Genomic DNA, 71116 nt, shown 5'->3' with positions numbered 1-71116 from the left:
TGTTTCCATTGTTTCCCCATCTATTTGCCATGAAATGATGGAACTGGATACCATAATCTTCATTTTTTGAATGTTGAGTTTTAACGCAGCTTTTTCAACCCTCCTCTTTGACCTTCAAGAAGCCCTTTAATTCCTCTTTGTTTTCTGCCATAAGGGTGGTGTCATTTGAATATCTGAGGTTATTGATGTTTCTCCGAGAAATCTTGATTCCAGCTTGTGCTTCATCCAGCCCAGCATTTCACTTGATGTACTCTGCATATAAGTTAAATAAGCAGGGTTACAATATACAACATTGACGTACTCCTTGCCCAGTTTGGAACAAGTCTGCTGTCCCATGTCCAGTTCTAACTGTTGCTTCCTGACCTGCATACAGATTTCTCAAGAGGCAGGTCAGGTGGTCTGGTATTCCCATCTCTTTCAGAATTTTCCAGTTTGTTGTGATACACATAGTCAAAGGCTTTCTTATAGTCAGTGAAGCAGATGTTTTTTTTTAGCCATGAAATTAAAAGACACTTGCTCCTTGGAAGAAAAGCTATAATAAACCTAGATAGCATATTAAAAAGTAGAGACATTACTTTACCTACCAAGGTCCTTCTAGTCAAAGCTATGGTTTTTCCATTAGTCATGTATGGATATGAGAGCTGGACCATAAAGAAAGCTGAGCACTGAAGTGTTGACGCTTTTGAACTGTGGTGTTGGAGAAGACTCTTGAGAGTCCCTTGGACTGCAAGGAGATCAAACCAGTCAATCTTAAAGGAGATCAGTCCTGAATATTCATTGGAAGGATTGATGCTGAAGCTGAAGCACCAATACTTTGGCCACGTGATACAAAGAACTGACTCATTTGAAAAGACCCTGATGCTGGAAAAGATTGAAGGCAGGAGGATAAGGAGATGACAGAGGATGAGATGGTTGGATGGCATCACTGACTCAGTGGACATGAGTTTGAGCTCCAGGAGTTGGTGATGGACAGGGAGGCCTGGCGTGCTGCAGTCCATGGGGTCACAAAGAGTAGGACACAACTAAGCGGCTGAACTGAACTGAGATGTTTTTCTGACATTTCCTTCAGTTCAGTTCAGTTCAGTCGCCCAGTCGTGTCCGACTCTTTGCAACCCCATGAATCGCAACACTCCAGGCCTCCCTGTCCATCACCAGCTCCCGGAGTTCACTCAAACTCACGCCCATCGAGTCCATAATGCCATCCAGCCATCTCATCCTCTGTTGTCCCCTTCTCCTCCTGCCCCCAATCCCTCCCAGCATCAGAGTCTTTTCATGGATGATATAAAATACTTCCATTAAAAACCAGGTGTGTGTGCCTGGATGTTCAACCGTGTCCAACTCTTTGCAACCCCACAGACTGTAGCCTTCCAGGCTCCTCTGTCCTTGGGATTTCCCAGGCAAGAATACTGGAGTGAGTTGCCATTTCCTCCTCCAAGAGATCTTCCCAATGCAGGGATCAAACCTGTGTCTCTTGTGTCTCCTGCATTGGCAGGCAGATTCTTTACCATTAGCTCCAGAAACAAATGTGACTTACTTAGTGGTTCATGTTTAATGTAATCTACTGGTACTTATATAAAGTGGGATATGTGAAAATGTGGTAATACCCTGTGAGACAACCCAGACCTTGGCTTGTTTGGGGTAGAGCTCCATGCTTTCAGGAAGACACTCACACAGAGACAAAGGCTGAGTCCGCCGGGGTTCCTCATGCCTCTTAGCTCCCTGCAGTATGTCTGGTGGGCACATAGATCCTTTGCCATTTCCAGAAAGCATCTTTGCTCTCTGCGTGGCCGAAAGCTCTGTTTCACAGCCGTCCCGCTCACCTCAGGGAAGGCTCTGCCGAGACAAGGCATGCACAGTGTGCGTCAAGGCGGTGCTTGTTATCTCACCCCACTGCTTTCTCCATCTTTAAAAACAGAGAAGGCAGTTTGGCCTGAACCCCACTATCTGGACTCTTAGAGAAGGAAATGTGCGTGATTGTGCATCCACATTGTGCCCACAGGCCAGTAAGGACACAGCCACAGGGAGCCTACGTTTGCATTTTAAGGAACACTTTCATTGACGACATTGTTTAGAATCACATTGCTCGGGTCCAGGAAAAGCTCTATTTCCACCAGTGTTGACTTTAAAGAAGGATGATGTAACTCAGCTCTGGCTTGATGGACAGGAAGTCTGTCTGTCCATCCATCCACCCACCTATCCACCCATCTACCCACCTATCCACCCATCTACCCACCTATCCACCCACCCATCCACCCAGCCCTCCCCCCATCCATCCATCTATGTGGGCAGATAGAGAAATAGTGCCCACTTATCAACATTCAGAAAACAAAGATCTTGGCATCTGGTCCCATCACTTCATGGGAAATAGATGAGGATACAATGGAAACAGTGTCAGACTTTATTTTTGGGGCTCCAAAATCACTGCAGATGGTGACTGCAGCCATGAAATTAAAAGACACTTACTCCTTGGAAGGAAAGTTATGTCCAACCTAGATAGCATATTCAAAAGCAGAGACATTACTTTGCCAACCAAGGTTCGTCTAGTCAAGGCTATGGTTTTTCCTGTGGTCATGTATGGATGTGAGAGTTGGACTGTGAAGAAGGCTGAGGGCTGAAGAATTGATGCTTTTGAAGTGTGGTGTTGGAGAAGACTCTTGAGAGTCCCTTGAACTGCAAGGAGATCCAAGCAGTCCATTCTGAAGGAGATCAGCCCTGGGATTTCTTTGGAAGGAATGATGCTAAAGCTGAAACTCCAGTACTTTGGCCACCTCATGTGAAGAGTTGACTCATTGGAAAAGACTCTGATGCTGGGAGGGATTGGGGGCAGGAGGAGAAGGGGACGCCAGAGGATGAGCTGGCTGGATGGCATCACTGACTCGATGGACGTGAGTCTGAGTGAACTCCGGGAGTTGGTGATGGACAGGGAGGCCTGGCGTGCTGCGATTCATGGGGTCTCAAAGAGTCGGACACGACTGAGCGACTGAACTGAACTGAACTGTACCTACTGCCAGTTTTTACTACTTAACTCACATCTTTTTCTCAGTCATGGTTAACTTTGGTCATATTATGTCTGTACTGTTGTAAACCATCTGAAATCCTATTTGGAGATAGTCAAAAATGAAAGAGAACCTATTGGTTCTGAGTGTTTAAGGTTGATAATGGTGTAATATGCTAATACACTCCATGAAAGTGTATTTGAATTTCTCTATAAGCCGAACTTTATGTGTTAAATGGAAATGAATGAGCAATGTTGGGAATTTCAAGCCCTGATGGTAAGTGGTGGGGTGTAGGGGCAAGAATCCTGCCTTGCTTTGTGTAGACAATACGTAAGGCCAGTCGTGTGTGTTCATGCGCCATGCGTGATTTTAGTTTACTAAATAAGACTAGTCAAGACTGAGCTGGCTGATGAGAGAGTTTCTAAATGAAATCCCGGAGTCCCTGCTGTTAATCTTTGTGAGCCTGTTACTGTGTGACACTTGAGTCTTGCTGCAGCCTTACCGATCTGACTAGCAAAGAATTGACAGGCACATCCTTTGTCTTTATCAGCTGGCGTTTGGTGAGCCTGTACTATGTGCCTAACACATAGTCCGTGGGGACACAGCTGCAAACACAGTGTAGGCAGCCCCTGCCTCCTGCTCCTGAAGCCACGTGGTTAAGAGAAGGCTTCATCCGTCCGCTTGACTGTGGAGACAGCAGGGCCGGGTGCCGCAGGAGGCGCAGGCCCGGGTGGTGTTCCTGCGGGGTCTGGGCCGGGAGGGGCTGCATTCCTGGCTGGGCTCCCCTTCTTGGTGGGTGTGGCTGTCCCCTGGCTTGGAAAGCCCTCCTCCCAGCCCTGTCCACCCCAGCCCCTCCTTCAGGACCAGCACTGTCCCGTCTCCCAAGAGCCCTGCTGTGGCCTCCCGCCCGCCTGGCCAGCCCTGTGGGCTTTCCCTGCTTGTGTTACCTGCTAGCATTTCTCTTCAGGCAGACAGTTATATATTTTTTAAACTGGAGTAAAGGTCTAAAAACAGAGCCCTAAAATACTCCTTAAATACTTAAGAAAAACTCTCATTATGTGAAAAAAAAAAACAAACCAATGGTACTAATGTAGCACATGTTCTTGGCAGAAAATGCAAACAAATAGGAGAAAATAAAATTTACCCACAACTCCATTATCAAGAGATGAATATGTTTTTTTAAAAAATGATTTGTTTCTTTTTAGCTGCTCCGAGTGTTCGCTGCTATGCGGGGTTCTCCAGGCTGGGAGGGGGAGCTGTTCTCCAGCCGCGGAGCACAGGCTCTGGGCCCACGGGTCCAGTTGTCGCAAGTGGGCTCGGTAGTTTTGGCTCAAGGGCTAAGTGGCTCTGCTATGGTGTGTGGAATCTTCCCGGATCCAGGATCGAACCCGTGTGCCCTGCTTTGGCAGGCGGATTCTCCTCTGCTGAGCTTCCAGGATGTGCAAGAGATGAACACTCTAACGTTTAGGTGTAACGGAAACCTAAATAACCGTGTAGGCTGCGGTTTCTCCCCTATTGTTGTTCAGTCGCTAAGTCGGGGCTGACTCTGCGACCCCGTGGGCTGTGGCACACCAGGTTCGCCTGTCCTTCACCGCCTCCCGCAGCTTGCTCAGATTTCTGTCCATTGACTTGGCAGTGCGATCTCACCATCTCATCCTCTGTCACCTCCTTCTCCTGTTGCCCTCAGTCTTTCTCAGCATCAGGGTCTTTTCCAGTGAGTTGACTCTTCCCATCAAGTGGCCAAAGGATTGGAGCTTCAGCTTGAGTTTCAGTCCTTCCCATGAATCTTCAGGGTTGATTTCCTTTAGGATTAACTGGTTTGATCTCCTTGCAGTCCAAGAGACTCTCAAAAGTCTTCTCAAGCAGCACAGTTTGAAAGCATTAATCCTTTGGGGGTTAGCCTTCGCTATGGTCTGACTCTCATGTCTGTACATGTACATGTACTCATGAAAAAAAACCACAGCTTTGACTACACAGATCTTTGTTGGTAAAATGATGTCTTTGCTTTTTAATATGCTGTCTAGGTTTGTTATCGCTTTTCTTTCAAGGAACAAGCATCTTTTAATTGTCTGGCTGCAGTCCCCATCCCCAGTGATTTTGGAGCCCAAGAAAATAAAATCCATTGGCTTCCACTTTTTTTCCACCTTCTCTTTGTCATGAAATGATGCGACCAGATGCCCTGATTTTTTTTAAATTTATTTTTTAATTGAAGGATAATTGCTTTAGAGACTTTTGTTGTTTTCTGTCAAACCTCAACATGAATCAGCCATGCTGCTGCTGCTGCTAAGTTGCTTCGGTCATGTCTGACTCTGTGTGACCCCATAGATGGCAGCCCACCAGGCTCCTCTGTCTGTGGGATTCTCCAGACAAGAATACTGGAGTGGGATGCCATTTCCTTCTCCAGAATCAGCCATAGTCATACATATATCCCCTCCCTTTTGAACGTCCCCCCCATCTCCTGCCCCATCCCACTCCTCTAGATTGATACAGAACCCCTGTTTGAGTTTCCTGAGTTTTTTGAATGTTGAGTTTTAAGCCAGTTTTTTCATTCTCCTCTTTAGTTCCTCTTCGCTTTCTGCCATTAGAGTGGCATCCTCTGTGTATCTGAAGTTGTTGATATTTCTCCCAGCAATCTTGATTCCAACTTGTGATTCATCCAGCCCGGCACTTCACATGATGTACTCAGCATGTAAGTTAAAGAAGCAGGGTGACAATATACAGCCTTGACGTACTCCTTTCCTAATTTTGAACCAGTCAGTTGTCCCGTGTCTGGTTCTAACTGTTGTTTCTTGACCTGCATACAGGTTTCCCAAGGGGCAGATAAGGTGGTCTGGTATTCCCATCTCTTTAAGAATTTTTCGCAGTTTGTTGTGATCCACACAGTCAGAGGCTTTCTTTTTTTTTTTCATATTTAAGTTAACTTTATTACCTAGTTTCATGTCTAATTTTATCTTATGTGGCCTTAATTCATTAGACTTCCCCCATATTTTTTGTGTAAACACGTTGAAGATACAATAATCATTTCCATAAAACCACTTCGATTCTGAGAACAACAGAGAATCACAAATACTGCAACATGGCTACACACTCCACGGCAAAATCCTCTTGAACTGGGTACCTTTAAAGATGAAACCAAAGTTCTTAAAAGAAATTCTGTATTTCAGATTATTTTTCCTTAAGGAGAGAAGAGAGGTGTGAGCTAGGAGGGGCGTGACTGCCATGATTTGTTTTAAAGGCTCCTCTTAACGAATGTGTCAGTAGCTGAATGTAGGCAGAAGGGTGTGTTTAACAGACTCTTGAGGCCGACCTCCGCCTGCCTGGCCTGCCCTCCCTCCTCCTCCATCGAGCTGGTCTGAGGTTTCATTCCACAAATAAGCAGCAGATGAAATACTTTACAAGATACAGCACAGCTGATGTGAAGACTAAGGACCCTACTCTTACTTTAAGAGCAACAGGCCCTGGGCGCCCCTGCCCCATGCAATAAAACAAGTTTTATATACACTTCCCATATCCTTTTCTAACATTTTCTTATATAAATTTAAATATCTTACAAAAAAGGCTTTTTCCTCCAAACATACAAATTTGAGTGAAACATATATTCCCCACCTGTGAACTTGTTTCTTCACTAAATAAAAACGCTACCTGATATTAAGGGTAAGTGTCTCTTGGCCCCTGGAGATCACTGGAGTCTGAACTGCACCATGGAGAAGGCACTTGTGTTTCTGAGGTCTCCAGGAAGTATCTCAGCGGGCGCTGAGCCGCTGTCCTCCAGAGCCGGGCCCAGTCACTGAGGCGGCTAGGGAAAATGGTGAGTAAACTTGATTCTAAAATTACGGAAATGAAAAATAACGGCATGGACTAGTTCTTAGTCTAGAATCAAACTACACACAAAGTGTTCATTCATGAAGATTCAAACCTGTTTCATTCTCTCATAAATTAGAAAATACAAAGGTGGCTATCTGAATGCCAAAGCTCAAATAGTCCTGAAAGGGGTCTGCGTCAGTGGCCGAAGGGCAGCCCCTCGGGGCGGGCCTGGGGCCAGGCGGGGCCCTACTGCTGGGCCAGCAGCGCCGTCCTGTTGGCCTTCATCTTCTCCAGCCGCTTGGCCAGGTGGCTGTTGGTCATCTCCATCTCCTCGATCTTGTCCAGTGCTGTTCGGAGCTCTCTTTGTAGCTTCCTCTTCTCTGCTTTCAGCTCATCCTCGACTTTCTCTGCATTCTCAGCAGCGGTTCTGTATCTGAGCACCTGCCGCTCCAGGGGGCTGATACCAGAGGCTTTCTTGTAGTCAATGAAGCAGAAGTAGATGTTTTTCTGGAATTCCCTTGCTTTCTCTATGATCCAGTGAATGTTGACAATTTGACCTCTGGTTCCTCTGCCTTTTCTAAGTGAAGTGAAGTCAAGTCGCTCAGTCGTGTCCGACTCTTTGCGACCCTGTGGACTGTAGCCCACCAGGCTCCTCCGTCCATGGGATTCTCCAGGCAAGAGTACTGGAGTGGGTTACTCACTACGCTGAGGTGATAGTCTCTGGTGAAGGAAGGAATTAGCTTGGGGATGTTCTAAATGCGTTTGCTGCACTTTGAGGCCTTGGGTGCATCTCCCAGACCTGGGACTGTCTGTCCTCATCCACCTCTTGCGTCTCTCAACCACAGAGTCATCTGTTAGTTAAATACTTCCTGACAGACACTGAAATATTTGGCCTCCCTCCTTTTGCTTTCTTCTTCTTCCATGGAATAAGGTCGCGATATTCTGCCCACTGGTGAGGACTGTCTTACTCTGAGGCATGATTTGCTGTAGCCTGCAAACATAAATCTTGGCTCTCAGATTCCATGGAATCATTTGGAATTGTGGATCAGTGCCTTGGTTATCAGTCAATTGGCAGTTGATCTTTGATGTCCCTTCCCCAGCCCTGCTGCCTGTGGGTGGAGGAAGGCTGATGGGAATTGCTGGGGTCGTCTGTGCGGCCTCTGCACGCAATCACTGAGGACACCAAGGTCTGAGAGGCCAAGAGACCTGTCCGACTTCATAAATCAGCCAGTTTTGTGACTCGAGAGTGGATGTAATAAAGTATTGATGGGAGAACGTTTTGAAATTGAACTGGAATGAGGTTTCTGGATTACCTGTGAACTTCAATTACCTGATCCATCTCTTTCTCACTGTGGGACAGGTATTCTGTGATTCCATATAATAAAGGTTCTTTTTGAAATGGGTTTGGCCCAGAGAAAAATGGCAGAAATGAGTAGCAGAGTAATGAATTTTGTGTTTTTTTATAGATCAAAATCTAATTTTAGACTTTGGTATCACTGTAGCAACATGCTATTTCTAGCTTATTATTATTGCATTTTTGCTCTAATTTTAAACCTCTATTTGGAGAAGAAACTTGATAAACTGGAACTTTTAGGCTCGAAAGGAGGAACTTGAATGAGACAGAATAGCGACTGACAAATAGCAACTTGAATCACCTGAGGGGGAATCAGTGACGCAGGAAGAAGTTTGGAAGTGGTGGTTGTTGTTGTTCAGAGGCTCGGTCATTCAGTCGCTCAGTCGTGTCTGACTCTTTGTGACCCCATGGACTGCAACACACCAGGTTCCCCTGTCCTTCACCGTCTCCCAGAGCTTGCTCAAACTCATGTCTATTGAGTTGGTGATGCCATCCAACCATCTCATCCTCTGCCGTCCCCTTCTCCTCCCACCTTCAACCTTTCCCAGAATCAGGGTCTTTTCCAATGAGTCACTCTTTACATCAGGTGGCCATAGGATTGGAGTTTCAGCTTCAGTGTCAATCCTTCCAATGGATATTCAGGACTGATTTCCTTTAGATCAGATCAGATCAGATCAGTTGCTCAGTCATGTCCAACTCTTTGTGACCCCATGAATCGCAACACGCCAGGCCTCCCTGTCCATCACCAACTCCCGGAGTTTACCCAGACTCACGTCCATCGAGTCAGTGATGCCATCCAGCCATCTCATCCTCTGGCGTCCCCTTCTCCTCCTGCCCCCAATCCCTCCCAGCATCAGAGTCTTTTCCAATGAGTCAACTCTTCGCATGAGGTGGCCAAAGTACTGGAGTTTCAGCTTTAGCATCATTCCTTCCAAAGAAATCCCAGGGCTGATCTCCTTCAGAATGGACTGGTTGGATCTCCTTGCAGTCCAAGGGACTCTCAAGAGTCTTCTCCAACATCACAGTTCAAAAGCATCAATTCTTCGGCGCTCAGCCTTCTTCACAGTCCAACTCTCACATCCATACATGACCATAGGAAAAACCATAGCCTTGACTAGATGGACCTTTGTTGGCAAAGTAATGTCTCTGCTTTTGAATATGCTATCTAGGTTGGTCATAACTTTCTTTCCAAGGAGTAAGCATCTTTTAATTTCATGGCTGCAGTCACCATCTGTAGTGATTTTGGAGCCCAGAAAAATAGTCTGACACTGTTTCCACTGTTTCCCCATCTATTTTCCATGAAGTGATGGGACCAGATGCCATGATCTTCGTTTTCTGAATGTTGAGCTTTAAGCCAACTTTTTCACTCTCCACTTTCACTTTCATCAAGAGGCTTTTGAGTTCCTCTTCACTTTCTGCCATAAGGGTGGTGTCATCTGCATATCTGAGGTTATTGATATTTCTCCCGGCAATCTTGATTCCAGCTTGTGTTTCTTCCAGTCCAGCGTTTCTCATGATGTACTCTGCATAGAAGTTAAATAAACAGGGTGACAATATACAGCCTTGATGTACTCCTTTTCCTATTTGGAACCAGTCTGTTGTTCCGTGTCCAATTCTAACTGTTGCTTCCTGACCCGCATACAGATTTCTCAAGAGGCAGATCAGGTGGTCTGGTATTCCAATCTCTTTCAGAATTTTCCACAGTTGATTGTGATCCACACAGTCAAAGGCTTTGGCATAGTCAATAAAGCAGAAATAGATGTTTTTCTGGAACTCTCTTGCTTTTTCCATGATCCAGCAGATGTTGGCAATTTGATCTCTGGTTCCTCTGCCTTTTCTAAAACCAGCTTGAACATCAGGAAGTTCACGGTTCACGTATTGCTGAAGCCTGGCTTAGAGAATTTTGAGCATTACTTTACTAGCGTGTGAGATGAGTGCAATTGTGCGGTAGTTTGAGCACTCTTTGGCATTGCCTTTCTTTGGGACTGGAATGAAAACTGACCTTTTCCAGTCCTGTGGCCCGTGATTATTCATGTCGTGAAGTGACTGTTGGCTTGAAGGGTGGTCTCCCCATGCTTCCTAGGCCAGGTACCTCGTATGCCAGTCACTTGGCGAGTCCAGAGGAGGATGGTAGCTGGGGTGCACTGAGCGCTTGCTGTTCGCAGGCTCTGTTCCGTCTCAGCCGCCTCTGTCATCTCGTGTCTGCCCAGCCTCACGCAGGCTCCCAGGGGTTTTGGGGTCAAGGGTACGCCTGCCTGAGGGCCTTCGCACTTAGCGTCTCCTTTCCGCATGAGCGCCGTCCCCCGGTTACGCATGTGGTCTCACCCCCGTGTCCTCAGGATTGCCCCTCCTCTTCATAGAGTGCTTCTCTCGCCCGAGTCTAGATTCTCCTCCGCCCACTTCTCCCACCCTGTGTGTCCGCATCTCCGAGGATGGCGTCACCTGGCCCCCCGCACGAGACTGAAGCTCAGGACTCCTCCCTGACTCTCCCCGTAGCTGAGGTGTTGCCAGGTCCTTTGCGTTTCTCTCCCAAAGACCCACAAATCTGTCCGCCGCCGGCCATGGCCTTAGTCTCAGGTTTTAGCATCTCATGTCCCCCAGCTGCTGGGCCCACTTCTTCCCTTTCGGTGGCTTTTGGCACGGCAAGGAGACGTAGTTGCTGTGGCATGGGGCAGCTGTCTACTCATTTTCACGACTGCGTGGCATTCCTCTGTGTGAGGCTGTCACAGTTTATCCATTCCCCAAGTGAGGACGTTGGTTGTTTCTGCTCTCGCTGTTGTGAACTGTTCTGCTACTACCAGGGTTGTGTATTTTATTTCAGGCTCGTGCCCAGGGGTTTCTCTGAGATGCGTCTACCTGGGAGGGGAATTGTGGGGTCACAGTGAGTCCAGATGCTCGACTTCACAAAATGATAGCAGGTTCCTTTCCAAAGAGGTGTGTCAGCTGGTCTCTGTGGTCCGTCGGTCCGTATGCTCCCTGAGTTCTCACGTTGTCAGAATTCTTAGCTTTTATCAATACAGCGGGCAGAGACTGGTGTCTCACGGTTCTTAGTTTGCCCTGAGCTGATGACTAGTGAGATCAAACGTCTTCTCACGTGTTTATTGGATTTTCTTGGTATATCTCCCGTGGCTGGCAGTGGCTATGCCTCTTCCTTTCCAATGCTGGTGGCTGTGCTGCGCTATAACTCTCGGCTGCACGGGCTCTGACCGCCCCTGAGGGCTGAACTCGAGCAGCAGCGCTGGCCGGCCGAGCGCCTCCCTGGCTGTCGGGGGCGCGGCTCCCAGGGCGTTCCCAGGAAGGACTGTGGTGTGGCAGGCAAGGGCCTCCTGTCACTGTGTCATTCCCAAAGTCAGAGAATCTGGAATTCCCGGGGCACGCACCCGGCGTCCTCTGTCCTCTGGGAGCAGCTCCCAGGGGTCGTGCCCTTCTGGTCACCTTGTGGTCCCTTTCCCCGGAGGGTCTCCTCTGCTTCTTCACGCGACCACAGGGAGGACGCTTTCCCAGAGAGCGGGCTAGGCGACGGGAGCGGGACTCCCCGCGCCTTCTCGGGAGCTCAGGCGTCCCGGGCTAGGGTGTCAGCCACTGCCCTGGGCTGGGGTTCCCGCGTGAGCCGCTCTGCACGTGAGCCGGGCAACTTCAGCAGCAGCATCCTGCTGATGTGCACACACGCACACGCTCTTACACATACACACACACTCAAACACTACATGCTCACGTACACACACTCATAAATCACATACTTCACACACTCACACAGTCTTACACATACACACACACACTCTTACACAGACACATACTCTTACACATACACAGACTCTTATACACTATACACTCTTATACTTAACACTTATACACACCCACATGCTCTTACACACCACATACTTATATACACTCACACACTGCTACCCACACATCCTTATACATTCTACTCACATATTCTTATATACTTTCACACACTCTTATCTTACGCCCTCACACACACTCACAAACTCTCACACACACTAGTCACACCTATACTACACGTTACACACTCTCACACATACACACTATACACTTACACACACTGACTCACACTACACACTAACACACTCATATACTACACACCCTGCACACTCAGCCTACACACACATGTACTACACACACCACACACACACAAACACACACCCTGACAAACATACCACACCCACTGCACATGCAAACACACACGTACACTATACATACTGCACACGCTCACACACACACTCCACACACCTGGCTCACACACACACACCCCAGTGTGGTGCCGGGCGTACTCAGTGTCTGGCCACGCCCGCAGCGGCTGCACACACGCTGCGGGAAGCCGTGCGCCTCCCCCGGCCCCTCCTGTCCCCGCCTTTCACCGTCTCTCCCCCCGTGTCTGCCGCGCCTTCTCTGCTTCTCTTTGAGGGGACCTGCCTTTATGTCTCTACTTGCCCAGGACAGTCCCATTTAAAACAGTGTCAGAGACACCTGCACAGTGTGACTTAATCCCGGGCAGTGTTGCTAAATCTTTTGCTCCAAGGAAAATGTTAACTGACGGTATACTGCTAATGGTGCAGGCCTGCCTCTCTCAAAAATAATTATAGATCAATAAATTATGGGGTGAATTATAAAGTAATTGACTACAGTGTTCCTTTAAATATTGATGATAATTGATTTAATTTATAAGACCATTTCTTTCCCTCTTTTCATAACTGTTGAGTAGAGCACTGGTATCAGCCCCAAAGACAAGTCCACCTCTTGTCTGGGTGAGTGTCATGAGGTGTGTCCTGTTTGGGGCTGTCCTGAGGGATGCCCTGCTTTCTGGCTGTCCTGAGGTGCACTCTGTTTGTGGGTGTCTTGAGGTGTGCCCTGTTTGGGGGTGTCGTGGGGTGAGCCCTGTTTGGGGGTGTCGTGGGGTGTGCCCTGTTTGGGGCTGTCCTGAGGGATGCCCTGCTTTCTGGCTGTCCTGAGGTGCACCCTGTTTGTGGGTATCTTGAGGTGTGCCCTGTTTGGGGGTGTCGTGGGGTGAGCCCTTTTTGTGGGTGTCGTGGGGTGTGCCCTGTTTGGAGCTGTCCTGAGGGGCACCCTGCTTTCTGGCTGTCCTGACGGTGCTCTGTTTGGGGGTGTCCTGAGGGGCGCCCTGTTCTCTGGGCCCTGCTCCTGCCCTGGGAGGGGCGGCTGCAGGGTTTGAGTCCGTGTCAGTGTTCTGACCCCTTGCTTACCGCCGTCAGGCTTGGCACTCGCACGGTCACCAGCCGGGGAGGATGAAGCCCAGGGGTGAACGTGCGCACGTCCGGAGCCGCAGGGAGGTGTGGCTGACGGCGGTCATAACCGGCCCAGCGCGGCCTGGCCGACACACGCAGAGGCGCCTTCCGGGAGACGCGGCCCCGCTGGTGTGGAGAGACCCAAGCAGGCTTCGTGCCTGGCAGCTCAGCGCGCACCGGGCTCTGTTGGTGCCAGCAGCAGAAGTGGGCCGCGCAGAACCTGCGTCCTGCTGCTCCAGGGCGTCACAGCCCGACCAAGGCCCCGCCCGTCCCCGGGGCACCCCCACCCCAGGAGTCTCCCGCAGAGGAGAGAGACCTCGGCTTCTGCAGGCCTGGCTCTGAGCCACATTCGAAGCGACTGCCACCTGAGGGTGGCCTGGACCCACATCCCACTGCCCGGGGATGACCAGGCCGCGGAGGTTTTCAGCCTGTAACCCAGGCTGTGTCTGTACGGGGCGTGTGACTTGTATCATAACTAGCATGTGCGATGATTCGTTTCTCACACGCCTGTTGAGAACTGAGGGCTGATGGCACTCATGCCGTGTGGCAGAAGGGCTGCCTCCCCTCCTGATGGCCCTGGAGGAGGCATTAAGGACCCCATCAGTTTCTGGCACCCTGAGTTGCTGAAATTACTGAATTCCCAAGCAAAAGTCATAAGGAAAAGGGTTATGTTTCAGTTCAGTTCAGTCGCTCAGTCGTGTCCAACTCTTTGCGACCCCATGAATCGCAGCACACCAGGCGTCCCTGTCCATCACCAACTCCCAGAGTTCACCCAGACTCACGTCCATCGGGTCAGTGATGCCATCCAGCCATCTCATCCTCTGGCATCCCCTTCTCCTCTTGCCCCCAATCCCTCCCAGCATCAGAGTCTTTTCCAATGAGTCAACTCTTCTCATGAGGTGGCCAAAGTACTGGAGTTTCAGCTTTAGCATCATTCCTTCCAAAGAAATCCCAGGGCTGATCTCCTTCAGAATGGACTGGTCGGATCTCCTTGCAGTCCAAGGGACTCTCGAGAGTCTTCTCCAACACCACAGTTCAAAAGCATCAATTCTTCAGCACTCAGCCTTCTTCACAGTCCAACTCTCACATCCATACATGACCATAGGAAAAACCATAGCCTTGACTAGACGAAACTTTGTTGGCAAAGTAATGTCTCTGCTTTTGAATATGCTATCTAGGTTAGATAAATCTGACACTGTTTCCACTGTTTCCCCATCCATTTCCCATGAAGTGATGGGACCAGGTGCCATGATCTTCATTTTCTGAATGTTGAGCTTTAAGCCAACTTTTTCACTCTCCACTTTCATTTTCATCAAGAGGCTTTTTAGTTCCTCTTCACTTTCTGCCATAAGGGTGGTGTCATCTGCATATCTGAGGTTATTGATATTTCTTCCGGCAATCTTGATTCCAGCTTGTGCTTCTTCCAGTCCAGCGTTTCTCGTGATGTACTCTGCATATAAGTTAAATAAGCAGGGTGACAATATACAGCCTTGATGTACTCCTTTTCCTATTTGGAACCAATCTGTTGTTCCATGTCCAGTTCTAACTGTTGCTTCCTGACCTGCATACAAATTTCTCAAGAGGCAGATCAGGTAGTCTGGTATTCCCATCTCTTTCAGAATTTTCCACATTTTATTGTGATCCACACAGTCAAAGGCTTTGGCATAGTCAATAAAGCAGAAATAGATGTTTTTCTGGAACTCTCTTGCTTTTTCCATGATCCAGCGGATGTTGGCAATTTGATCTCTGGTTCCTCTGCCTTTTCTAAAACCAGCTTGAACATTAGGAAGTTCACGGTTCACATATTGCTGAAGCCTGGCTTGGAGAATTTTGAGCTGACTTTACTAGCGTGTGAGATGAGTGCAATTGTGCGGTAGTTTGAGCATTCTTTGGCATTGCCTTTCTTTGGGATTGGAATGAAAACTGACCTTTTCCAGTCCTGTGGCCACTGCTGAGGTTTCCAAATTTTCTGGCATATTGAGTGTAGCACTTTCACAGCATCATCTTTCAGGATTTGAAATAGCTCAACTGGAATTCCATCCCCTGCACTAGCTTTGTTCGTAGTGATGCTTTCTAAGGCCCACTTGACTTCACATTCCAGGATGTCTGGCTCTAGGTCAGTGATCACACCATTGTGATTATCTGGGTCATGAAGATCTTTTTGTACAGTTCTTCTGTGTATTCTTGCCATCTCTTCTTAATATCTTCTGCTTCCGTTAGGTCCATACCATTTCTGTCCTTTTTCACGCCCATCTTTGCATGAAATGTTCCCTTGGTATCCCTAATTTTTTTGAAGAGATCTCTAGTCTTTCCCATTCTGTTGTTTTCCTCTATTTCCTTGCATTGATCCTTGAAGAAGGCTTTCTTATATCTTCTTGCTATTCTTTGGAATTCTGCATTCAGATGCTTATCTCTTTCCTTTTCTCCTTTGCTTTTCGCTTCTCTTCTTTTCACAGCTGTTTGTAAGGCCTCCCCAGACAGCCATTTTGCTTTTTTGCATTTCTTTTCCATGAGGATGGTCTTGATTTCTGTCTCCTGTACAATGTCACGAACCTCATTCCATAGTTCATCAGGCACTCTATCTATCAGATCTAGGCCCTTAAATCTATTTCTCACTTCCACTGTATAATCATAAGGGATTTGATTTAGGTCATACCTGAATGGTCTAGTGGTTTTCCCTACTTTCTTCACTTTAAGTCTGAATTTGGCAATAAGGCGTTCATGGTCTGAGCCACAGTCAGCTCCTGGTCTTGTTTTTGTTGACTGTATAGAGCTTCTCCATCTTTGGCTGCAAAGAATATAATCAGTCTGATTTCGGTGTTGACCATCTGGTGATGTCCATGTGTACAGTCTTCTCTTGTGTTATGTTTAGCCCTAATGATTTTCAATCTAATCTGGTTTTTCCTTTTTTATGTATTCACATGATGTAACATTGATTGTTTCAAAGGGAATAATCCAGGGACATTTAGTACATCATTGTACAACCATCACTTCTGTCTAGTTTCAAAATAATTTTCTCGTCCCTAGAGGAAACCTCCCACCACAGGCACTTCCTCCCTCCCCATGTCCTCCCAGACCCTGGGAAACCCTGCCTTCTGTCTGTAGGCGTGACCTGCTCTGGACACTTCAGGTGAATGGACTCATCCTCTGTGAGGCCTGTGGCTGGCTTCTTTCACCTGGAGAGGGTTTTGAGGACCCTCCCCCTGCAATGCTCTGGCATGAGGCCCCCAGCCCTTTTTTATGGCCAAATGGTATTCCACTGTGTGGCTAGACCAGATCTGTATAATGTCCGTTGTTCATGGACAGCTGGGTTCTTTCCCAGACTCTTAGCTGCTGTGAATAACGCTGCTATGAGCGTATCTGTACGAACATTTGTTTGAGCCTCTGTTTTTACTGCTTTGGGTACCTACAAGTGGGATTGGTGAGTCGTGCAGTAAGTCTGTGTTTAACTTTTTGAGGACCCGTCAGATTTTCCAAAGCTGCTGCGTCATCTGCATCTCCACCAGCAGCGCGTGAGGGTTCCAGTTTCTCCGTTCCACCTACAGTCACCAGCATCCAAGGCTGGGCTGCGGTCAGGCTCCCAGTCGGGAAGACCATGGGCTGCGGGCCTGAGTGCTGGCCTGGGAGTATCTGTGGACGAGCCACCAAGATCTGAGTAAGCCGTAAAGTCTTTGTCCACATTCTGAAACCTACGAAGTCGTCATTGAAAGGGTGGTGGCCAAACATGAGGCATTCTCATCCTCTCTTTTGTCTGCATTTCTGTTCTCAGAGAAAGTTCCTGCAGTCATCTCGCCTCTTGCTTCACAGAAAATAACTTTAGCCAGAGTTCTGAGTGGGGTAAAATGGGATCAAAAGATCAATTTCCTGATTTACTTATTATTAAGATTAAATGCAGTCACTGACCACCCATCTGTCTGTGGATTTGGTTGTTCCTCAAAAGGGAGGGTGAATTACATTCACAGAGCAGGCGTCTGCTGCTGAACTATGGCATAAGCCTCAGAGAGTGTAACATAGAGATAGTTAGAACCAATGTACAGAACTCAGTTCTTTAAACTTTGCCGTTGACTTCTCTGAAGCTTCAGTTATCTGAAATAAACTTATGCAAATATGAAATATAATGTTTCAGACTGCAAGGTAATATGTTATGTAGTATTTGTAAAATACTCTAATATTAACTAGTGATGATTTGATTTGTACAGTCATGAGTTGTTAAAATGACTTCATTTTAACATCCACCAATGTAGATTAATAACATAAGTTCAGATTTAAAGATTGATGGGGGAAACGATGCTTGTTCATACTTTTCCAAGTATTGGGAGTTTGGTATGTTTTGAAAAGAGTAGTTTAAGTTTTGGGTGTCAGGAAATGGGTTTTCTCAGAGCCCATTGCTGGCAGTGGGTGGGCCTAGATACTGGCACAGAGCATTAACTGTACTCCTTACTAACCTTGAGGTGGATAACTTGGAATAAAGTTTTAAGTGTTAAAAAAAAACAGTGGGGCAAGCTGCTCAGGCCACAGGGTGGGATTTCTGGGGCTGGGAACCCCCTGGTGCCCTCTCCGTGCTTCAGAACCTCTGAGAGGCAGCGTGCCTGCTGGCCGCCACTGGATGAAGCTTCAGAGTGGTAGGGAAGCCCGAGGGACATCATCAAAAAAGTTAAAGGTGAGGTCGTCCCGCGGCTGGGTCGGGCGGTGATCCTTGGCGTGATGCTGGTGCCTCCACGCCAGCCGCGGTGACCCCTCTTCTCATCTGTGCTGTTTCCTGCTGGGTTGGGAGGTTGGGAGCAGGGAGGGGGAGGGAGGAATGGCCTTTAGTGAGAGTCTCACATTGCCCACGGCTCCCTCGTGGGCGGTGGTGGGTTTTGGAGGAGGCAGAGGGGCCACGGTGGGGGCAGACTTGGCCTGGGCTTCCCGTGGCCAGATGGGCCTGGGGGTCAAGCCTGTCCCCCTCTCTCCATCCACCTCGTCCAGCAAAACAGGGCAGTGCGCGGAGGGCAGCAGGCCGGGCCGCGGTGGAGAGGAAGCAAATGGGTTGGGACTCTCCCGTCTCCAGGGGAGCGATGATGGCCCTGGAGGCCAGTGGGCCGCACCTGTGATCGGGCTGGGCACCCTAAGGGTGGGCACCCACTGCCCGCCCTGCGCCCTCCTTGTCCTGCTCCTGGTCCCCATCTTTCCTTGTGGTCACTGCCTCCCTGTCTCTCTCTTCCCCCATCAGTCACTGTCGGCAGAGCCCTAGGCCTGCCTTTGTCCAGGTAGAGACCCAGCAGCAGAGCTGCCCTGCGGTTGGGGTGGAGGGGCTTCGGGCAGGGCTGCCCCCCGACCCCGACCCCCGCCAGGGGAAGGGCCCTCTCAGCCCGTGTGAGGCTGCCGACAGCCCCGTGGAATCAGGAGGTGGGCATCCCCTAATGGATGTGCACAACGGGGCTGGCCGGGTCACGCCCTGAAGAGTCAGGTCTGAGTGTCCCCTAAGGGGGTCCCGGGAGAGGGCGGAGCTTGGAGGGCGGCGGGTGGGAGGGGCGCGCCTGCTGGGGGCCCTGGCTGCCACCTGCCTCCCGCCAGCCGTGGTGCGGGATGCTGCGCCTTCCCGGGAGGCACGGGGGCTCCTTTGCTTGCCTCGTCCCCATCTCTGATGCCGTTGTTGGACTACAGTGCTGCCTGCGCGGTGACCCATCACTGTGAGCGGGGCGGCGTGGCTCGCGGGCTGGTCTCAGCGCTGTCTGTCTCCCAGGGCCCGAGAGCCTGGATGGCGGAGCCTGTAGCGTCGCGGGGGCGGCTCTGTGGTCACGAGCATTTCCGGGGAAGGACGCGTCCGCTCTGAGAAGCGGAAGTCAGCTAGAGTTGGAGGTCTTTGCCGTTTTCCTTGCCAATCAGTCTGACCCTCCAAGTCCATTGTAGAGCCTTGACTTTAAATTTACCTCCTAGGAGGGGGAGGAGTACCCTGTCCCCCTCCACAGCAGAGTGTGATTGAGAAAGTGCCAATTCACGAAAAGCATCTCACCAGCAACCCCAGTTGGAAGTGCTTTCATTACTTAAAAATAGATGAACATGGAGAGAGCTGTTGTTCAGTCACTCAGTCGTGTCCAACTCTTTGCAACCCCATGGACTGTAGCACGCCAGGCTTCCCTGTCCTTCATTTTCTCTTGAAGTTTGCTCAAACTAATGTCCATTGAGTCAGTGATGCCATCCAACCATCACCTCCTCTGTCGTCCCCTTCTCCTCCCACCTTCAATCTCTCCCCAGAATCAGGGTCTTTTCCAATGAGTGAGCTCTTGGCATCAGGTGGCCGAAGTATTGGAGGTTCTGCCTCAGCATCAGTGAATATTCAGGATTGATTTCCTTTAGGATGGACTGGTTTGATCTCCTTGCAATCCAAGGGGCTCTCAAGAGTCTTCTCCAGCAAGCAAAAGTTAGTATGTTCTAAGAACTCAGTGTTGATGTTAACTGATCTTAAGTTATACCTGCTCAAAATAAGATCATTTTAGGCAGAATAGTTTCAGAGTTAATTTTCAGACTGTATTTGTTTTTAGTAGTACTTTAGGATTTAATGTGATGAAAGACAGCTGTCGTGTGTTTTAAAATTTTCACTGTTCAGGCTAACAAAGGGATTGCGTCCTACTTGTCTGATCGAAGCATCTTTCTCTGTGTCAGCACCAGATGGCGCTATGGTGCAGGTCCTTAAAACGAACTCATTTGAAAAATGAATTTGGGAATCATAGCTGCTGGCATCCTAGTTTCAATAGATTTTCTTCAGTATTTCAAACAGTAGATCAGAGAGTCAAAAACTGAATTTAGTGTGTTTTTTTCCCCCCATCTCCATTCTCATCTGTTGTTGTGGTAGAAAGACTCTTTCCAACAAATTCTGGGTTTTCACGGGGTGGCGGGGGTGGGGGTAACACACAGGGTGTCTGGGGTGGAATTTCCGTGGCTTTGCCCCACAGCCTCTCTGTTTTTCTGTTCTGTTCTTCTCTTCCTTCTGCAGGAGAGTGAGTTACTAAGAGTAACTTACAGCACAAGGTTAGTGGCTTATTTCACTAGAGGAATGGGTGCAAAGGAAGAATAACGTTTGAAGCAAAGAATTGAATTGCTGATGGAACATAGCTCTCGGTGACCAGCCAGTTCAGAAGATTTGTTCATTCAAGACTGACACTTACTTTCACTTTAATCTCACCGGTGTTCTTTTTATCTGGGTACAGAATAAAACCGTGTCATTTGCTGTGATAAAGACATCTTGCTCAAGGCAGATTTGGTTTTCCTTGTTTTCACAAGAATGCTATAACTAAGAATGGCCCCCGTGAATTTACAGTGAATGAAAAAATGTTTTCGGAGCGTTGATTTGAATTCAGAGAGGAACTGTGTAAAAATGGAACAGGAAAAGACATCTGAATATCCAGGAACGCTATAATTGATGCGTTTAAATCCTAAAACACTATTTATCATTGTCACTAATGCAGATATAATATGTACTGCTGATGCTTCAAACGATAGGGTAGATTCCATTGTTGAAGTTACAGCGTCTAGTGTATGTTCTTACAGGTTATCCTTTATTTTTATAAAAATATTCCTCTTGCTGAACATATATTTTGAGATTAAGAAGTACCTTTTCTGTCTCCGAGAGGAATGTTTCTCACCCCTCAGTTCTGAAATCAGACGCGTGCTTTAGAAAGACGACCCTGCAGTGTGTGCAGGATGGGGTTGGGGGGCGTGAGGGCCAGCGGGCCCCTCCTTCCCTCCGTCTGTTCCAGTGAACACCTGCTCTGCGCCCGGCAGTGGGGCACAGTGGCCAGCGACGGGAGTCCATTCCTGGGGTGTGGAAGGTCCGAGCACACCCAGAACACGAGGGTCTTTGGGGATAGAAGGCAGGGAGCCCTCACAGTCCCCCGGGGTCCACAGCCCTGAGACAAGCGTGGGTCACACGTACGTGGGCGGAGCTCTTCTGACTCTGTTTCTGCCCACCTCACCTCTCTCCACCCTTGGACCTGGGTGTTTCGCTGATGCCTTGTACCCACGCCGCACCCCAAAGTTAGTTACTAGTGGGCTTACTAGTAATAAGTTTTAAAATTTCAGGCAGGCCCTGGAGTTAAATCTGATGGTGGACTCAAATACTGATGGGTTTCCTTGATGGGAGTATTATGTAAAGGAACTCATATGTGAATTAATGTTCATATAGACACCGTGTCTGTAACATGGCAAAACCTGAAAGCATTGATTTCTGGTGCCTCTTCTCCTGATTACAGTGGAATAAAGGCCTGCATTTTTCACGGTGTGGGAAGGGAAATAAGTCCTTTGTTAGAGTACGGGACGTCTACTGACTCAGCCATTCAGTGAGTATTGATGGTGGCCCTGTCTGCGCTGGGCTAGGTCTCTGTGACACCACCCGACCCTAAAGGATCTGGTGGGCCATGCTGCCTGCCAGCGTGGAGACCCTGCCTTCATCTGTAGAGCTGGGCTACGTGAGGCCCTCGAGTGGCTCTGGGCACACAGTAGGAGCTTAATCCCTCCTAGTTCCCTTCATTCATAAGCAGGTCACAGGCCAGGTCCTGGGACGCAAGGCCAACGCCAGCAACCCAGGCCTGCACTCCGCTCCCACCTGTCAGGCGAGAAAGGCTTCTGCCCTGGGAATCCCATGTGGGGTCTCAGCGTCTTTTCTGCTTCCCTGCTTTGAGGACACGGGTGTTGGTTTGTAAAGCTTCCGACACTGAGACCCAGGCCGGCCCGGGCTCTCAGGGCCCGGGGAGTGATGAGTGATGGCCAGGGAGGGCTGGCCTTGTCTCGGTGAGGTGCACGGGTGAAGGGGCCAAGAAGGCAGAGGCGGCCCGCGCTGCAGGAGGAAGCCGGCCCTGCAGTGTTCATGGAGTCCTGGGCTGGTGCTTCCTCAACTCTGTAGGAGAGAGCGAGCGAGCCCGGGGCCGCACGTTTCAGTGGTTCCTGCGTGCCCCTGCCCCGTGCCCTAGCCGGCCCTGCAGTGTTCATGGAGTCCTGGGCTGGTGCTTCCTCAACTCTGCAGGAGAGAGAGAGTGAGCCCAGGGCCGCGCGTTTCAGTGGTTCCTGCATGCCCCTGCGCCATGCCCTCTCCTCATCGCAGTGTTCGGACGAATCTCTGAGACGTACATCAAGGGCTACCTCCCGGCGCGTGGCCCTGTGGCCCTAGGATGACAAAGAGCCTGGACGTTACATAGGCTGTGCCCCGTGGCATGAGGGATCTTAGTGCCCCGACCAGGGATTGAACCCACGCCCCCCACATCGGTGGCCGGGGGTCTTAACCACTAAAGCACCAGGGAAGCCCCAAGATTCTGGACTTTGATCCTGGAGCAGGGGTGCTGGAGAGTTGTTTGCTTCCAGTTCCGCCCCAAACCACAGAGGACAGAGTCTGTGAGGACGCTCGCCCTCCCTTTGCAGAGCCGAGAGCAGGACAGAGCTGCGATGCGGGCGCTAGGTGCTGCGGGCCCTGGGCAGGACTTCCGGGACTGGGGCGGCCCGGGCGCGCTGGTGACCCGGCAGGGTGGGGGGCGTCTTTCAGCACCTGCTGCATGTGCCGCGAGTCCCCGGTTTATGAGATGGATGTCGCGCTGGGTCACGCGGGCGGTGCTCGTCAGAGGCGTCCCCGAGCTGGGGGGCTGCCCGAGGATCCTGGGCGCCTCGTCGTCACGGCCACTCCTGCTCAGCGCGCCGATGTTCCGGCTCTGGCGCGGTGCCCATGGTGCTGGGCCGTGGTCAGGGTGGATGGAGACGGGGTTCTGTGCGGTCCGGCGGGGTCTGCCGGTGCGGTGGTGCCCTGGGATCTGCGTTTCGGGTGTCCTTCTCAGTGAGCGGTCTGTCTGGGATGAAGGCTGGCTGGCCTGGTTTGGCCTTCCCCTCTGTTTCCTGTGTGCGCTGGCGGGGGCGGGAGAGCGGCAGTGGTTGCTGAGTTCTGCGGTGCTTCTGTCGGAGCATCGGTGACGGCCGGCTCTGCCCCGCCTCTCACCACTGCAAGAATTCCAACCATTCCAGGCAGGAAAACCCACTTCAACTCCTAAGCTACAAGCAACAAAGACACACACAAAGCTGCCCTCGGAACGCAGAGAAAGGGAGGTATTTGCATGATGTCCTTCTTTTCGTCCTCCGGGTATGAAGTGTGTGATTTTAATGACTCATCGATGGTAGGAACTTAGGGGCCACTCTGTTTGGTCTGTTGGCTTATCGACCAGACCACTGCAGCTTGCTTGTGATAACAAAATTTCACTGTAGGAGAAACTGTAGAATTTCTGTCTGTTTCACGTATGGGGGTTTAGTTCGTGTAAGGAGTCTCGTTGTGAATGGGCCTGGATGACATACACGGCTGAAGCTTTTGTCTCAGACGGTCAGAATAGTAAGTGTAGTCACCACTGAATTATGTCCTGGACTGAAGTAGATTCTCACCATTAATTGGATGTAGGCCCTCTGACCTTTCTGCAGGAAGCAAACTAAAGGTATAATAATTTTTATAAAGATGAGCTTTCTGTACTTCCAGTAATTTTTTTTTTTAAAAAACACTGAAATAATTTCTAGACAATGGGAAGAACTCTGACTTTACTGTCCTTGAAATAAGTACAGTTTGGTTTTCAGGGTTGTCACCTCTTCTTTCTCTCTCACCGTCACTCTCCTGCCCCCCGCCACAGCCCCCGACCAGGTGAGGATGATCCAGGAAAACGAACGCAAAGATCACTCACATTCAGGAACAAACATCTAATTGAGTCAAACTTAGATTTCAACCAATGTTGTTTTTAAAATGATCTCATTCAGATTCTTTCCCAAAATGTCAAGCCAAATAGAAGCCAGACCAACACTTGACAAAACTAAAAGCCTATCTTCAGTGGCACTTTTTTCATCTGAGACTAAATACTTTATGTAACATTTACAAAAACTCAGTAACTAGAATATGGAAAGCAGGCTAAGAAAATCAAAGGCTCCCAGTGGGCTTTTGAGATAAGATAGCGCGGATTAAGCAGGAGGAAGTCGCACATGGGCCTCAGCTTGTTTATTTCAGATTCTGCTTTCTTTTATCATTATTAGTTTTTGAGTTCTGTCTCTTTTTCATGGGTTTTGCTCCACTTATTGGATGGGCCACCAGTGTTCCTCCTGAACACTGTGAGTTCAAGGTTTGTTTTTTTTTTTTTTTTTTTTTTATCATTTTCTAATTAATGTTTGCAGGTCAACTGATTGGCTTCCCTGATGGCTTCAGATGGTGAAAAATCTGCAATGCAAGAGACCTGGGTGTGATCCCTGGGTCAGAAAGATTCCCTAGGGAAGGGAATGGCTACCTACCCCAGTATTCTTGCCTGGAGAATCCCATGGACAAAGGAACTTGGTGGGCTACAGTCCATAGGGTTGCAATGAGTCAGACATGACTAGTTTGCTTCATGATGTAAAGACTGGGCCAACTTTTCTGATTTCAAAAATCTGATGACCTGGTCAAGAGCTACGTACGTAAGAAGGGCCCAGTGACTACTGATGGTGGTTTAACACCAGAGCAGACTTGAAAGGGTGTCGGAACTTGCCTTTGCTGAGGTCTGCCGTTCTCATTGTCCCCCCTCAGTGACGCCTGGCGCACCCTTGCCTCTCGCCGCCCGGAGAGAAGCCTGATGGCTCCAGGTTGGAACGTGGGAAGAGTAGATGCCTTCCAGGTGCCCTGAGCCACATCCCACGCTATGCAGTCTGGGGACAGCCTTGCAGAATGGATCAGTTAATTGTTCAATTATCTTTAGTGTTTATAAATTTAGGTGAAGTAACCAGTCTGACCTTTGGATGTGAAATCAGTGTCTTGATGTAGCAGCGTAGACTCTCTCGTTTAGGATGGCTGTGTCAAAGGTGAGAGATAATCACTCTGTTTTGCAGTTAGATAGTGTACAAAAAAGCACGTGCCTCTATGCATATACTTGTCTACGTGCATTTTTATGAAATAATTTTAAAGACACAGATGCATCTTCTTATATGCCCTACTTGTGCAACCATAGAAGGATAATTAGCAACATATATAAAGTGTGTTAGTTGCTCAGTCATGTCCGACTCTGCAACCCCATGAACTGTAGCCCACCAGGCTCCTCTGTCCATGGGAGTCTCTGAGCAAGAATACTGGAGTGGGTTGCCATTCCCTCCTCCACGGGACCATGTTTTGTCGGAACTCTCCACCACGACCCGTCCATGTTGGGTGGCCCTGCATGGCATGCCTCAGAGCTTCATTGAGCTATGCAAGCCCCTTCGCCACGACAAGACTGTGATCCATAAAGAGAAGCCTGGCGTGCTGCAGTCCGTGGGATTGCAGAGTCAGATATGACTGAGACTGAACAAGAGCAAATGAAGTACTTTGTCAGTAAAGACAAGAGTGCTGTCCATAAATACTCCTGCCTCTGCTGAGCTGCCAAAGACTGTTTAGAGTTAAGGGCAATAGGCTGCTGGCTACGTGACTGAGTGGTTTATTTGAAGTAGACACGTGTGGTCTTTGAAAGACGTTATCAATGATGTGACAGAAATCTTGAAAAACACCCATTTCAATGGGAAACTATCGTGAAGGCTTTGTACTAACAGGTTAGCTGCCGAGACAAAGCCTTGGGGAATATAATATTACGCTTGAAGGTATTAGTTGCGACAATAAAAAATGCAAAAAGCCACCACTCCATTAATCTTAGTCGTTTCAGCTAGAACTTTGTCGCGATAGTGTATTGCACAGTTAGTGGGTTTCCTAATTAGGTGGGAACTTGATTTTCCTAGTTTGCGTCTAATAAGTATCGATGCTGGTTGTGCTAGTGAATTAGCAGAGGATTTCATTTAGTGCTCGCTCTTGCTTCTGCCACTGGGCTATCACGGAGACCTGTGGGGAGGGGGTGGCAAGGCTGTGGGGCCAGCTGAGCGGCCGGAAGGTCAGGGCAACTTGTGCACACACGCGCTGAGGAAGGCTGCACCCGGTGGGTGACGCTTCGTCCTGGAGACCCTGGTGCTCCTCACCAGCTGCTGGCTCCTCCTGCTTGCGCTCAGTCGCTCTGTCACGCACGACTCTTTGTGGACTCCCCGTGGACTGCAGCCTGCCCGGCTCCTCTGTCCATGGGATTCTCCAGGCGGGGATGTTGCAGTGAGTTGCCATTCCTTCCTCCAGGGGATCTTCAAGACCGAGGGATTGAACCCACGCCTCCTGCATCTCCTGCATTGGCAGGTGGTTTCTCTACTACCTCGCCATCTGGGAAGCCCTATCCTGGCGCCTGTTATCTCCCCCAAATAAACAGATTTGGGGCCATTTATGGATGAGGAGCCACTCCACTTAACAGAGAGAAAGCCTTCTCGGAGGGAGTGGTGCCAGCCGCGGCCATTCTGGGAGCTGGTCTGGGAGGCGTCTGTTCTGGTCCTTGGGGCGGAACTTGGGGTGGGGGGACCACGGCCCCATCTCCTCCTTCACTGTCTCCTGCAGACACCAGTACCGGGCCAAGAGCCACCGTTCTTCTGTCCTCAGATAACCGGAGTGTGCAGGTAATAGAGCTTTGCTGCTTCTGAAAACAATGTGAGTGTTTTTTTGTAGCGGACTGGAAGCCAGCATTCTCCTGTTGCTTTCTGTTTACGGCACGGAAACCACTTCTTCACCCCGTGGGTCTCCAGTGATCAAGAGCCGCATGTAAGGGAGCCTGCCTCGTGCCATCTGTCTCCAGATTGATAGTGGCCTGTGCTGCTCAGAGCGCGTGAGCTGCCGTTTAAATCCCCACCAACTCAGAGCGAAGCTGGGGAAGCCAAATTCTGGCTTGCCCGCCTCCCTCACCTCCTCGAAAACAAACATCCAGAAACGCGTTGCTTCTGGGCAAAAAGGCACTGCTCCTTTGTGTTCTCTTGGAGCACGCTGTGCTCCCTGGAGCTGCGAAATATCCCCCCATTGTCTGTGTGAGGCTCTGTCTGTCTCCTGGGTGTCTACCTGAGTCTGTCCCGCATCACGTGTGAAAACGCAGCAGCCCTCCCCAGCCTGTCAACGTGATAGAACGGCGGCCTGGCTCTGAAGGGAGATAATCAGAGCTTATTCTGATTAAAAGGAAACAAAGTATTTTAAGTGGCTGGTGGGCGAGGGGAGTCAGGCGGCCAGGGCATCTGATAGGCAGGATCTCAGCCGGTGTTGACAGCTGAGGTTTTAGCAGAAAATGCTGCAGAGTAAAGAATGCTCTTCTCTTCCAAACATCAGCCATTGTTCCAATATTATCGACTTTTCAAGAAGGGTTTTAGAATGTGTGCAGACTTCAAATATGGAGCCTTGAGTTCAGTTTTTTGAAGCCTGTGAAACCTAGTGCGGCAACCAGAGCTGGACATTTTTTCACAAAAATAACCCACAGGGAAAATGCGGAGTGTTCTTCCAACAGCTTCTTACTGCAAGCTTGTTAGAGCCTCATACGTACGTGCACACGCACACGTGCCGTGCTCCATACGTTTGTGATAAAGTCATTGTGATACAGAGACTTACAGTAGAGATGGGGAATAGAGATTGGCCCTTGTAGAGCCGATTTCTGTCTAGTTATTTTTTCTGTGCTTTATACACATATGGACCATATACATTTTTGAAAAGAGCATCACCTTCACATGGAGGGGAAAATCAGTATAACCAGACTCAGAGTTTTAGAAAATGCTAATATTAAGGAAAAGATTTCTTCTCTTTTTTATATAGTCAAGCTTGACCTACTCATCCGTTTATTCACCCAACAGCTATAAGAGGCACGTGTGTTCCAGGCACTGTCTGGGATGTTTGGAACAAAAAAGGAGACCAAATCTGTGCCTTAATAGGACCTAAATTCTTATTTGAGGAGACAGATAATAAATAAGCAAATAAGTAAAATATGTCAAAGTGGTTAAGTGGAGAAAATAAAGGCGGTGTGTGCCGGTTGGGAGGGTGCAATCACAGCAGTTGGTTTGGTCTGTGGTGGATGGAGTCACAGGGGTGGGTGGGCCTCAGTGGTGGGTGGAGCCATAGCAATGGGTGTGGTCACAGCTGTGGGTGTGGTCACTGATGGGTGGGTCTCAGCGGGTGGGGTTACAGTGGTGAGTGGGTCTCAGGGGTGGGTGTGGTCTCAGTGGGGTTACAATGATGAGTGAGTCTCAGGGGTGGGTGTGGTCTCAGTGGGGTTACAATGGTGAGTGGGTCTCAGGGGTGGGTGTGGTCTCAGGGGTGGGTGTGGTCTGGTGGGTGGCTCTTGGGTGGGTGTGGTCTCAGTAGTAAGTGAGTCTCGGGGGGTGAGTGGGTCTCAGGCGTGGGTGGGTCTCAGTGGTACGTGGATTTCAGAGGCGGTGAGTGGCGTCACGGCGGTAATTCATTCAGAGGGGAGTGGCTGGGTCACACAGTAATTCTGTATTTAGTCTCTTATGGGCTGTTTCCACCAGAAGACCCCAGGGCTCTAACTTCTCCGTGTGCTCACCACTTGTTACGTTCTGTGTTTTGGTGATGGGTCGCAGGGCCAGGGCGGAAGTACGCCCGAACGCAGGGGAGCAGTGACCGTGGGGGCTCAGGTGGGGCTGCACCAGCTGCTGTACCCAGGTGTGCTTTGCAGGCACCATCTCGTGTGTTGCTGATGGATGTTGGGTTTGGGAGAAGAAATGTCCTGGAGGAGCCTGGTGATTTTGGCAGAGCGGCCGACAGGAAGGGCATGTCCCTTTGCTGAGATGGAGATAGAATTTGGGTGTGTGATAAGTCATCTTCGTGTGCCTGTAAGACTAGGAAGAGCTGTGGTATAATCGGTGTGTTTCTGATCCAATCCTGAGCTGTCACGTGTAACACTGGTGTCCCGAGAGCAGGTGCCCAGCGTGACATGGGAGTGCTGGACCTGTTGCCTGGCGGTGCTTCAGAAGAGGCTCAGCTTTTCACCACCCTGGTCCCCTTGAGCCTGTTTCTTCTCCCACCTGCCCCCCCAGTCCCTGTCCCTGAGGACGGTCCATCCCTCCCTGGGGCCAGGATCTCCCTTGGGGGTACCTCTGTTTTCCCTCTGGTCTTCATGGTTTCCCACCCATCTGCATGGTGATATCCGTGTATGATTTCAGCTTTCTGCAGTAGCCACTGATACTTAATTGTTTAAGCTCTTAAGCCAAGGATGCAATGCATGTTATGCTGTTGCTCTTTCCGATCTGAAGTTTATCTCTGGTTCCAGAGTGTAAGGTGTCAGTGTCCTGGGAACAGTAGAGTCCAGTGAGGGACGTAGGAACCTGTCCAGAGGCAGGTGTCCTCCGGTTGCCGAGCCGTCTCCCTCCCCCACTCTCCCTCTCCCACCCACGCTCCAGTCTCTTCTGGTTTAGATGACACGCGATGAAACCCAGTTCTGGCCACTGTCTCCTCTGCATCTGTGGAACTCGGCAGTTCTCAGGGCCTTTCCAGTACCTGCTCTTCCATAAGGTCTTATCTGGCCACGGCAGCCTGTATTAATTACCCCGTTTTTCAAAACCTCACTGCATTTTTATTTTTGCCAGTTTCAAGCCATTTGGCACTTCTGTGAAGGCACATTTTGCATCTCAGCTGCAAGGTCAGGGTGTCTGGGGACGGGAGCAGTCTCTCAGATTGTCTTGTCTCCCTGTCATCTTGCAGCTCAGTGGGAGACAGATAAGGATGTGCTCAGTGAACACTTGAGGGGAAAGGGTCTCCTTCCCACACGTCGTACTCCTGGGGCCTCAGACTTTCTTTCCTGTAGACGTATGGGTCATCGTAAAATAAGTGATACAGGGAATAAGCAGGCCATTTATGCTGGGCGACCATGGTCCTGTCTCTGCAGGGGATGTTGGGTGACATCCAGTCTGACGTCAGCTCAAGCGTCTTGATCTGGAGACAGAACTCACTCCAGGAGGCTCCAGCTTAGTCACGTGCTCCAGCGGAAGCCTAGCTATGGACTAGACCTCGGGGCGGCCTAAACTCTCAGTAGACAGATACACATATGAAGACGTCGCCCCAGGCGCCTTGAACACGCGTGCACTGTGAGTCCTGTGTCCACGGCGACACCAGACGTTTCCGTGTGGAAGCCTCCTCTCCCATTGCAGACAGCACCGTCCAACCGTGTTGTGCCGTCCCCTCCTGGGCTCACCCCTGTTCTTCCATATTTACTCTCAAAGGTCTAGTTTTCGGGGGTTTGACTTTTCTTAATTGGTCTGAGGGCTTCCCTGATAGCTCAGCTGCTATCCACCTGCAATGCAGGAGACCCCTGCACCCAGGTTTGATTCCTGGGTGGGGAAGATTCTCTGGAGAAGGGGTAGGCTACCCACTCCAGTATTCTTGGGCTTCCCCTGTGGCTCAGCTGGTAAAGAATCCACCTGCAGTGCGGGAGACCTGGGTTAGATCCCTGGGTTGGGAAGATCCCCTGGAGAAGGGAAAGGCAACCCACTACAGTATTCTGGCCTGGAGAATCCTGTGGACTGTATAGTCCATGGGGCTGCAAAGAGTTGGACATGACTGAGCAACTTTCACTTCACTATCTTGGGCTTCAGTATGCTAGAACTCCAAAATTTTGGCCACCTGATGCGAAGAACTGACTCATTTGAAAAGACTCTGAAGCTGGGAAAGATTGAAGGCAGGAGAAGGGGATGACAGAGGATGAGATGGTTGGATGGCATCACCGACTCAATGGACATGAGTTTGAGTGAACTCCGGGAGTTGGTGATGGACAGGGAGGCCTGGCGTGCTGCAGTCCATGGGGTCGCAAAGGATCAGACATGACTGAGCGGCTGAACTGAACTAACTGCTGGCAACACTCAGAATGCTTGTTTTAGTACCTTTGAAGTCCTTGAAGGTGGCGGCGTGTTTTCTGTACCCTTGCATCCATAGGACCCAGCACAGAGCTGAGATGACAATGGGCACCGTCGTGTTTCCTGAACCAGTGAAGGAATGCCATGATGTGGGGCCCCCAGAACTCTGCCTGGAGCTGGGCAGGCAGAAATGTCTTCTGTGGTTACCACGGCAGGTTACTACTCAAGAGGAATTTCTTTCAAATGTCTTCTAGTCTCCTGGAAATTCTATACCCTCTCAGTCACCCACCAGGGATCAAATTCAAGCCAAAAGTCATCTTATGAGGCTGAATACAGTTCTCCAAGTTTTATTTAGTAACCTCCCTCTACAAAGTGATTTTCTTTCCTAAGTGAGAAACAAAACCAGAATTCTAACTCTGCGTTAAACCTAAGCAAACAGTGGGTTACACAATGGTTTAGGCAGCTGTAACTGGAGAAAGCCCGGCCCTGAGCAAACGTGGAGGGAGGCGTCTTTGATGCTCTGTCCTCCTGGGCCCCGCCCCGCCGGGATGCAGGCCCCCAGCCTTCTGGGGACTTCAAAGCTGAGCCGCACCTCCAGCCTGGCCCCACCCGAACCCCGGGAGCCGGTGGAGCGCGCACCCAGCCATACTCGCGGCTGAGACGCACGGCAATTTGTTCTCGCTGCTGCGACTTTGAACTTGGAATCTCAGGTTTCTCTCTGTGTCACTGGCTTTGAACTGCAATTCCTCGCTGCCTGAATTATCTCTTTACAACTGCTCCTCGATACCTGTCGGAGGGCCTCACACATTCCAGGCCCTCACCTGCCGGGGCCCAGCTGCCACCCCACCGCTTGAGCCTCACCTCTCCTCATCATCTCCACCAAGACCTGGGGTCTCCGATGTGCTGAGGTCACTTCCTAACACCCTGTGCGTCTTCGCTGCCTCCGAGGGTCTTGAGGTTGGAGCTGTCCTTCCAGGGCAGAAGCAGGCAAAGATGGAGCCGGGAACGGTGGCATTCCTGGGGCTGTCCCGGGACCCTGGTCCCTGCTGCACCCACCCCCAGGGGAGGAGCAACCCCCTCCCCCTGGAGCCCCGCCCCTGGAGCCCCGCCCCCTGGAGCCCCCGTGCTTGTCGCGCCTTTTCGCTCCTTTTCCTGACCAACCTCCAGGCCTCCTAACCAAAACGCTTCCTAAATCGCAGGTGTGCGCTCGGGGCTGGGACTTCACCCTGCTCTAGTCACAGATTCCAGGAGACGGGAAATGGTTTTGGGGGACCTGCAGTCCTTTTCAGACCGTGGGCATGCAGGGCTCACCTGTACTCCCTCTGTGAGAGGCATATGTGTCCAGAGGTTCCCTTCATCACAGGAGAAAAATACACGTGGTTGCCACTTGTGCAGAAACCACGATGAACAGCTGTCTAGATCCTCCTGTGAATCCCAGAAATGTTACCTGGACACCAGGATGTAGCCATGGTCACAGAGTTCTTGCGTGAGATGTGTTCATGGTACAGATGAAGATTGTAAATGCCCAGTTCCAGCGCCAGGCCCTGGGGGATTCTGGCTGTGACCCCAGCTCTCGTGGGCAAGCAGGCCTGGGGCCCCCGAGGTTGGGGTTCCTCTTTGCTCTGCCCTCCTCTCACCGCCCCCATCCTGTCGCCGCCTCTGTGAACCTTTTCCTCTAGGTGCCTGGTCACGAGGACGTGATCTGCCCCAGGGCGGGGGCCTTGTCCTGTCCACTGAGGTACTGGGCCCCCGGGCACGCCTGCTCCCCTTGGCTTCCTGGTCTGTGTTGGGTGACCGCCTGGCTTCTTGGCCACACCTGGAGCTTTCTAACTCCACAACTTTCAACGGGATGTTTTCTTGCTAAAAATCCTTAGTTTTTACCCAACTCTCCAAAACCGATCCCCTTCTTGAAGTTCCCGCTCAGACTTCCTCTTGATTTGATTTGATTTGTTTTATTTTGGCAGCGCTGTGTCCTCGTCGAGACACGCAGGCTGGTCCCTGTGACGGCCGGGCTTCTCCAGCTGTGCTGCGTGGGCACGTGGGATCTCAGTTTCCCCCACCAGGGGTCGGACCCTCGTCCCCTGTGTTGGAAGGTGGATTCTTAACCCGCGGACCACCAGGGAAGTCCCTGAAATTTCCTTGCATGAAATCTTCCTGAAATGTTCTTCCCTTTCCGCTGAATTCCTGTAGTCTCTGTGTGTTGTTGTTGAAACGTAGTTTTCTAACCATATTACGAGCATCCAAAGAAGTGTCTTTTATGCCAGCTCAGTGATGGATCCCGTAAATGGGGATTTAAATGAACTTTGTGTTGCAGGCTGTCGGGTCCGGCTTCAGGGAGGGTGCCATGAGTCATTGGCCCGCAAAACAGACACTTCCCCCGGTGGGGCAGGTGCTTGGCCCCGGGACAGAGCCGGGGCAGCCGAGGCCGAGATTTGGGCAGAGGGAACCCACTCAGTTCCCGAAAGGCATTAATTCCGATGCTGGGGCCCGGCAGACATCTCAGCGTCGGTGGGCTTTGGTGGACGGTCGGACAGTGCAGACAAAGGGCATCATCATGAGGAAGGGCCAGGATGGGCGTCTCGGGGCCTGTGGGAGCAGGACACGCATCTCGCCGTGGCCAGGCTGGGGACCCGGAGGGAATTCAGTGGTCTGGGCCACGAGCCCCTGGGACCCGGGGTGGTGGGCCAGCCAGGTCACCGTGGGATAATTTTCTGAGCCTTCTGTCTCTTAGTCTTGTAATTCTGGTCCTCACGCTTTTAGCAACCATCTCTTTCTTAAAAGACACGGGCCCTCGGATCAAACTCTTCCAGCGGCACTGATGCTGTCTGTGGCGTGTCCTTTTCTTTCCAGGTCAGCCCTCCAGATCCTCTGGGAGGTTAGTGGCTCTGCGGGCCCAGGGCCTGGGAGGGGGGCGCCGTCTGGCACAGCTCCTGGTCTCACGTCCCAGGCTCCTCTCGCTTCTGCTGAGTAGACTGGGGCCTCGGGAGGACCAGCGTCATGTCCGAGATCTCCACTCATGCTTATTTGGTGATGGGTTTCATTCCAACCCAGGAATTGAACCAGGGTCTCCTGCACTGCAGGTGGATTCTTTACCAGCTGAGCCACCAGGGAAGCCCTGGGTCGGGAAGATCTCCTGGAGAAGGGATAGGCTACCCACTCCAGTATTCTTGGGCTTCCCTGGTGGGAGAAGCCCTGGTGGGCTTCCCTGGGTTTGATTCCTAGGTTGGAAAGATCCCCTGGAGAAGGGAACGGCTGCCCACTCCAGTATTCTTGCCTGAAGAATCTCATGGACAGAGAGCCTGGCAGGATGCCGTTCATGGGGTCACACAGAGTTGGACATGACTGAGCAACTAAGCAGGCATGCACATCTCTTCCTAAGTCCTGAATCTCGTGGCCTTGTTCTTACAGCGCTTACGGCCCTTCACGCTCAGTCCAGTCTCCTTCAGCCTTGTCCTCCCACGCCCCTGGGCTCTGGGGCGGTTCTGTGCCCCCTCTGTCTCCTCGTCACTCCTCAGCCTCCTGACTAAGTGTCCACTCCTGCGGGCTCAGCCCTCACTGCCTTTAGTGGTGTGGTTTTGTGACATGGAAATGCATATCCTTTGAAAACAGAACCAAGAGCATAACGCCATCGGTTGTACATCCCACATGTGTGTCCACAGCCCACCCAGGAGCTGGTGAAGGTCCCTTGTTGTGAACTGGGGTGTAAAGCGGGAGCATGTAGGAGCCCAGACTGCAAACCTACACGTTGGTTGTCGGTGCGTTGAAGGGAACATTCTTGACAGGTGCGCACCCCTGCGCCAGCGTCTTGCCTGCTGTGCGCTGTGTGTTACGGTGTCGTCCTGACTGGCACATGTGGCCCAGGGCAGGGTGCTGTGACTGTGCTGACTCCAGGAGGGTGAGAGGTGCTCTGGGGCTGGAGCCTGCAGCCCGGCTCTCTGCGCTGCTTCTCCTCCCAGAGCCTGGAGGACGAGCGCGTCCCCAGCACCAGCCTTGGCTGCGGTCAGCAGGGACACTCGACCCTCTCTGCCGTCCGTCACTCGGTGCTGTGGGGCTGTCATGAGCCCGCGGTCACGCTCGTCTGTGGGGACTCTCCAGTTTGGGGAGCTGCCTTCTCCTCCCAGCTGCACACCACACACACAGGGTGGACAGCCCCTTTCCACTGCCCCATGGGGTCTCCAGTTTAGCCTCTGGATCGCACCGTTGCTGTTTGCTGTTGCTGCTCAGTCACTCAGTCGTGTCCGACTCTTTGTGACCCCATGGACTGCAGCACCCCAGGCTTCCCCGTCCTTCACTGTCTCCCGGAGTTTGCTCAAACTCATGTCCTTTGAGCCAATGATGCCTTTAGTCTGAAATATTTACTATAAAATTGTGTCTGTTCTGAGAAGAGATGTCTTTTGATTTGTACTTTTTCCTTACGATAGATGAAGATTGGGGAAGGCATTCATGGTTATAAGCCTAGGATTCTGAACTCTGTGTTCAGGTGGGTGTGTCTTTCCCTTTCTCCCTTGCCTTTCACTTCTTTTTTTCTTCAGCTGTTTGTGAGGCCTCCTCAGACAACCACTTTGCCTTTTTGCATTTCTTTTTCTTGGGGACGGTCTCAATCAGCACTTCTGTACAATGTTAAGAACGCCTGTCTATAGTTCTTCAGGCAGTCTGTCTATCAGATCTAATCCCTTGAATCTATCTGTCACCTCCACTGTTAAAAAGCAGAGACAGTACTTTACGAACAAAGGTCCATCTAGTCAAAGCTATGGTTTTCCCAGTGGTCATGTATGGATGAGGGAGTTGGACTATTAAAAAAGCTGAGCACCGAAGAATTGATGCTTTTGAATTGTGGTGTTGGAGAAGACTCTTGAGAGTCCCTTGGACTGCAAGGAGATCCAACCAGTCCATCCTAAAGGAAATCAGTCCTGAATATTCACTGGAAGGACTGATGCTGAAGCTGAAACTCCTGGGCACCTGATGCAAAGAACTGACTCACTGGAAAAGACCCTGATGTTGGGAAAGATTGAAGGCAGGAGGAGAAGGGGACGACAGAGGGTGAGATGGTTAGATAGCATCACTGATTCAATGGACATGAGTTTGAGTAGGCTCCAGGAATTGGTAATGGACAGGGAAGTCTGGAGTGCTGTAGTCCATGGGGTTGCAGAGTCGGACACGACTGAGTGACTGAACTGAACTGAACTGTATAATCATAAGGGATTTGATTTAGGTGATACCTAAATGGTCTAGTGGTTTTCCCTACTTTCTTCAATTTAAACCTGAATTTTGCAGTAAGGAGTTCATGCTCTGAGCCCAGTCAGCTGACTTGTTTTTGCTGATTGTATAGAGCTTTTCCATCTTCAACGGCATAGAATATAATCAGTCTGTTTAGGTATTGACCAGGTATTGACCTGGTGATGTCCATGTGTAGAGTCATCTCTTGTGTTGTTGGAAGAGGGTGTTTCCTATGACCAATGTGTTCTCTTGACAAAATTCTGTTAGCCTTTGCCCTGTTTCATTTTGTACTCCAATGCCAAATGACTTTCTACTTTTGTATTCTAGACCCCTATGATGAAAAGGACATCTTTTTTTTTTTTTTGGTGTTAGTTCCAGAAGATCTTATAGGTCGTCATAGAACCATTCAACTTCAGCTTCTTCGGCATTAGTGCTTGGGGCATAGACTTGGAGTACTGTGGTATTGAATGGTTTGCCTTGGGAACGAACAAGAGATTATGCTGTCGTTTTTGAGATTGCACCCAAGTACTGCATTTCGGACTCTTTTGCTGACTCTGAGGGCTATTCCATTTCTTCTAAGGGATTCTTGCCCACAGTAGTAGATATAATGGTCATGTGAATTAAATTTGCCCTTTCCCATCCATTTTAATTCACTGATTCCTCAAGTATCACTGTTCACTCTTGCCATTTCCTGCCTGACAATGTCCAATTTACCTTGATGCATGGACCTAACATTTCAGGTTCCTGTGCAATATTGTTCTTTACAGTATCGGTCTTTACTTTCACCACCAGACACGTCTGCAACTGTGCATCGTTTCAGCTTTGGCCCAGCCTCTTCCTTCTTTCTGGAGTGTTTCTCTGCTCTTCCCAGTAATTTAATCTTGGACACCTACTGACCTGGGGGGCTCATCTCCGGTGTCATATCTTTTTGCCCTTTCACACCGTTCATGGATTCTCCCGGCAAGAATACTGGAGGTTTACTATTCCCTCCTCCACTATTCCCAACATTCTCATCACATTTGAAGTGCTTCATATGTATTTAAATGTCACCCCCCCGCCACACACACACACAGAAACCCCCTAACACTCGCAGTCACGTCCAGAAAGCTCTGCCCTGGTCTCCATCACCTCCCGTCAGCTGCCCTTTCACATGCATGAAGGGGTAGCACAGTTTTATGAGCTGTAGTTATCTGGGTCCTTTCAGGTCCTGGGCGGTGGCGGTGGCCCCCTCCTCCCTGGTGGGTCCAAACGGATCTTTAAAGTCCTCAGCTGCGTCCTTAGGTCAAGCGGGGGCCTTGCAGCAGCGCGGTCAGTGACACAGCACTTTAATGTGACCCGAAGTCAGGACATCAGCGCACGAGGCTTTCTCCCTCATGTTTATTTGATCGCTGTGCCCATTAGGAGGCAGGTTTGTTTTCGGCCCCTGAGCCTGCACGCAGGGGCCCAGCCTTAGCCTCACACACTGTCGGCGGTGGGCAGCCTGCTGCTGGGTGTGGTGTGAATGCCGTGCGGGCGGGAAGGAGGCCCTGCGCTGAGGACCGACCTCTGGGAGAGGCCGGGGACACGGATTCCCAGCCTGGTCATCAGCCGGCACTGGCCCTTGGAATAGGAGGGATCTTCACTGTGCTGAGCCTCAGTCTCCTTGCCTGTAAGATGGGGCAACGGGACCCGCCCAGGGACTTGGAGCTCAGGAAGCTAGAGTGTGTGACGGCTTTTGGGAAGGGTGCTCCCCGTGAGGGTGGGCCAGTGGGTGGAGGTCTCTGCATCCATGTGCCTGCGGTAGGGTGGGCGCCCTGCTGAGCCCGGCTCAGGCTGTCCTTCCCCTGCACAACAGGCTCCCTGCAGACACTGCAGCCAGACTGCTCACCTGCGTCCCCGTCGCAGACGTGGGGGGCTTGCACGTGACTGTAGCCATCACTCTTTCACCTTCTTTGTTCATTGATGTTTGAGCTTGGTGCCTCTGAAGGTGTGTTCCCAGGTGCCCAGGTTCCAGGCACTGTGGATTTATGCGAGGATTTTTAGAATGATCTTCTTGGGTCCAGTGAGAGCTGAGTCCCAGTGAAGAGGAGACTCTGACACCCAGACCCAGCCTGAGTCACCTGCCACTGGAGAAGAGCCTGGGGAGGGCCTCAGCTGCAGCCTCAGCTCACACGGAGGAGGAGCCCTCCCTCCAGCCCAGGGCCATCTGGGTGGTTGTTGCTGTTCAGTGGCTCAGTCGTGTCCGACTCTCTGTGGCCCCATGGACTGCAGCATGCCAGGCCTCCCTGTCTTTCACCATCTCCTGGAGCTTGCTCAAACTCTTGCCCATTGAGTTGGTGATGCCATCCAACCATCTCGCCCTCTGTTGCCCCCTTCTCCTCCTGCCCTCAGTCTTTACCAGCATCAGGGTCTTTTCTAGGTCCCCCCAAAGCAAGGCTCCACAGTCCAGAGAGAAAAGGCAGTCTTGGGGAGAACTGATTTTTTTAAAGCTTTGAACTGTCAGGAGACCCCCAGGTCTTGTTGAGCTTCTTTATTTTGCAGAATGAGTGTTTCGATTGCACTAAATACAGGGGAACAACAATCCTTTGGGGAACTCTTGGGCCCTGCAGGTCTTTGTGTGGTCTTGGTTTCACAGCATCCTCAGAAATCTACTCAAGTGGCGCCATCTCCACGCATGCAGCACAGAGCAAAGGAGGGTTGGACATGAGAGTGGACGTGCCTGTTGGACCTTCTCACCCCGAGGACGGCAGAAGGGGGCAGAGTGCGGAAAGGTGTTACCACGTGTGCCCAGATGCATAAGCAGAGAACAGAGGACGCAGTGCAGGAGGGACCCCAGGCCGGGCCCCGTCTGCTCTCGGGGGACCAACCTCTTGGCCTTCCGTGCCGGGGAGGAGCCATCGCACGCACCTGATGAGGTGAACTGAGGACACGCGCTGGAGAACAGGGATGGTGGAGATTTCACTCAGTGCAGATTGAGGATACGGTTTCTAGAATCACAAGAAGTTGTAGAACTAAAAAAACATACTAGCCTGTGTCTGAGTTCATCCTTGCCTTCAAAAAAACCACACCATCTGTTGCTAAATAAATAGATAACATAATCCAAGCCGTTAAGGACGGACACAGCATGCTGGATAATGGGGGAGAAGCCATCCTTGATCATATGGTGTGAAGGCCGTCAGCATTTTAGCAAAGTCTGTGGGAAGCACACAAAATATGGAGAAGTGAGAGGTTTTCCCAATGGTGTGAGGGATTCAGTTTTTAGTTGGCCAAGTCGATAATGAACAGCTAACAACCGCTTGTTCATTTCGGCGACTGCAAACCGAAGCCGCCTCCCAGCGGGTCTTGTTGGTGGCTTCTGCTTCCTGCTCTGAGTAAGGACTGCGTTGGTCACAGTAGCTCCTTGGTACCTGGTCCCTTTTGCCCAGTGGGAAATAATCTGCCTACCTATGAAGGAGACGCAAGAGACTTGGGTTCAATCCCTGGATGGGAAGATCCCCTGGAAAAGGAAATGGCAACCCACTCCAGTATTCTTGCCTGGGAAATCCCATGGACAGAGGAGCCCGGTGGGCCACAGTCCATGGGGTCGAAACGAGTCAGACATGGTTGAGTGACTTAGCCCACCCTTTTGTGTCTCTGGAAGAAGGTCTGCACAAACGGAAATGAACAGTGAGCAGTGTGGCTTGTGGAAAAACCTTAGATTATTTCTTTGTGATTAGGATCAAGACATGTGCTTTCGTGCTCAGTCACTTCAGTCGTGCCTGACTCTTTGCGACCCCATGGACTGCAGCCTGCCAGGCTCCTCTGTCCATGGGATTCTCCAGGCAAGAATACTGGAGTGGGTTGCCACGCCCTCCTCCAGGGCATCTTCCCTAGCCAGGGATCAAACCCACATCTCCTGTGTTTCCTGCTTTATAGGTGGTTTCTTTACCTCTGAGTCACTGAGGAAGCCCAGGATTAAGACATGGATGACTGTTATCTGTGTTAATTTTCAACATCTCTCCTGAACAGAGAAATAGTACATGTCAAATACAAGGATGTATGGTATAAAAATGTGAGAAGGTAGGCGAAACTGTCATTTTTCATATGATTATCTATAGAGAAAACCCAGCAGAATTAATGAATAAATTACTGAAACCAAACAGGGCCTAGTAAGGAACCTGGATTATTAATAAAATTAACCTACAGTTCTCAGTAGTGTTTTTCCTCATCAGTAGCAAACAGTTGGGTTATATAGTATAAGGCACCATCAGAATAGCCACCAGCTCTTCAGCATCCAGAACTTAACCTGACAGAGAATGCATAAAGACCGTCAGAAGAAAATTTAAATACTCTTTCATGGAGCACAAAAGGGGGTTTTAATTAACGGGAGGATATCCTGGTTTCATGTGCGGGCTGACGAACATGACCATCCAGAAGAGAGAGCCCCTGCCACGTATCGAGGGTCACTAAAGGGCCGGAGCAGACGCAGGGCAGAACCAAACCCAGCCCAAGAGGAACCGTGAAGGTGACCAGAGCTGGCCAAGCGCTGGGAGGTCCACTGATGGTGAGAAACGGCGGTACCTGGGTGGGTGGGTGAGACGGAGGCCACGAAGTTGCGGTCCAAGCACCAGGGGCAGGGGCGTGGCCTCCCCAGGGGGGCGGGGCAGCGCCGTGCAGGGGCGGGGCCTCCCAGGGGGCGGGGCAGCACGACAGCCTCCCTTTCGCACCCAGGCCCCGAGAAAGAACCGGAGATCACGATGGGCCGAGCGAGCGGCGACTCCAGGTCACTCCCGGCGTGTCCCAGTGTGAACGCACCGCTCACACTGCGGTGGAGGGCCGCCCTCCGGGGCCTCCTTACTTCTCGGGAGGGCGGCGAGTGCGGGCTCTGGAGTTTCCGCTGAAGTTCACCCCCGAGTCCTCCGAGGGAGCCAAGTCCTCATCTGATAGCTCTTTATGACAGTTTACGACGTGTTGCATAAATGGAGAATCTCGTCTAAATAATCCCCTTCTATCCTCGCTGCTTCTACCCTTTAAATATCTGATGATGTTTATCTTGTCTTCGCTTAGTCCACGATTAGGAGCGCTGTACACACTTGGCGGCCTTAATCTTTTCCTCCTAAATCAATCCCTGAAGCCAGCCTCTTAGTATTGTTGTTGCTCCGCTCGGCTCTGAACCTCGTCCAAGTCGTCTGTCTTTCTTGCATTGAGCTGCTGGACTGGGGGAGCCAGAAGCAGTGCTGCTCTAAGTGCAGACTCTCCGACGTGCCCCCAGCCTGCCAGGCTCTGGCCTAAGCCTCCTCTGCTGCCCCTTGACCTCTGCTCTCTGCCAGCCCTGTTTTTTTCATAGGGGATTGTTGCTTTCCAAACACCTTCCTGACACCCAGAGACTGACATTCAAATCAGGAGGAGAAAGAAGTGCAGGAACCCCAAGGGGGACCTTCCTCCACTGTCTTTCCAGTGCCTGGAGGCTCTTTTCTCTTTCCTTGACAATAACTGTTTGACATGAAACTATCCCTTTGTATTTCCCCAGAGTTTTCATGCAAGATGCCTCCAGTTCCTCTGCTCAAAGGTCTGAGTGTCTCCTGCGAGAGGCGTGGTAACCTGAGGCCCTTCTAGAAGGAGGGTCAGTGGGCTGCTTCCGGTCCCCCGCTGTCCTGCCCCACTGTGCGTCTCACAGCGTTGTCTGCTCTAGCGGCCGGCTGGGACCTCCTCCCCTTTCGTAAATCTGGTGTCATGCTCTCTTCCTAAATGAAGCCTTAAAATCTTCCCTGCAGTCGACACACTGCAGTTTGACAACCTTTCATCGTGTTATTATTCACCCTGTCATTGCAGCCTCTCTGCACAGCTGGAGTATCCATGACTTATTTACATGTTATAAATACAGCATGAGTTACCAAGCGAGGTTTTACAACTTGCTTTATTCTGATTACTTCTAATGTGTGACCGGGGCTTGCTTCCAGTCCCCAAATAGCTGACTGCCAAAACTGGCCTTGCGTACAAAAGGCCGCTGAGCAGAAAGTGAAAGTGAAGGTGGGGTGACTGCGTGGGTGAAGAGTGCACAGGTCTGGGGGTGCTGGTCCCCCAGACCGCCACGGGCATGGCAGCCTGCCCTTTGTGAGCAGAGACGCTGCGGGGCAGGCAGGGCTCCTCCCCAGGCCCAGGAGGTGGAGGAGCGTTACAAGCTCCGTTGCCTACAGGATAGAGGTGCAAGGCGGCTTCCAGACCAGCTGCAGTTTGCACTTTAAGCTTCGTCTTCTCCCGCTTCCTGTCCCAACACAAACCTGCAGGATCCCCCAAGCTTTATCTCCCTGAACCTTTTCACAAGCTGGTCGTTGGCAGTAAGTGTCCTCTCCCTCCGCAGCCCACTTCCTCCGGGATGTCTTCCCCTGTCCTGTCTGTGGAGGGACTCTGCTCTTCTGTGCTGGTCACAGCCATGCGAGGGGTCCCGTCATGGCCATGTGAGTGCCCCGATTCTGCTGGGCCAGGGTGAGCCCCCAGTCAGGTCACAAGCTTGCGGACCGGCCCGGCTTCCGCCCTCCTCTCTTCTGTGCAGGGTGTGTGCAGGTGAGTGCCCAGCTCCGGGTGGAGTGACTGTTTGGAGAGATGATTCCTCGTCTCCTGTCTCTCTTCTCTCTTCTCCACATTCACAACATCTGATCTTGCGGAAACAATGCCGCTAACCGACACGTTGGAAAAGACCCAGATGCTGGGAAAGACTGAGGGCAGGAGGAGAAGGGGACGACAGAGGATGAGATGGTTGGATGGCATCACTGACTCAATGGACATGAGTTTGGGTAAACTCCAGGAGTTGGTGATGGACAGGGAGGCCTGGCGTGCTGCAGTGCATAGGGTTGCAAAGAGTTGGACACGACTGAGCGACTGAACAACAACCACTACAAACTATCACAAGAAAACTTTTCAACGCTCAGGTCCTAATGTATGCCCATTCTGTAGGGAAAAACCCCTTGTTCTCGCTCTCCAGGAGTTTGGACGGGTAAGTCCAGCCTGCTCTGCGGGAACAGCCAGTCAGTGGTGGTGTCAACTGGCAGTGGCTGAGATCGGACGTCCTCATGGAGATCGCCACATTGTTAGGCTCCCGAGAAGGTATAGAAGACACAAGGGAAAAGGCTCCAGGGCTTTTAAGGGTCCTGACGGCTTCCCTGGGGGCTCAGCGGTGAAGAATCGGCCTGCCAGTGCAGGAGACTCGGCCTGGGAATGACCGAGCCTGTGTGCCACAGCCACTGAGCCTGTGCTCTGGAGCCTGGGAGCCGCAACAAGAGAAGCCACTGCAGCAAGCAGCCCGCACACCACAACAAAGAGCGGCCCGCTCACTGCAGCTGGGGGAGAGCCAGCACAGAAGGACAGCCCAGCACAGGCGCAGCCAGGAGGAACAGGGGTCGGGAGAGAGTGCGTGTGGGCTCTGTGGGCTTCTGTCACCCGGGACCCGTGAACACGATCTGATTTGAAAAACAGGGTTGTGGCAGATGTGACTCAGTTCAGGATCTCAAGACGTGGCCAGCCTGGGCTAACCAGTGGGCTTTAAACCTGAGGGCACAGCCACAGAGGCGCACGTGGAAGCCCTTGATGCCAAGGGCAGAGGGTACAGCCCGGGAGTGCCCTGGCTTGCTGGTGGGCACAGGAAGCAGGAGGGCCTGGAGGAGGGTCTCCAGAAGGCACAACCCCCTGACGCCTGGATCACAGCTCAGTGCCCCAGAACTGGGGCAGCGTTCACCTGCAGTGCTTTCCTCTCGTGGCCCTTGTGTGCTCGTGCCGTGCGGCTCCGTGACGGACGACTGGCCAAGGACATGGGCCCGCACCCCCCGGAGGTGCCCTCACTCACTCAGCTCAGTGGCTGCTGCCTGGTCTGTTCGGTTGTGTTTTTAGCCACGAGCAGCTTACTCCTAGGCAGGAGTGGAGAGGGAAGAGCTCTGGGCATGCCACGCAGGGAACTCGACTTTGTGTAAAGTCCATTGGCTGGGAGTAGGGGGCATGTGTCCCCCCAGAAGGTGGGGTGCTGACACCGCCTCCCTCACCAGTTCCGGGTGATTGGACCCTCGGTGTGTCGAGCGGCTGTAACTCAAATGACTGTTTCCCACCTCTGGCTGGATCCTGGAGCTCCTCTGAGATGGAAGAGGGGAGCAGAGTCCACCCGCCAGTACCTGTGGTGTTTACGTGACCCGTTGGAGGCCCTGGGGTGTCTATTAGGATAAAACTCTCCTTGGACGGTTGCAGTCCAGTCTGAAGCGCTCTGACTCCAGCCCTGTCCATTGACAGACTAAGAGGAAGGCGCCAAGGCTGTGGACATGGCATGGGATGCCCGGGGTCTCCACGTGCAAGGGGGCTTGACGCTGGTTCCTATGCCAGAGCTTCATTCGCTGCAGCTCAGCACAGCGACCATGCGTGGCTGTGATATCAGTTACCCCGTGGAACAGAGTGAACACAGACGTCTTTTCTGCTCAAACAATCTAGACCATGGTGAGGACTGTCTGGTGCGCACACACCCATGGGTTCTAGGACGCTCTGCGGACACTGTATTTTGTTAGTTCCACATCCAGGCAAAGTGTATCTGAACGAGAACAGGGACACGCACCAGGCAGGTCATTCCTGCAGCCTCTGGATTTATTATTCATTATGGATTTTGATCACTGAGGAAGGCTTTCTTGTCTCTCCTTGTTCTTTGGACCCTGCATTCAAATGGGTATATCTTTCCTTTTCCCCTTTGCCTTTTGCTTCTCTTCTTTGCTCAGCTATTTGTACGGCCTCCTCAGACAACCATCTTGCCTTTTTGCATTTCTTTTTCTTGGGGATGGTCTTGATCACTGCCTCCTGTACGATGTCATGAACCTCCGTCCATAGTTCTTCAGGCACACTGCCTATGAGATCTAATCTCTCGAATCTATTTGTCACTTCCAGTGTAAATTGTAAGGGAGTTGGTTTAAAGGCAGGAGAAGGGGACGACAGAGGATGAGATGGTTGGATGGCGTCACCAACCCGATGGACATCAGTGTGAACAGGCTTCAGGAGTTGGTGGTGGACAGGGAAGCCTGATGTGCTGCAGTCCATGGGGACGCAAAGAGTCGGACACGACTGAGCGACTGAGCTGAACTGCACAGATGGTTTTTGGGATTATTCGTTTTCCTGTTTTCTGAGGGCTGAAGAATCGATGCATTTGAACTGTGGTGTTGGAGAAGACTCTTGAGAGGCCCTTGGACTGCAAGGAGATCCAACCAGTTCATCCTAAAGGAAATCAACCCTGAATATTCACTGGAAGGACTGATGCTGAAGCTGAAGCTCTAATACTTTGGCCACCTGATGAGAAGAGCTGATGCATTGAAAAAGACCCTGATGCTGGGAAAGAGTGAAGGCAGGAGGAGAAGGGGGTGACAGAGGATGAGATGGTTGGGTGGCATCACCGACTTGATGGACATGAGTTTGGGCAGTCTCTGGGAGCTTTGTCCATTGGTGATGGACAGGGAGGCCTGGCATGCTGCAGACCATGGGGTCACTCAGAGTCGGACACGACTGAGCGACTGAACAACAGTGATAAGCTTCTCTTGATTGTGATGGTCAGGACGCTTTCTTTTCCTCTCTGTGTACTTTTTATCTCCAGTCTAACACATCGGGATCTTGTCTCTGGGTAGGATTGCCACGGGGCGGGGTGGGATATTATTATCCCAATTATTGTGAAGACATTCCAGATAAGCTTTAAAACAGGAAGCACCATTGGAAATACATGCTGGTAGGGAAGATGCCGCGAGTTCTGAAGGGGAATAAAGACCCTGGGGTGAGACCCTAGCGGCCCCACCGCAGCTGGACCAACTGCTTCCTCCCTGGGCGGGGACTGAGGCAGTTTGGGGCAGGGAAGGATACAGAGAGGAGTCAGCGATAGAATCTGGCTTTAAAGGGGCTTAGGGCATAATGAATGAGCTGGGACATAATTACAATTACAAGTTAAAACGCAGCGAGTTTTGTGGGAGGGATAAAAATAAAGAACTGTGGGGGCTTAAGGGGAGTGGTTTCTTCTTTGGGGAGGATCAGAAAGCCACTGTCACGAGGCACTGAGCTGTGGCTTTGCTACTGACTTCCAGAAGCCAATACATTTTGTAATCTTAATTTTCTAGATGTTCTCAAAGCAGGCAGCCTATTCAGCTCTCTTTGAGTTGAACTTAAAAAGCAGGGAGCAAATTAAGGTGGAGAAGCTTCTAGCCTGGGACACGGCGTACTGCGCTGCACTGAGCGCTTCGCATGCCTCTGGAGCTCGGTAAAGGTCATGCTTTCCATCTCGTCACACCGAAAAGACAAAATTTTTTTTGCATTGGGTTGCTGTAATAAACTCCCTTTCTTTTTAATTGCTTGGCATTCATAACCACTGCTTATGCTCCAGAAGAAGATACTTTGATGATTGCTTAGTAGTGTGTGAGAGGGGAAGGAAGGGAGAAAAAGAAGAGAAAGAAAAAGAAAAAAGAAGAAAGGAGGAAAGGAAAACCAAAGGGCAGGCAAGCTGAGAGAGACATCTTAGAAATGAGATCATCTTTTCATGTGTGCAATTTAATGATTTCTTTCGTTTGAAGCAGTGTAAAAAGCAAGTAATTATTGTTATTCCTAATATTCTAATGCCAAATTGGAAACCAAGGGCTCTGGAGAAATAAATGGGGTGCCAGGACTTGATGATCCTGTGTGCGATAGATCACGGGTGATAAGATATATTAGTGCCATTACATAATTTGATCAGGTAGCCAAGAAGCATGTCAGCAAGCTCACTTGCATTTATGGGTCTGTTTGCTGGGTGCTCTGAGTTCCTCGCCCTGGAAAATAAAAGCAATTTGCAGAAGTGCACGTGGCTGTGGGGAGCCTCCTCGGGTGCACACCTCGGGCGTTCTGGAAGGCTCCGTCCGGGAGCGGGTGTCAGAGGCTCCCCCTGTGGCCGGTGCGGCTGCGCCTCCATGCAGCCGGAGATGCTAAGCGGGTAATTAACGAGTCACCAGGCACAGGTGTGCCAGGTGAAGTTTGGTAAATTGCTTTTGATCTAAATTGAGATGCTTTGGGGATTTAACTTCTTAGACAAAAAAGGGCATAAATAAATAATCAGGGTTTTGAGGTTGGGGCTTGCCAGCGAGCTCTAAAACTTCTTAATGCACTGGGGGCCAGCCCTCGACTCACCCAGCGTGCCGTCATGTTGGTTCACCTGATTAGCTTAGAACTCTGGCTTGGCAGCATGTCCTGGGAGTGTGGAGGTGTGCGAGTTGCTCTCAAATGCCTGCAGTTTCCTTGCTGACCTCCTAAGAGCCAACAGGGGAAGAGACATGAGCCCCTGAGAGGTTAGGATGCCAGCCCGCCATCAGGGGTCGTGCTGACTGTGGGATGGGGGAGTGTGCCAGCCAGGGGAGGCCCTGGGGTGCCCATCCTCAGCACTGGGCACGAGGCCCGTGTGTGCAAGTCTCACATCGAGTGCCCGCGAGGACCCGCTGGATGAGGAAGCTGCAGGGGTCAGAAGGGTGATGCTCGGCCCTTGGAGGCGGGACCGCAGGGATGATAAGGGTGCTGACGGCCCTCTCTCGAGCCTTCTGGGCCACTCACGGGCTCTCTGTGCTGGACTTGGGGGCCACCCTCTGTGGGCCCTGACTTCTCCTGGGCTGGAGCAGCGAGGGGTGGTGAGGGGCCAGCGGCAGACCGGCTCTCTCCCTCCCGGCCAGGGCTGTTGGGGTCCGTCCTCCTTCCAGGGCCAGTGGTCTGTAGAAGCGGGTCTCCCTGGCCCCCAGATGCTGGCAACCAGGTGGCCCACTGGTGTGACTCCGGGGGCGCTTCACCTCCACGGTCGGGGCCCGGATCACACGTGTGCTCAGCTGCTCTGTTCACAGTGGGCTCTTCTCCCCACTGCATCTGTGCTGACACCACAGACCGCCTCACCCAGGCGGTCGTGCATCGTCCTAGGACTAAGCCCTGACATGCCATGGTCGGCTTAAGTCAGTAAGCACACGACCCTGGCGAGAAATCCACTCCCCCGCTGGAGCTCACTTGGGTCGCATGCACCGTGGAATTAATCTATCGATTGTTTTGATTGGCTTGCTTATTCACCCACTGGGAACTTCAGCAGGAAGTGGAGCTGTGCTGGGCAGAGAGGACGTGCAAGCATCAGAAGGCATTCTTGCCAGAGCATGGACGTTAGCCAGTTAATCCCACTAGAACGTGAGTGTCACCTGCCTGGAGAAGCAGAGCGTGTGAGGGCACAGAGGGGCTGGGGAGCTTCGTGGGTGCGCGGCATTCAGTGGAGCGGAGCCCAGGGCGGAGGAGTCTGTGGGAGGAGCAGCCTGTGCAAAGACCCTGGGGTGGGAGGAGGGTCAGAGACGCGGGCTGTGGGCTTGGCGGAGGCTCACGCGGGGGCAGGGGCGGGTGTGGGGTTGATCTAGGGGGTCTTGGAAAGACATTGGAGGTTTGGGGCACATGGTGACCAGCTCAGATTGTGGTCGTAAGATCACTGAGGCCGCTGGGTGGGGGTGGGCGTGTGGGCGAGGTCTCGGGTTCAGCTGATGAGACGGACTGTCAGGAAGTGCATGACAGCGGCCCCTTTATTGGAAACCCGGCAGGCCTTTGGGAGCAGCTTGAACGTGAATTTGGGGTGCTCTAGAGGGGGGCGTCCAGAAGGAGCCCTGGGGTATGGCTGCTGCCGCGGGGTGAGGCAGGGATCCTCGGGGGAGGCCGACGGGGGAGGAAGTTGTCACTTATTTCCAGAGTCTTCCGATGCCCCCGCCGTCGACTCTGACCCTGAAATCGTGTGCAGTTTTGCTGAGCTGGGCCCTGTGCGCACGGCAGATGTGGTCTGGGGGTCTTACTGTGTTTTGGTTCATGGCGATTTTCGAACATGAAACCATCAGGCAGAAATACAACCCTGTAAGAACTGTCATCCTTGTCATCACTTGGCCGGCACAGATGACTGTCAGGGAGGTCAGGAAAGGAGAAAGGTGTGTCCCCGGGTCCGAGAAGGCCTCCTTGCCCTCGGCAGGCAGCTCCCTGCTGTGGGCACAGTGCCACTGGGGGCCCGGTTCCTCCTCCCCCTCCCAGGGAGAGGTTTACGGCTCAGCTCGACGTCCTGGGTTATTTAACATTCAGAGCCGGTGTAACTGGATGGTGGTGGTCTGGTAACCGCAGACCGTGTTCAGAGAGCTGGACATCTTAATCAGCACGTTTTTGTTGGTTTTTTCCCCAAACACGCCGTGCGTACCTGGGGAAGGAGCACGTTTTCCCTCGGCGACGGGCCGGGCCATTCACTGAGAGGCACACCCTCCTCGGGGGTCTATGTGTGCCGGCACCCCTGTTCTCGCGTGGGGATGGTGGTTCACCGCACCGTGCCTTGGTCCCCGTGGTCACCACAGCCAGCCTCCCAGGGCCAGCCTTTGCAGCTCTGGCTTTCTCTCCAGCTGGTCAGCAGGCCTGAGCTCCCCCCGGCATCCGGCTCCAGCCCCGCGGATGGTGTGCTGGGTCCGGTGCCTGCGATCTGTCTGTACCAGGGGGCCGGGCTCGGGCAGAGAGCCGGGGGGAAGGATGCTCCGGCGGAGGGGATTCCCGTGGCCTGCTGTTGGGGCCCCAGCTTGGAGCCTGGCACGGGCTTTCACGCGAGCAGAGCAGGACAGCCCTGACCTGGCCATGGGGCTGAGCCCAGAGGCGGGGAGGCAAGAGCATGCCCGCTGGGAGGGCCAGGGAAGCGGGGAGCCTCAGCGGCTCCACGCCACGCTGCCGCTCCCGGCCCTCAAGTCCACGCGGGGTGCCCACACGGTCTCGGACCCCACACCTGCAGGCCAGGGCCACCTGGCTGGAGTGGCAGGTGGGTGTGGCTGGGACCCGGAAGGAGCCCCGTGACCTGCTCCTGCTCTCCGCACCGGGCCTGGCTCCAGCGACTCTGTCTCCCCAGAGCCTGCGGACGATCCCTCCTACCCCAGTGTCCTCTCTAGGGGCCCCGCTTGGGGTCCTGCCACCCTCGGCCTTAGCTGCCTTCTCTGGGGTTTGTCAAGAAGCACCTGCTTTACAGACCAACGCTTCAATGCCTCCGGAAGCTTCAAGTTCAAAACCCTTTCCAGCATCTCCTTTAATGTAAAGAATCTTTTCTTGGATGGATGATCCCTGCTGTTCGGCCTTTCCTTTCTTCATATGACCTGTTTTATGAATGTGTTATGTTGATATCATATTCTTATGTATTGTTATATGTAATATTATATATGGGCTTCCCTGGTGGCTCAGCTGATAAAGAATCCACCTGCAATGCAGGAGACCTGGGTTCGATCCCTGGGTTGGGAAGATCCCCTGGAAAATGGAAAGGCTACCCACTCCAGTATTCTGACCTGGAGAATTCCATGGACTGTATAGTCCATGGGGTCACAAAGTTGGACACGACTGAGCGAATACACCTTGATATCGTATATATTTTAAATCAAAGCAGAGGACAGTTAACATTGTCATTATTTTCAAGCAGTAATGACAGCTCAACTGTTACCTGGGCAGACTTGCTGCTCGATGGAGTCAAATGAGGCACACTGTTGACCCTGATCCAGATGGCCTTAGGAGAAGAGTTCATTTTCATCTTCTGTTTCCCAAACGAAGCTTTAAATCTAATTGGATCCTGAAATAACTGTGATATGGTTTCTCTAAGTGAAGGGCCTCTCGTTTAAATAACTTTCTTATTTGTTTATGTGTGTGATTTACAGTAAGTGATGACATTCTTTGCGGCTGGCACACTGAAGGGACCCTCTGCGTGCAGCACTTTGAGCAAGTTATAAACCATTCTGGACACAGAGACGTTTAATTGTTATCACATTGAACAGTGCAGCAGCAAGCCCCAGACCCCAGGACCCCGCATGGGCTGCGTTCCACATGGTGGAGGCTTGAGAAACACTTTAACTGAGTCAGTGAACTCACGCTCGCCCGCCACCTGCATCAGGATAGAGCAGCTATCTTATGAAGGTTCACCTTCTTCAGGAGTTTTCCGTGGGGAGGCTTGAGGGGAGGACTCCTAGATGGTATCGCTTGTTTCAGCCTCTGAGCAAGAAGGGTCCACCCAGACCTGTATCTGGGAGACCTCTGAAGTGGTGGACGGGCCTGAAGCGGGAGGGTGGGGCTGGCTGGCAGGAGGTGACTCAGGCTGCTGGAATGTCCCGCTCTTTGTTCCCAGCCCTGTTTGAAGGGTTTTTCTACTTGTAATGGAGTAAGTTACCTTACTCAGGGCCTCAAGCTATACCTTCAGATGGATTTGCAGAACATCCAGAAACAGAACATCTGCCTAAGCACTTTTCCATAAATTACATATTATTGTTTAGGTTGCTAAGTCGTGTCCGACCTTTTATGACCCCAGGGACTATAGCTGGCCAGGCTCCTCTGTCCGTGGGATTTTCTAGGCAAGAGTGCGGGAATGGGTTGCCATTTTCTTCTCTAGGGGATCTTCCTCACCCAGGAATTGAACCCACGTCTCCTGCATTGCAGGCAGATTAGAGCTAGAGTAGCCTTCGAGTATATATATACATATATATATTTATAAATTAAAAAAATGGATTTCCATGAAATTTGCTGTGAGATGAGGAGTTCAGATGTTAACGCAGGCTCACAACCCAGAGGACCACTGTCCGGGCGGCGGGTTCCAACGGCCGTGGCTGGCGCTGGGCATCGCCCACAGCGCTCTGAGCCCCCAGGTGTGTGAACGGTCCCACGAAGGACGAAGGTGGCACCATGGCGACACATACTGAGGGGCTGTCACCACGGTTAAAGAGCGTAACCATCTCTTGAACTTGGAAGAACTGAGCCTCTGGTTCCTCAGGAAGGCCTAGCTTCATCTCCTCCCCACTTTCTTCTCCAGGAGGCAAAGCTGAGCCTTCTTACCCCTCCACTGTGTGTGTGCGGAGTCACTCAGTCGTGTCCGACTCTGTGCGACCGTGGACTGTACCTGCCAGGCTCCTCTGTCTACAGGACTCTCCAGGCAAGAACACCGCAGCGCGTTGCCATGCCCTCCTCTGGGGGTGGAACCCGCGTCTCTTACATCTCCTGCGCTGGCAGGCGGGCTCCTTACCGCAGCCACCCGGGAAGCCCCGCTCTGGGGAGGTTTGTAAATATTTGAGAGAGTCACACTGAAGATCGGAAGGACAGCGTGGCCCGCTCTCGGGCTTTCTCTGTGCTCCCTCCTTTGGGGCACGGCGCCGTAATTAGGACAAAGGGATGCTTGAGATTATGCCTTAAATAAACTGGGACAGAACTCCGTTCAGCTCCGCCGGTTATTTTTATCTCCGAGGCAGAAGCACCGATATCAGTGTCGAGCTTAATTGGGCTCTCACAGAACGTAGGCAGGAGGGAGCTGGGGCCACGGTAGGCTCGGAGGCCTCGAGGCCAAGTCAGGAGAGGGCTCCGAGTGTCCTGCTCCCAGGGGACGCAGCACTGTGGCCTCTCTCGGCTTGGGGCTCTGGGGGAGCAGATGAGCAGGCTCCTCCTCTGCCGAGAGACCCCCTCCCTGTTGTCTCCCCGTCTGCCTTTCCGGGTGAACGGGACTGTTGGAGCCGACGTGGTGGCAGGCGGGCCCGTCTGGGCTGCGTCCGCCCCAGGCCCTCTGCAGCCCCCGCGTGAGCCCCAAGGGGCCCTTTCTCCCTCTAGCCTTTGGGCTGCACGCCCTCCCATCGTGCGGTCCAGGCAGGCGGCCCGCGTCCCCGGCGGGCTCACGGGAGAAGGGCCGGGTCCCGCGCTCCCGGCCCGCAGGGTCCTTGAGCAGCAGGAGTGGGCGTCCTGGGACAGCGAGGTTCTCCGGGGTACTGGGGTCCTTTTCTTTTCTGGGTGGGAGCGCCCTGCCGGGGCGACAGCCTGTAACCAGTGACAGGGTTTTGCTCACTCAAGAGAAACAAGACGCAGCAACATAGAGAGCGGCGAGGAGGGACCCAGAGGGTTGAATGTGGGTGTTTTTTCCCCTTGTTTCAAAAATGACATTTTAATAGGTGTTAGCACAAATCTTTCAGTTACTTACAACCCTGTAAGCTTGAGCACACGAGACACCCTTCTGAGCCTGCTTCCTCGCCTATGAGAAGGGATGGTGTTATCACTTGTTTCCAGGCGGCTGGGGGGCTGAGCAGGGTAGTGACTATCTGAGGCGTTGGTGCAGCCCCGTTCACGGTGCCCACTCGCGACGTGCGCACTGCTAGCCTGTTTTTAAACTGAAGCATTTACACTGCTGTGTCAGTTTCAGGTGTCCAGCGAAGTGGTTCAGTTACACACACGCACGCACGTGCACGCACGCACGTGCACACATGCACACACACGCGCGCACACACGCGCACATGCACACGCACACGTTAAAGCTTTCCGAGAGTCTTTTTGACTAGAAGTTATTAAAAAATCTTGAATATTTTCAAAACCGTGCTGTGCAGCAGGTCTTTGGTGGCCGTCTGTGGTGTGTGTGTGGTGTGTGTCTGTTGGTTCCAGACTCCTGACTGCCGCCCCCCCTCCCCTCTGGCGGCTGTAAGGCGGTTCTCTGTGTGAGTCGATTTCTGCTCTGCAATTAAGCCCATTCGTGTCACTTTTCTAAGCCCCACGTATAAGTGACATCATGTGACCCTGTCTCTGACTTGCTTCAGCTAGTGTGCGCGTCTCCAGGTCCACCCTGGAGCTGCAGATGGCGTTGCTTCATTCTCTTCCACGGCTGAGTGGCATCCACTGCGCGGCGCCCCGTCTTCTTTGCCCACTCCTCTCCTGGTGGATGCTTAGGCTGCCTCCATGCCCGGCTGCTGTGAGCACTGGGGTGCATGGATCTTTTCAAATCCAAGTTTTACCTCTTCTGGAAAGATGCCCAGGAGTGGGATTGCGGGATCGTTCGGCAGCTCTGTCTTCAGTTTTTAAGGACCCTCCATTGTGTTCTCCAGGGTAACAGCTCCAATTTACCTTCCCACCACTGTAGGAGGGCTCCCTTTTCTCCACACCTTCTCCAGCGTTCATTGTTTGTAGAGTTTTGAACAATGGTAATTCCGACTGTTGTGTAATTGGTAATTCTGACTCACTTTGGTTTTGATGTACGTTTCCCTAATAATTAACGATGTTGAGTATCTTTTCATGTGCCTGTTGGCCATCTGTATGTCTTCTTTGGAGGAATGTCTGTTTAGGTCTTCTGCTCATTTTTTGACTGGATTGTTTGCTTTTTTTGGGATATTGAGCTGCATGAGCTGTTTGTATATTTTGGAAATTAAGCCCTTGGTTGCATCATTTGCTAATATTTTCTCCCAGTCCATAAGTTGTCTTTTCATTTTGTTTATGGGGTTTCTTTACTGTGCAAATGCTTTTGATTAGGTCCCATTTACTTATTTTTGCTTTTATCTCTTTTGACTTGGGACACTTGGTCATTTCTAGTTTTATTGTTGTAACAATAACCTGAAAGGGGAGCAGTCTCTTAATTAACTTCTTTCTTAAATATTTTAATGAAGATGAAGGAATTTTGAAGGCAGTTTCTATAAAAGTCTCCTGTTGGCAGATACGTGTCACATTTTGCTCTTGGAGTTAGGCATAAAGTGCTGAATATCACCTAACGTAACTCTTCTCTCTAGTGAAATGCTTGGTTGTTCATCTTCAACTGGGTTTTTCTCGGAGATATTATTTTTCCTCCCGAATGTGATCTTAAGGTTGGGCTGAGGTATGGGAGGTCACTGCTGCTGTTCCTTGTCTGATATTAAAACAGGAAAGAATTGTAGGCACACGGTATCCATGTGATGTGTGTGTGTGTGTGTGTGTGTGCGTGCATGTGTTTGGCTGATTATAAATGATTGTAAAAGCTGAAACCACCCTGTTTCCATCCATCCATCCATCCATCCATCACCCACCATTCCATCTATCCATCATCCATCCACCCATCCCTAATTCGGTCCTCAAATGCCTTGTGTCTCTGTCGACCTTGCTTCCCCACCCTGAACTTCACATCGTTAACTCTTCACATTTTGGGTCTCACTCGGACATCACTTCCTCAGGGAAGCCTTCTGGATCCCAGACTGTAGTTTCCACAGATGATGTGAAGTTGTCAACCACCAAACGCTGTCTTCTTCAGAACCCCACTGCTCCACCCTTGTGTCTCGCATCACCGTTCTCCCCAGGTGACGGGCTCCAGCCTAGGGTTACTTTACCTTCCTCCTGGCTCCAAGCAGCGGTGCGGCGCCCAGCCCTCTGCCGACACGCCGCCGTGTGGCCTCTGCTGCTGGGGCCCTGTCTCTGCGGGATGCTTGGTCATCGCCCTGACTGTTTCCTCTGCCGGGAGTGACCATCCCCCCGCCCCACCCCGGCTGGCCGTGTCTGCTCTTCTGGGTGTCCCCACCCCGGGGGGCCGCCCAGGGCTGCACCTGCACCCCCGCAGCCAGGCCCTCCCCTTTCTGACCACATCCAGCGTGGCCCGTCCGCTCCCAGAGGCACGCACCCGCTTCTTGCTGCTCCTCTAAGAGGACGATTGGCCGGAGGGAAGCGATTTGCTCATCTCTACGCGATGCGCGTTGTCCATATGGAACTTTAAATTTGACACGTGTTTCCGGTCACTTTTCTCACTGAGTGCTTTTGAGCCGTCTTACCCTCTCCTTTGCTGGATCATCTCTTATGTCACACGTGGAACATTTGCTTGGCTCCTCCTCAGTTTCCATCCACGCTCACCTCCCACAGCCGTGAGCAGGAGGCCATGGGGAGTGGCCTGCGGGGCTGGAGGATGACCCCCCCTGCCCTGGTGCGTCCCGCCTGCTGCTGGCACGCTGCCTGGAGTCCCCTGGCAGCACCCCATTAGCAGACAGGTGTTCCACGGAGCTGACACAGGCAATCTCCCGCCCCTTCTTGGCAGTTAACCTGGGATATTGATTAGTTCACTAGCCATGCCTCAGTGATTTGAGCCTTTTCTCAAAGAGAAGAGAGAGGGACCAGTTTGCAGCAAAGGGCAAGTTGGGATCAATTCACAGCCCAGGGACAGCATGGGGGTGATGACTAGGGAGGGTCTCTGGACAGAGGGAACCCCGTGGACTCTGGGAGGGGCATCTGAGGGCTGTCCCAGCTGCCCTGGCTGCCGCCCACCTCTGCACTGGCTCAGGGCCTCGTGTTTACCACTGTACACTGAATGAACGTGCCCGGTTCCTGACAAGCGCTGGGTCCTGACCCAGATGCCTTCCGAGCAGTGGCTGAGCCTGCAGGAGAATCTCCGTGTGGCTCTGGGTGCTCAGCTTCCTGGAGCCACAGGAACAGGTACAAGACTTGCTCTGGTCATCAGGAGGATGGGCTGCTGGCCTGGACCCAGGAGGGGCCATCAGTCGTGAGCCCATTTCCGTGGGTGATGTCTGGTCCTGCCCAGGGCGGCGCCGGGCTTGCTGCACACGCAGGATGTGAAGGTCCCACCGGAAGGAGCCAGGTGAGGCTTTGAGAAGTCGGGGAGGGAGAAGAGAACCCTGTTTCAAGGCAGGCTTGAGGCAGCTGGGTTGTGAGAGCCATGGGCTGACCCGCCCGCACATCTGGATCCCGGCCCTGGGGTGGGGCGCTCCGTGGCTCCTGCTTTCCTGGACTCTCAGGGTTCTCCCTGCTCCTCACTGAGGTCCCCCGTCACCCTGGTCCCCAGTTCTTTGCACTGAGCTTTCCCTGTTGAAGTGACTAGAGGTTTTCTCTCCTTCTCAGACCTTCCCTGCTGCTGTCAGTTCTGCTGTCCTCTGTTGGTGGAAGCCACCCTGAGCCCATCTCCCATCGGGGGTGTCAGATATTTGCAACCACCTGCTGACCCCACCCCAGGCCGAGGCAGGCATTCTCAGACCTGAATGGTGTACGGGTGGTGGAAAGACCTTGTTACTAGGGGTCTTTGGGAAGTTTTCGTTTTCTAACCCAGTGTGCTGTGCTCAGACACAGCTGTGTGCAACTCTTGCAACCTCATGGAACCTGCCAGGCTCCTCTCTCCATGGGTGTTCCCAGGCAAGAATACTGGAGTGGGTTGCCATTTCCTTACCCAAGGAATCTTCCTGACCCAGGGGTCGAACCTGTGTCTCTTGTGTCTCCTACATTGCCAGGTGGATTCTTTACCAGCTGAACCACCTGGGAATCCCAGCTAACCCAATAGTGCTTTAATTTAGAAAAGTTCAGGCCTTGTACGGAAGATGTACCATGGCAGACAGCTGTGGACTATATTATTTGTCAAGATGACCTCATGGCAGGCCTCAGATTTCTCCATGATCAACAAACCAGAGTTACCTTTGATTTCAGCCCATAATCTCATTGCAGGTCATAGCTTCATAATCCTGCTCTATTAGAGCTGGTGAGTCTAGGCATCAATACGATACCAGTAACTGTTCTTTTCTGAGCCTCTTCCTAGATCCCGAGCACTGTGAGCACCGTTTTCATGAACTGTCTCGTGAGGCTGCCCCACACAGGCTGAGGCTTCCCCAAATCTCAGACCAGGAAGCTCGAGGTCACATGGCCACAGATGTCCAGAGTCAGGACTCACACCCAGAGTCCAGCAGCTGCATCCGTGGCTCCCCCGCTGCAGTCCAGGGGACCTAGAGGTGTTTCTCTTATTCTGTGTAACCCTGCAGGTGTTTGAGGACAGCTGTCGTAGCCTGTCCAAGCCGCCCTCCTCTGGTCTTGGCTCAGTGGTTCCTGGCCAGGCAGTTTCTAGCATTGAACGCTTTCTGATGACCCTTTCATGGTGGATTCTACCTCATCAGTGCTTTTCATCCATGACACCCACTGGACAGGCACTTCCAAATCGTCAGGGTGCTGTGAAGTTACTGAAATAGTTCTTAAGGATGTGGATATTTATGCATGGATATTTATATATGTTTCATCAGAGAGACGAGGTGCAGACAGTTGTCCGTCTGTGACGTTTGGAGACATGGACAGACAGTCAGCTGTGTTAGCCACTCACCTTCCCTTCCCTTGTCTTGAAACTCACAGCTGTAACTAAAATGTCAGGGACTGGGCGGCTTAAACAAAAAACACGTCTGTCACAGTTCTGTGGGTTGGCAGTCCACGGTCATGGCACCAGCCGATTTGGAGTCTGGTGGGAGCCCACGGCCTATTCATAGCCAGCTATATTCTCACTGTGTCCTCACATGGCGGAGAGACTATCCTCTTTTTTAAATTTATTTTACTGAAGTATGATTGTGAACCGTGAACTTCCTGATGTTCAAGCTGGTTTTAGAAAAGGAAGAGGAACCAGAGATCAAATTGCCAACATCCGCTGGATCATGGAAAAAGCAAGAGAGTTCCAGAAAAACATCTATTTCTGCTTTATTGACTATCCCGAAACCTTTGACTGTGTGGATCACAATAAACTGTGGAAAATTCTTCAAGAGATGGGAATACCAGACCACTTGATCTGCCTCTTGAGAAATTTGTATGCAGGTCAGGAAGCAACAGTTAGAACTGGACATGGAACTACAGACTGGTTCCAAATAGGAAAAAGAGTACGTCAAGGCTGTATATTGTCACTCTGCTTATTTAACTTATATGCAGAGTACATCATGAGAAACGCTGGGCTGGAAGAAGCACAAGCTGGAATCAAGATTGCCGGGAGAAATCTCAATAATCTCAGATATGCAGATGACACCACCCTTATGGCAGAAAGTGAAGAGGAACTCAAAAGCCTCTTGATGAAGGTGAAAGTGGAGAGTGAAAAAGTTGGCTTAAAGCTCAACATTCAGAAAACAAAGATCATGGCATCCGGTCCCATCAATTCATGGGAAATAGATGGGAAACAGTGGAAACAGTGTCAGACTATTTTTCTGGGCTCCAAAATCACTGTAGATGGTGACTGCAGCCATGAAATTAAAAGACGCTTACTCCTTGGAAGGAAAGTTATGACCAACCTAGATAGCATATTCAAAAGCAGAGACATTACTTTGCCAACAAAGGTCCGTCTAGTCAAGGCTATGGTTTTTCCTGTGGTCATGTATGGATGTGAGAGTTGGACTGTGAAGAAGGCTGAGCGCCGAAGAATTGATGCTTTTGAACTGTGGTGTTGGAGAAGACTCTTGAGAGTCCCTTGGACTGCAAGGAGATCCAACCAGTCCATTCTGAAGGAGATCAGCCCTGGGATTTCTTTGGAAGGAATGATGCTAAAGCTGAAATTCCAGTACTTTGGCCACCTCACGTGAAGCGTTGACTCATTGGAAAAGACTCTGATGCTGGGAGGGATTGGGGGCAGGAGGAGAAGGGGATGAGAGAGGATGAGATGGCTGGATGGCATCACTGACTCTGTGGACGTGAGTCTGAGTGAACTCCGGGAGTTGGTGATGGACAGGGAGGCCTGGCGTGCTGCGATTCATGGGGTCGCAAAGAGTCAGACACGACTGAGCGACTGATCTGATCTGATCTGATCTGATGGTTGATCTACAGGGTCAAGAGACTCTTCTCCCAAGGGCACTGATTCCACCACGAGGGCCCCACCCTTGTGGCCTGATCACCTGCTCAAGGCCCCACCTCCCAATACTGTCACTTTGAGGGTTAGTGTTTCAACATAGGGCTTCCCAGGTGGCTCACAGGTAAAGAATCTGCCTGCCAGTGTGGGAGACGCAGGTTCTATCCCTGGATGGGGAAGATCCCCTGGAGGAGGAAATGGCAACCCACTCCAGCATTCTTGCCTGGGAAGCCCATGGACAGAGGAGCCTGGCGGGTACAGCCCATCGGGTTGCAAAGAGTTGAACATGTCTGAGCACACCCACACACACATACACAAAAGCAGGCGTGTACGTGCACACACACATGTGTGCACACAGAATGCTTCTGAACCCACAACACGGAAGACTTTCAGCACCAGGAGTCTTACCCGTGACCGCAGGAGACAGGGGAACAGGAGGAAACCAGGCTCTGGGACGTGTCCCGAGTCCAGCTGTGCTCATGCGGATTGTCTTTGGCCACGGACGCCCAGCAGGGCTGCCATTGGCTGCTGCCTGGGGCACCAAGGAGGGCAGGGCTTGCATCAGAGCAGCTCAGGGTGGGGAAGCAGTCTAGGGCTCAGTGTAGGTGAGGAGAGAGTCCCATACAGAGGGAGCGGGTCACTGTGTCAGGATAAAGATGGGAAAGTGTCACTGAGCCCACAGACGGGGTCACTGGGGGTCAGGACCCGAGCTGTGAGGAGTCTGCAGACGGGGGTCACTGGGCGTCATGACCCGAGTTGTGAGGAGTCTGCAGACGGGGTCACTGGGCGTCATGACCTGAGCCATGAGGAGTCTGCAGACGGGGTCACTGGGGGTCATGACCCGAGCCGTGGGGAGTCTGCAGACAGGGTCACTAGGGGTCATGACCCGAGCTGTGAGGAAGGCAGGTAGGCTGAGTGACAGGTGGCAGATCACTGGATCACGTGTCCCCTGGGTCACCTCGTTCTGCCATCCCAGTGTTTGGGGACAGTAGAATCCCGTTTTCACATTATATCTCACTCAGGGCCTCCATGAGAAAACAGATAAGACCGGCCCACCTGGGAAAGTTGGGGTGAGGCCTGGACCCCCAGCCCCCAGAGCCTGAGAACCCACCTCTCACCTCTGGTGCCCTGGACCCAGTGCTCCTGAGGACACGGTGTGGACGCCAGCCTGCATCCTGCATCTACTCCGCTAACGAGCTGTCCTCACAGGTTGCTGGCCTCCCTCTCCTGGGAGTTGCAGCTCCGGACAGATTTGGTCCAGCCTCACAGAAGGTCTGTGAACTCCATCATGGGTGGGCGGTAAGATGCCAGCGGTTGTCATGGTTGCATTTCAGGTTAATTTCTCATGGGCATGTCTGAGATGTGGCCGTGGCACAGTGCATCTGACTCCCGGCTGTGCAGGTGACCCAGACCAGAAGCCCCATTTGCTTCAAGTGGTACCCAGTTCCCTCTCCCGACGGGGGCTTCCTCGTCACCTCTCTGTGACCTGGGCTCCTTGGAGGGTGGTGGTTGCAGTGGGATGGTCCCCAGGTGGGTGGGACAGGCGGCCCCGGGGCGTGAGGGATTTCCGAGAGGCTGCTGAAGATCCTGAGTTTCTTTTTCTAATTTATTTTAATATTTTTATTGGAGTATAGTTGATTTACAATGCTATTAGTGTCTGCTGTACAGCAAAGTGACTCAGTTATACATATATGTATATCATCCTTTTTTAGCTTCTTTTATTAGAGAGTATTGAGTAGAGTTTTCAGTGCTATGAGCTCACGTTTCTTCTTCACAAAAGACTTTGGGCCTTTCCGTGGTGTTTACAACACAGTCCAAGGCCCGAGGACCGTCTGCGCTCAGCGAGCCGTCCCCTGCACTCTGCCAGCTCAGCATGTCCTGTTCCCTCTTCTCTGGCCTTGCTTTCCTTTCTTCTCCACCTTCTTCCGCTCTGGTGAGGTCAGTGAATATGAAGACAGGGCGAGAATCAGAATTCTCTTCCTCAGAAAGGAAGAGACATTTTCGTTCTTGAGAAGGAGGAAGCCTTTTCCAAGAACTGAATGCAAAAAATATTCACCTTGGACTTTTCACATCGGGCCCCGAGGGTTGGTGCGCAGTGTCCTCAACCACAAATGCAGCAGGAGTTTCTTAATTATTTATGCCCCTGCTTCTCGGTGAGGGATTCAGAGTGACAGTGTTCATAAAGCAGTTTCTCGTAGTGACCCCCAGAAAAACACGCTGGTCCGGGGGCTGAGCTGCGAAACTCCCAGGGACGAGGCCCAGACGCCCCATCCTCCGGGGCGGAGGGCTGGGATGGAAAACCCCGAGCACCCACCCTGATCCCACGGGGTGACCCGGGACTCACAGCCGAAAGGAGACTGTAAAGTGCTAAAGATCGTCCCCGGTCACTTGCTCACCCATTAGGCTGTGACGCATATGCCGAGACACGAAAACTGTCTCACAGCTTTTCCTAAAACTACGCGCTTCTCGAGTTTTATGAAACGAGATAAGAATATGTCAGATCTTGTCCCACTTCCTAAAGCTGTGCAGAGAACCTGAAACCGTGGCCTTCCCTTCCTGCTGTGGCCTATTGATCCCAGGAATTCCTTGCAAGATTCTAGAATCTGTAATTCCAGGGAATGTTTTCACTGGCATGAGACTGGGAGTGTATTTCCCTGGTATTCCGCTTACTGTCCTTTTCTACTTTTGAAGGAGAGAGAAAATTCTGCTAAAAATAATGTACAAGGTCTGTGGTCAGGGTATAATCCCTCTAGGAAGTACGCCTCAGGACGGCAGGGTTAACTGTTCAGTTTTCTCCTTGGCACACAGAACAGAACTCGATCAACGTCTGCTGAAAAATTAGTGGCAAGGTCTGTGACAGAGAGGAAATAGCAGTGGGATATTTGAGAGAAGAGTTGTCAAGGGCCTGTGACTATCATCCCTGTGAAGCCAGAAGTGTCAGGGTGGAACCAAAGGAACCGGTCAAGAGGGAACTCACTCAAATCCTGCCGATGGTCCCCGGAAACTGGTGCCACGTGGCTGCTGACCCCTGAGATAAACTTGTTGTTATTCAGTCACCAGGTTGCGTCTGATTCTTCGCAACGCCATGGACTGCAGCACGCCAGGCCTCCCTGTCCATCACCAACTCCCAGAGCTTACTCAAACTCACGTCCATCGAGTTAGTGGTGCCATCCAACCATCTCACCCTCTGTTGTCCCCTTCTCCTCCCGCCTTCGATCTTTCCAGCTCAGGGTCTTTTCCAGTGAGTCGGCTCTTCGCATCAGGTGGTCAAAGTATTGGAGTTTCAGCTTCAGCATCAGTCCTCCCAATGAATACTCAGGGTTGATTTCCTTTAAGATTGACTGGTTGATCACCTTGCAGTCCAAGGGACTTTTAAGAGTCTTCTCCAAAACCATAGTTGGAAAGCATCTATTCTTCAGCGCTCAGCCTTCGTTATTGACCAGCTCTCACATCCGTACATGACCAATGGACAGACCATAGCTTTGACCATACGGACCTTTGTCGGCAGAGTGATGTCTTTGCTTTTAACACACTGTCTAGGTTTATCTTAGCTTTCCTGCCAAGCAGCAACCGTCTTCTAATTTCATGGCTGCCGGCATCATCTGCAGTGATTTGAGAGCCCAAGAAGAGAAAAATCTGTCATTGTTTCTACCTTCTCCCCATGTATTTGCCATGAAGTGATGGGACCAGATGCCAAGATCTTGGTTTTTTGAATGTTGATTTTTCACTCTCCTCCATCATTCTCATCAAAAGGCTCTTTAGTTCCTCCTTGCTTTCTGCCATTAGAGTGGTAACATCTGCATATCTGAGGTTGTTGATATTTCTCTTGGCAGTCTTGATTCCAGCTTGTAACTCATCCAGCCCGCATTTCCGATGATGTGCTCTTCATACAAGTTAAATAAGCAGGGTGACAGTGAACAGCCTTGTCACACTCCTTTCTCAATCCTAAGCCGTTCAGTTGCTCCATACAGGGTTCTAAGTGTTGCTTCCATACTCCTTTCTCAATCCTAAGCCATTCAGTTGTCCCATACAGGGTTCTAAGTGTTGCTTCTTGACCCGCATACAGGTTTCTTAGGAGACAGGTAAAATGGCCTGGTATTCCCATCTCGTTTTAAGAGTTTTCCACAGTTTATTATGATCACAGTCAAAGGCTTTAACGTAGTCAATGAAACAGAGGTAGATATTTTCTGGAATTCCCTTGCTTTCGCTATGATCCCACAAACATTGGCAATTTGATCTCTGGTTCCTCTGTCTTTTCTAAACGCCGCTTGAATATCTGGAAGTTCTCAGTTCACGGAATGCTAAAGCCTAGCTTGGAAGATTTGAAGCATAACCTTACTAGCTGGACCAACAGTACCTCTTAATTTTACATGAATACTGAAAATTGTAATGTTTTGGTAAGCGTCTGAGGAAGACTATCTTGTGAGTCTGGCAACTTAAATTCATGCTCGTAAAAACCATTTCATGCCCTCAAGTGAAGCTCTGGGTGGCAGGTATGGCCATCTGCCTGATTTTTTGTATCAGTCTAGCTCGATGCCAGTGGACAGAGGTGCGCCCACTGCCCCACCTTCCCGAGCACCAGCATCTGGCAAGGACAGTGATCTGCCGCGTAACAGGAGCCCCTGCCCCGCTTCAGACTCAGCCTCAAGTGTTCCTTGGGGTCGCATCTGAGACCTCTGTAGGGAGCTGGGTGCTGTTTGAACTGTGCCTACAGGGACCCCTGGGGTGGGGACCTGTGTGTGTCCTGTCAGTTCTGGGTCAAGATGGCTGCTTGTGCCCACCAAGTGCCATCTGACCTGTCCGTTCATGTCCAGACTGTGGTTTCCTGGACCACAGCCCGGCAGGAAGGGGGCATCCCGCTTGCTGTGCGCATGCTGAGGGCCATCCCGGGGGAGGGGGTGGGGCGTTGCTCCGCGGGGAACAAAGGACCTGAGGTCACATGTATTTGGGAAGCGGCTACCTCGCAGCCTCCCAGGAAAGGCAGCCTCATAACACTCTTCCTGACTCAGGAGGACGAGTTCTCATCCCCAGCGCGTCTGCTGGGCACCCTTAGCTCCCTGATGCCTGCGGTGCCGACGTCTGCCAGCCTGTTCGTCCAAGGCAGCCCCTTGGCTCAGATGTTTGCCCGTGAGCTGTGCCTGGCCAGCCGCCCTGTGTGACTTTCTTCCCGCACCAGGCGCGTTGGAGGAGACCTTGTGTACGCCTGGTGCGGGGCTCCTGGTGGCGCATGCAGGCCGGCGGCAGGCCTTCCGTTTTGAGAGGCACGCGGTTTGCCCCTTTAGCTCCTGTCAGGGTCTTCAACGTGGGGGTCGCACGACTGAACGGTCCCTAATGTCCTGGGGGTGGGCTTGTCCACGAGGTGGTGGGTGTTCGGGAGGAACCCAGGAATGCCCGTGGGTGCAATGTGTGGAGGCTGGAGGCCTCGCTGGGTGGGCCTGCCCCCACCGTCCAGGGATGCTGGCTGCAGGCTCCCCTGGGGTTTCCTTGGCGACTGAAGTTCAGCAGAAGGGCTTCCCCCTTGGTCTCCTTGGTGGGTGTGGCCCTCCAAAGTCGAAAACTTGGCCATCATGACTGCCTTGGTTTGTGCTTGCTTTTACTTTTTCACATTATTGCCATTTACAGCTTCCTCCCCAGTTTAATCTTTTTAAAAAGACATCATATTTTTAGAGCAGTTTTAGGTTCTTGGCAAAACTGAAAGGAACGTACAGGCAGTTCCCACCTACCCCTCGCCCCAGCCCAGCCTCCCCGCTTTCAACATCCCCACCAGATGGTCCATTTGTTACAGTCAGTGGCGCCGCAGGTTCGCGTGGTCATCACTCAGAGCCCGTAGCTTGCATCAGGGCGCACTCTTGGTGTGTCCAGTCTAAGTGAAACTGAAAGTCACTCATTCGTGTCCGACTCTTGGCGACCCCCATGGTCTATACAGTCCATGGAATTCTCCAGGCCAGAATACTAGAGTAGGTAGCCGTTCCCTTCTCCAGGGGATCTTCCCAACCTAGGGATCAAACCCAGGTCTCCCACATACCAGTCTATGGTTTTGGACAAAGAGGTAACTCCGTGGGCCCAGCACTGTGGTAGCATGCAGAGTATTTTCACTGCTCCAGAAACCTGTGTTGATCTTACAGCGCTGTTTCAAGACCCTCCAGCTAGTCAGTGGCGTCCTTTGAGCACTGACTCAGCACCTCCTCTGACCTGTGCTGGGCGAAACGAGTGCCCCGGTGGCCTTGCCAGCCCCGGGGCCATGCCTGTCCTGGGCTGCACAGAGCAGAGCGTCGGCACAGATCATCCAGCTGCTTCTTGTGGCCACTTCGTATCCTGCTTTGTCCATTCACCCATCCCAACACACGTTTATTAAGTGCTGAACATGTGTTAGTTGCTGAGGATCTGATGGTAAACAGAAAAAGCTTAGCCTCAAGGTGGAGGAACGTCTGTCATCTGGTGGACCATGCTTAAGTGCTATCATTCAGGAAGCTTCTCAAGTATTACTGTTATTTTTCTTAAAACACAAATTAGTATCCTCAGATCAGATCAGATCAGTCACTCAGTCGTGTCCGACTCTTTGCGACCCCATGAATCACAGCACGTCAGGCCTCCCTGTCCATCACCAACTCCCAGAGTTCACTCAGACTCACATCCATCGAGTCAGTGATGCCATCCAGCCATCTCATCCTCTGGCGTCCCCTTCTCCTCCTGCCCCCAATCCCTCCCAGCATCAGAGTCTTTTCCAATGAGTCAACTCTTCGCATGAGGTGGCCAAAGTACTGGAGTTTCAGCTTTAGCATCATTCCTTCCAAAGAAATCCCAGGGCTGATCTCCTTCAGAATGGACTGGTTGGATCTCCTTGCAGTCCAAGGGCCTCTCAAGAATCTTTTCCAACACCACAGTTCAAAAGCATCAATTCTTCGGTGCTCAGCTTTCTTCACAGTCCAACTCTCACATCCATACATGACCACAGGAAAAACCATAGCCTTGACTAGACGGACCTTTGTTGGCAAAGTAATGTCTCTGCTTTTGAATATGCTATCTAGGTTGGTCATAACTTCCCTTCCAAGGAGTAAGCGTCTTTTAATTTCATGGCTGCAGTCACCATCTGCAGTGATTTTGGAGCCCAGAAAAATAAAGTCTGACACTGTTTCCACTGTTTCCCCATCTATTTCCCATGAAGTGATGGGACCAGATGCCATGATCTTTGTTTTCTGAATGTTGAGCTTTAAGCCAACTTTTTCACTCTCCACTTTCACCTTCATCAAGAGGCTTTTGAGTTCCTCTTCACTTTCTGCCATAAAGGTGGTGTCATCTGCATATCTGAGGTTATTGGTATTTCTCCCGGCAATCTCGATTCCAGCTTGTGTTTCTTCCAGTCCCGCGTTTCTCATGATGTACTCTGCATAGAAGTTAAATAAACAGGGTGACAATATACAGCCTTGACGAACTCCTTTTCCTATTTGGAACCAGTCTGTTGTTCCATGTCCAATTCTAACTGTTGCTTCCTGACCTGCATACAGATTTCTCAAGAGGCAGGTCAGGTGGTCTGGTTTTCCCATCTCTTGAAGAATTAGTATCCTCAGTTTTCCCTACTTCTGCAGTTGAGCTTTTGAAGTACAGGACTTGTTACATGAAGTTAGTTTCAGTCATTTAGCTATTGTTTTTTGAAAGCCTGTCAGGTTACAAATGCTTGTACTGTGTCCCCTCGGGATTGTATACATATACACTTCATGGACACATTTGTTGATAGTTTCCTCTAGTTGTTGCTGCGGAGATTCACTGGGTCAGGGCCCCCTCCAGAGCCCCACGTCAGCCCCCTGGACACTTCCCTCCAGGAGGACATAGTCACACGTGGATCTTCTACACGGTCGAGTCCACCGTTCATGTCTCGTGTGGTCTTTCTTCCCAGGAGCTTGGGCTAAAATAGGGATTGATCTGCGGTGGTTACTGTAATTTCAAGCCCACCTGTCTGTGCAGGTTGCTTTCCTGGTTAGTTTATTGTGATACTATTTTGGCCTTATCAGTGGCTCTCTTATGCGTCTCCCAATAAATATCCTCTGTTTTGTTCAAGGAGGACGAGGAAGGCTGCAATCAGTTAATGCCCACAGAAGCGGTGACTTTCGTGTTCCTCCCAACCCATCCTTCTTTCACATGGTCTGAGATTTGTAGAAACCAGAAATCCTCAAATGTGACATATTGAGAAACCAGTTAGGTGTCTAAAGGGGAGTGTCCTTATAAGAGATTAATTCCAAGGATCCAGATGTTAATGGGGAAACCAGACCACCGAGGCCAAGTTCAGATACTTTCTAGTTATAATTGAGCTGGGAAATGAAGACCTTTGTGCAGTGTGAAGAGACCGGATTGATGTGTTTTTCCAGCCTCAGGGCTAGATTTGGGAATATACCCAGAGACATTAGTAGGGAATTTAAAATAATTTCAGGGTTTGATGGGACTCCGTCAGAGCCCCGAGGTGCCCCTCCACGTGGGGTCTGTGTTCCTGGGCGGGGACGCAGCTCAGAAGAAGAGACGAGCTCATGGGTGTGCTAATGGACAGCGTTCAGCCGAACAGAAGCACAGATTCATGGTGTTCTTACCTTGGCTGACCTGTGTGTTTACGCAGCCCTGGATGACACGGCCTCGTTTCTTGAACTGGTTACCAAGACTGCACGTGAGGGTCGGCGGGGGCCAGGGGGAGGGCCTGGAGAGGGCCCCCAGACTGGAGACGCCCTGGGTGGGGAAATCTCACAAGTTACACAGGGATCGAGGCTCCTGTGTTCTCCCCCTGGCTTTGATTGCGAATTACAGGCACACAGTTTGCCAGAAGCAGTGTCAATGTCCATGAAGATGAGCTCAGAGATGCCTTTGTTGTTGTTCAGTTGCTAAGTTATGTCTGACTCTATGCCCCACGGGCTACAGCATGCCAGGCTTCCTGTCCTTCAGTTCAGTTCAGTTCAGTCGCTCAGTCGTGTCCGACTCTTTGCGACCCCATGAACCGCAGCACGCCAGGCCTCCCTGTCCATCACCAACTCCCAGAGTTCACTCAGACTCACGTCCATCGAGTCAGTGATGCCATCTAGCCATCTCATCCTCTGGCGTCCCCTTCTCCTCCTGCTCCCAATCCCTCCCAGCATCAGAGTCTTTTCCAAGGAGTCAACTCTTCACATCAGGTGGCCAAAGTACTGGAATTTCAGCTTTAGCATCATTCCTTCCAAAGAAATCCCAGTGCTGATCTCCTTCAGAATGGACTGGTTGGATCTCCTTGTAGTCCAAGGGACTCTCAAGAGTCTTCTCTAACACCACAGTTCAAAAGCATCAATTCTTCAGCGCTCAGCTTTCTTCACAGTCCAACCCTCACATCCATATATGACCACTGGAAAAACCATACCTTGACTAGATGGACCTTTGTTGGCAAAGTAATGTCTCTGCTTTTGAATATGCTATCTAGGTTGGTCATAACTTTCCTTCCAAGGAGTAAGCATCTTTTAATTTCATGGCTGCAGTCACCATCTACAGTGATTTTGGAGCCCCCCAAAATTAAGTCTGACACTGTTTCCACTGTTTCCCCATCTATTTCCCATGAAGTGATGGGACCAGATGCCATGATCTTCATTTTCTGAATGTTGAGCTTTAAGCCAACTTTTTCACTCTCCTCTTTCACCTTCATCAAGAGGCTTTTGATTTCCTCTTCACTTTCTGCCATACGGGTGGTATCATCTGCATATCTGAGGTTATTGATATTTCTCCCTGCAATCTCGATTCCAGCTTGTCCTTCTTCCAGCCCAGTGTTTCTCATGATGTACTCTACATAGAAGTTAAATAAGCAGGGTGACAATATACAGCCTTGACGTACTCCTTTTCCTATTTGGAACCAGTCTGTTGTTCCATGTCCAATTCTAACTGTTGCTTCTTGACCTGCATATAGGTTTCTCAAAGAGGCAGGTCAGGTGGTCTGGTATTCCCATCTCTTTCAGAATTTTCCACAGTTTATTGTGATCCAGACAGTCAAAGGCTTTGGGATAGTCAATAAAGGAGAAATAGATGTTTTTCTGGAACTCTCTTGCCTTTTCAATGATCCAGCAGATGTTGGCAATTTGATCTCTGGTTCCTCTGCCTTTTCTAAAACCAGCTTGAACATCAGGAAGTTCACGGTTCACATATTGCTGAAGCCTGGCTTGGAGAATTTTGAGCATTACTTTACTAGCGTGTGAGATGAGTGCAATTGTGCGGTAATTTGAGTATTCTTTGGCGTTGTCTTTCTTTGGGATTGGAATGAAAACTGACCTTTTCCAGTCCTGTGGCCACTGCTGAGTTTTCCAAATTTGCTGGCATTTTGAGTGCAGCACTTTCACAGCATCATCTTTCAGGGTTTGAAATAGCTCAACTGGAATTCCATCACCTCCACTAGCTTTGTTCATAGTGATGCTTTCTAAGGCCCACTTGACTTCACATTCCAAGATGTCTGGCTCTAAGTCAGTGATCACACCATTGTGATTATCTGGGTCGTGAAGATATTTTTTGTATAGTTCTTCTGTGTATTCTTGCCACCTCTTCTTAATATCTTCTGCTTCTGTTAGGTCCATACCATTTCTGTCCTTTATCGAGCCCATCTTTGCATGAAAAGTTCCCTTGGTATCTCTAATTTTCTTGAAGAGATCTCTAGTCTTTCCCATTCTGTTGTTTTCCTCTATTTCTTTGCATTGATCACTGAGGAAGGCTTTCTTATCTCTTCTTGCTATTCTTTGGAACTCTTCATTCAGATGTTTATATCTTTCCTTTTCTCCTTTGCTTTTCACTTCTCTTCTTTACACACCTATTTGTAAGACCTCCCCAGACAGCCATTTTGCTTTTTTGCATTTCTTTTCCATGGGGATGGTCTTGATCCCTGTCTCCTGTACAATGTCACGAACCTCAGTTCATAGATCTATGGCACTCTGTCAGGCACTCTATCTATCAGATCTAGTCCCTTAAATCTATTTCTCGTTTACACTGTATAATCATAAGGGATTTGATTTAGGTCATACCTGAATGGTCTAGTGGTTTTCCCTACTTTCTTCAGTTTGAGTCTGAATTTGGCAATAAGGAGTTCATGATCTGAGCCACAGTCAGCTCCTGGTCTTGTTTTTGTTGACTGTATAGAGCTTCTCCATCTTTGGCTGCAAAGAATATAATCAGTCTGATTTCGGTGTTGACCATCTGGTGATGTCCATGTGTAGAGTCTTCTCTTGTATTGTTGGAAGAGGGTGTTTGCTATGACCAGTGCATTTTCTTGGCAAAACTCTATTAGTCTTTGCCCTGCTTCATTCTGTATTCCAAGGCCAAATTTGCCTGTTACTCCAGGTGTTTCTTGACTTCCTACTTTTGCATTCCAGTCCCCTATAATGAAAAGGACATCTTTTTTGGGTGTTAGTTCTAAAAGGTCTTGTAGGTCTTCATAGAACCGTTCAACTTCAGCTTCTTCAGTGTTACTGGTTGGGGCATA

The 71116-nt window shown here is 51.2% G+C and overlaps 1 long non-coding RNA gene across 1 annotated transcript; it reads left to right on the top strand.

The window, feature by feature from the left end:
* The first annotated feature begins 28546 nt into the window (after positions 1-28546).
* On the top strand, positions 28547-42980 carry LOC133246696 (uncharacterized). Its single transcript, XR_009736114.1, has 4 exons — positions 28547-28676; positions 30146-30344; positions 40719-40848; positions 41815-42980. It is a non-coding gene; the product is annotated as an uncharacterized LOC133246696 (long non-coding RNA).
* The last annotated feature ends 28136 nt before the right edge of the window (positions 42981-71116 follow it).

This window comes from Bos javanicus, chromosome 4, assembly GCF_032452875.1.
Source record: "Bos javanicus breed banteng chromosome 4, ARS-OSU_banteng_1.0, whole genome shotgun sequence".
NCBI lineage: Eukaryota > Metazoa > Chordata > Mammalia > Artiodactyla > Bovidae > Bos > Bos javanicus.
Note: the sequence above shows the minus strand (reverse complement) of the source record. Positions and strands in the feature narration are given on the sequence as shown.